At 40.7% G+C, this 72,089-nt stretch overlaps 1 protein-coding gene across 1 annotated transcript; it reads right to left on the reverse strand.

The window, feature by feature from the left end:
• Positions 1–16,904: 16,904 nt before the first annotated feature.
• Col1a2 (collagen type I alpha 2 chain) lies at positions 16,905–51,588 on the reverse strand. The gene is made up of 52 exons (XM_005082900.4): positions 51,375–51,588; positions 48,986–48,996; positions 48,366–48,380; positions 47,717–47,752; positions 46,544–46,654; positions 45,347–45,400; positions 42,441–42,485; positions 42,209–42,262; positions 42,062–42,115; positions 41,723–41,776; positions 41,333–41,386; positions 40,825–40,878; positions 39,249–39,293; positions 38,950–39,003; positions 38,816–38,860; positions 38,475–38,528; positions 37,896–37,994; positions 37,723–37,767; positions 37,513–37,611; positions 37,085–37,138; positions 36,854–36,961; positions 36,449–36,502; positions 36,239–36,337; positions 35,260–35,313; positions 34,696–34,794; positions 34,187–34,240; positions 33,673–33,726; positions 33,190–33,243; positions 32,860–32,913; positions 31,871–31,915; positions 30,660–30,758; positions 29,507–29,614; positions 28,797–28,850; positions 27,603–27,656; positions 26,806–26,859; positions 26,659–26,712; positions 26,471–26,578; positions 26,061–26,114; positions 25,225–25,278; positions 24,120–24,281; positions 23,368–23,475; positions 22,598–22,705; positions 22,184–22,237; positions 21,989–22,096; positions 21,809–21,862; positions 21,374–21,481; positions 20,845–20,898; positions 20,615–20,722; positions 20,057–20,315; positions 19,296–19,480; positions 18,390–18,632; positions 16,905–17,371 (listed from the first exon to the last, which is right to left on the reverse strand). Exons 1-52 carry the CDS (start codon positions 51,442–51,444, stop codon positions 17,225–17,227), a joined length of 4,119 nt encoding a protein of 1,372 aa, XP_005082957.2. The 5' UTR covers positions 51,445–51,588; the 3' UTR covers positions 16,905–17,224.
• Between the last annotated feature and the right edge of the window lie 20,501 nt (positions 51,589–72,089).

Here is a 72,089-nt window from a genome sequence, read left to right on the forward strand (position 1 = left end):
CCATGGTGTTATTATATCAGTGGTTGCTACTGAGTTATAAGATCAAAGTAGTTTTATGGCTTCTCTCTGACTTTGTGACTTGTGTCTGCCTGCTATGGAAAGCTTGTGTCACCTTAAGAGGAACAAGAGCTGAGTGTGTGTGTGTCAGTCAAAATGTAAGTCTTTAATAACGGTGTTTTATAATGTGTAAGAAAAAAGCACACAACCTTAAATCAGAGCCACATTGAGAAAAGGAAGAAAGCCCGGGAGTGAGTTGCAGTTTTCGTCACTCCACTGGCACAAATCAAAATTCAAATGCACACATAAGAATTTATGATGTGACGGAGACGCCACGTCAACCTACGCAAGGATGCCTGCTTACCTCGTGTCACGTTCCAAACACTTTCCAGATGTGACGAACTACAAATTAGATGAATAGAAGCGTACACACGAATGTTTAAGCAAAGCCAAAATGCTAAGGAAAATGCAAAGAAAACTTTCTTGTGTGAACATCACCCATGAAACGAACGAGAAAACGAGAAAATAATCTTTGGAGGCATATCTCACCTTACAGACAACCAGGGTGTATGCACTACACACACACACACACACACACACACACACACACACCTATAAAAATGGCCAAGGCTTTAAGTATTTCCTTACACTAAAGGCTGTGAAAAAGATATTCCATTGTATATAATGAGGTTGGGATTTAAATTTTTTCTTAATGTAAGTGCAATAATATGGACTATACACACATCAAAGTTTAATTGATAGGGTTTATGTAACAATGCAGCTATGCTCACATCCATCTCCTTAGAAAAGTGTTATTCAGAAGTTTCAATAGTGATGTTCTCTACTTTTAGTTATTGGTTAGAATTACTTTTTTTTATCATGCATGTATTGTTTGGGGGGGGGTTCAAGAAAAGGTTTCTCTGTGTAACAGTCCTGGCTGTCCTGGAACTCTCTCTGTAGACTAGGCTGGTCTTAAACTCACAGAGATCCATCTGCCTCTGCCTCTGCCTCCTGAGTGCTGGGATTGAAGGTGTGTGCCACTGCTGCTGGGCTCATACATATATCTTAAAGAACTTTTTGCAACTAATATTCCAAATGTGTGAACTACTTATTGAAATTTCTAACCTATGGTGGCCATAGGTTAGAAGTAGCCAGAGATTATTTTTTCATCATTCAATTTTAATTGTTTTGTTACTGTTAAACAAAACTGTGATATATTAATAATCATCTTTTGGATGATATTTAATGGCATGAAAATTTTCCATCACATTAGTAATAAGTCAGAAAAACCCACCACAATGTACATCATTTGATTACAGTTTGATAGAAATAGAAATCCTTGCCTACTTTACATGTATATAGAAATACAGCTTTAAAGATGAGAAGGGATTTCTGTAGTATGAAAATAGTGCAGTTTTCTTTATTCATTTCTGCCTTTTTATTTAGAAATAATAACATTCATAGGTGAATTAAGATAATGTATATTAAATACCTGTACTCTATTGTGTTAGTTATGTTTCAGTTAAGCTGTTAAAACATAGGGCATATAAAGTAACTTTTGTCTACTTTATCTGTAGGGAAAACATTAGAAAGTTTACTTTCTACAAGCTGATGATCACTTCGTCTCATCTGTAGAACACTCCAGACAGTTGACATCTTTCTTAGTGGCATTTAGCACAGTAACCAATAGGTTCACACATATTTAAATCTGCACATTCTTCAGAGGTGGTGGAGGGCCGTATCAGTACTTGTGCAGATATGTAAATCTCCAAGAAGAAATGGATAGCATGTTCCAGGAGCCACTGCTCTGTGTAACATCCAATGATTTTTTTTCCATCGCAAGATGCCATTTCTTGTGAATGAAAAGCTTGAAAAAATAAACGACAAGGAAACAACCTCATATCAAAGAATTTCTTATCAATATATCTAGTGCTTTAGCGGTAATTTTTTTGATTATGTGAACTGTTAAATAGTCCATCAGCAATGCAAATATAGCTCTAGTGTTAATAGAAACATAAATTTGTTTTTCTCAAGCAACTCTAGAACTAAATTAAATAACACCTTTGACTTGAGGGAGCCAGTGTTTTCTGATAAAAGCTTTCAAATATCCGGCATGTTAAAAGTGTTGCTAGGGATGTGAAGGATGATATTAGACAAAGAATGACACTGTCTCAATCATTTTTTAATAAAGGAAAACCTACAGCTCTCTGTGCAGCTGCACCCCGCTTGGCTTGACTAGTGGGCGACACTAATATGTATTCAGAGATCCAGAACTGTGGCTGAACAGTCTGAAGCCTTCTATATAGATGAGCCTGTGTGACAGCTGGCTGCATGGTCTGCACTGCTTTCCCTGGGAGGCTTAGCCACTGCCTCCAACCAAAGCAGCTAAGTTTTAGATACTAATGCACAGCACAGAGCTAAAGAACACATGGGGATATTCACCCCTGAGGCACACCAGGAGTTGATTGTGATAGAAATTGCTTAATTATTTATTAGCAGTTGCTTTATGTATTCCGCAGTTTGACTGGAGGCTGTGAACTCTGAGGTGAGGAAGAGGAGAATGGGAGGGGTACCAGGCAGGGGCTGCTGTTCCGCTGAAGGTGGTTTGGTTTGGCTTTAGCATGCAAGAGCCTTTCAAGATCACCCTGTGTATGCCCTGGAAACAAATATTTTAAAAGTGGTCTGAGAGATCAGGTTTGTTTTCTCTGGATGGGTAATGGAAGATGGATCTGCAGGGAGAGAGGGGGGGAAAAGAGTCCTTATAGCAATCAAATCCAGGAAGGAAAAGCTGAACAAGAGATGGGGGCTGGGGGGAGGGAGAGAAACCCCCAGATATTTACAACAAAGGTGGTAAGACAAACAGGAGAATATGGGATTTGATGGGATTCGAGGGCCAGAAGGAAATGAAAGAATTGAGTTTTCTGCTTCAGAAAAAAAAATCACAGAGTGCAGCAAGCAAACCCTTAGCTGATAATGAAATCACAGGTGCTGATGCCAATTAGATGGGGGAAACATAAGTGGCAGGTTGACCTACTTTCATGATGGATACACATTGTCACTCAGAAATTTCATAAAAGCAGACAAACACATAATAAACAATGACACTAAAATGACAGGCAGAGCCCTCCAACGTCATCACAAAAGACCAGGAAAGCATAAGAACCTTTTAATGGAGCGGATACCAGGGACGGGGACAAAGACGGAAACAATTAGGTTGTATTAATTGTATTTGTCCTGTTGCAATGGGGGAGATTTCCCTTGCTCCACTAATGAGCTCTGGTATAATGGCATTCTCCTTTCACCTCACTTATTCATTCGTTCATTAGAAAAGGGTTTATTTTTTTCCTTTGCAGAGTAAATATGCAATAAGATCAAATAAATTTTGATGATTGCCAACAGATGGTGAGGGGCTCAACTTTGGGACCATCTGATCTTTTGCTTTTCGGCTCTTTCCGGCTGTTCTTTCTACTTAATTGCCTTCCCCTCACTTCCTAATCCCTTCCATGTAATTCTACACCAAGATTGGGTCTAGCAGTCTCGATTAATTTCCCACAACCTCCACTGCTTTCGGATAAGATATTGTTGCTTTGTAGCTGTGTTGCTAATGGCTCCAAACAGCCCGGTTTCTGCAGAAACTTTCAATCCCGCTTGAACCACGTCTTTGGTCAATTTATCAATTCAGTTCAATGCTGATAATTTAAAACTCATTCTTCCAATTTAATCTTCATCGCACATCTGACACAATGGCTCGGCCACTGGTAATTTTGCATAATCACAGAAGAATTTTAACCGGCCCATCATTTGAATCATCCTCATGAGGCATTTATTTTTCCCAATCTTAGAAATGGACCTTCAAGAGAGACATATGTGTTTCAGCAACAACTGGCCTATGTGAATGTGTCCAGGCATCTTTTATAAATGGAGGAGAAAGGACTGCAGTGGTATGTGTCTTAATGATATTTTAGGGAGGTACCTGAAGGGTAGGAATTTATGAAAGCCTAGAAAGTACCCACCGAAACAGTTTTCTATAGTCTCCACAGGTCTGTTTACATAATTCACACCTAGATACAGTCTTTTTAGCCTCAACATGGACAATTTAATGTTCAGTTCCTTGGGTGGGGGATTTTCCTGTATCCTGTTCTATTCTTTCTGAAGTCCTGTCTTGCTAAGGTAGCATAACATCATCCCACCGAGTAAAACGTCCTGTGCACAGATGCATTCATATACTTTCATTTTTTGTTGGGCAGTAAATTTTAATTATACCATTTTTCTTTTGACAAGAGAATTGGCCCACGAAAAACTACATACTAAGAATTTATGACAAAATAAAGTTTAATGTTAAAGATACTGATATTTTGTGAATGCTATTTAAAAGTAATCATTTTTCTTTACAATGAATGTAATGTATATTCACTTAATGCTTCTGAAGGCTACAGAAAGATAAAAGAACTCATTGTCTGGCAGTATCCATTGTGTCATTAGTGATGATGGATGTAAATGTTTTTGTACATATGCTTTCTGGGTTTTTATGCATATCTGCATCAAACAATGTTTTGAACTTACATTGCATATAATGAGTTATACAGACAATCGTCACACAACACTCACATATGCTGTGTACAAGAGATGATTTAAATGAATTTTCAGAATTCTACTTTTATTTTGCTACTGAATGCATGCTCTAGAATAAGAGTGAGATGAGCTTAGAATTTTGGTATTTTCTAAATCAATTCCACTTTCTGTATATGTGACGTTATGTGTGTTTTATTCCAGTGACTATGATAGGACCCTAATGTATTTGTAATATCCATAAGCCCAAACTGAGCACTTTCTGATGCTGACTCACAGAAGCAGTTATCCAACACAAAAGGAGAACTGTGCAGAAGTCCTGCATTTGGCATCTAGTCTGAGATTTTCAGTGTAATGTTGACTGACTGCATAGGATATTTTTTCCTTACCATGTGCCAGCTTGAAAGTGTAAAGTATGCACATGAAACAATCCTGTTGTACTTTACTTGTTTATTTTTAGAACACAGTTATTAATTTTTTCCACGTCATTAGCTTTACTTTGAGAACATTCAAAATAACTTGTCTTGCTATCCATCATATGGCTTTCCCACATGTGCTTTAACCAGTCCACTGTTTATTATTAAGCATTTGGTTAATTTCCAAAAGGTTGGGATAAATAAAGCCATGACAACTGGCCTGAGATATGATGTTCGGGTCAGATCTTATTTTTGCACATGTGCTGGAGGACATCGCAGGGTCATTTACTGAGACACATTTGCCTCTCTATCGCTGGTAACACATAGGAAGGCTGAAGAGTGACCTTGTGGCAGCCTATTAGGGCCTTGTCTTTGGTGGAGGCAGAGCAAGAATACGTAAATCTTCTTAATATAACCTTTTGGCTTTCTTTCTTTTTAGTTTTCAGACCCTTTGCCATCATACCTGTTGAGAGTGTCTGCGAGTATTTGGTCACAGCTTAGAGTATATTTGCTGGGCAGGGGTGGGAGGTTGAGAGCTGGGTGTTCTGGTCCCTTCTGTTGGCTTTGTGCTACAAATAGCCATGGCATTTCCCGAAGTTAGAAGATGCCTGTAACTCGCGTGTTGTTTCTGTGCACATGCGCAGCTTGTCTTCCGAGTGTAGGATGGCCTTGGACAGCTGGGCTGGCCCTCTGCTGGGCCTGCTTCCATCTGAGCATCGAAGGGAAGCCAGAGTCATATGCCTTATGCCAAGCTCTTCTTGTGGGCCCTGTGAGCAAAACACTTCAGGAAAAGCAGAGATTTACCGCTTACTTTTTAAAGAAGTATGGATTTCCAGGCTGTGGTGGTGCACGCCTTTAATCCCAGCAGAGGATTGGGAGGCAGAGGCAGGCGGATCTCTGAGTTCGAGTCCAGCCTGGTCTACAGAATGAGTTCCAGGACAGACAGGGTTACACAGAGAAAGCCTGTCTCAGAAAACTAAAAACAAACAAAAAGAGGACAGAAAGAAAAAGAAGTGTGAATTATGTTTTCTGTCCTTTCACGCTTCCCTCTCTCCTCCTGCCCTTTCTCTGTCATCTCCGTGTATTCTTCTCTTTAACTCTCTTTGTTTTCTTTTCATGTTTTTTTCAGACGGTGTCACTCTTGTAGCAAGGCTGACCTTGAACTTGCCATCCTCCTGCCTCAGCGGACAAAGTGCTGGGGCTGCAAGAGTTCCCTGCTATCCTGGCTTGTTCTATTTATTATTTTACTAAAGTAGTACACTTCTCTTTTCATATTTCAGCGTTCCCCTTTCTCATACTTTCCTGTGTTCCTTGTGGCTGCCTTACTACAAGCTCTTAAAAAAAAAAAGACTTGTGCATGTGTTAGGATAGGACGTGACTTGTGTGTATGTTAGGATAGGACGTGACTTGTGTGTATGTTAGGATAGGACGTGACTTGTGTGTATGTTAGGATAGGATGTGACTTGTGTGTGTGTTAGGATAGGATGTGACTTGTGTGTATGTTAGGATAGGACGTGACTTGTGTGTATGTTAGGATAGCACGTGACTTGTGTGTATGTTAGGATAGGACGTGACTTGTGTGTATGTTAGGATAGGACGTGACTTGTGTGTATGTTAGGATAGGACGTGACTTGTGTGTATGTTAGGATAGGATGCTCACATTTGTGGACAGATGCATTTTTCAGGAGAAGAAAGAGCTGGGAAGAGTGAGAACAACAGGTAGGCAGCCTTTGCGTGTAGCATATTGGATTCAGTGGTGTTTCTATTTTATGTAGAACATTGTGGCTTTTGTAATGTAGGTGGCACTAGTGAGGTCACCCAGAGCTTCCCTAGGCTCACCTCCTTGAAGATTGCCTGTCCTGTGGCATCTGCTACCCAGGTAGCCATGTTCGGTAACCCGTGGACTTTCGTGAAGGGTTGTCTACTCAAAAGGCACCAGTCTAGGGGCTGCTGGGGCTTTGTGAGCTGAGACTGAGTCCTCTTCACGGGGATTACAAGACGGGTGAAGTCATCCACCAATAGCAAATGGTAAAGAACGAATACACAAAAGGCAGATGAACCAGATGAAAGGTGGAGTTTGTAGACCACAGGGCTGAAAGTCACAAGTTTGTGCTGAGAAGCTCCCTGAAGCTACCAAGAGCCAGCCATGCTCCAGCCCCAGGTTCGGCAGGATGTCCTGTGCTCATTTTCCTAAGTGTGCTCTGTCACTGAACTCCCTCAAGTGGGTCTCTGTTATCTACAGCTCAGCAAACCTGATGAAACAGAACGATTCTAGGCAAAAAGTTGGATATGGATTTGGGTATCAGTTAATATAACTCTGTGAGCATGCCATTGTACTGTCATTTTCATGGCTAGTTCTCCCACCTAACAATGGTTCAGCATGAAATCCTTGAGTGCACTAATATCTGTATTTAGTTGTTAGGCAACGAAGATAAATCAAGTAATCTCCCAAAGCATATGGCTAAATCACACTTTTCTACATAGCATGGTTGTCGGTGGCTGCAGATTGTCAGATCGATGGTGACCCGCGAGTTGCTAGGCAACTTGAAAGACAGCAATACAGAGCAGAAGCAGCTTCGTTCTGAGATGAATTCTCCTTTGAAATGTTTGTAAAAAAAAACTGTGAAGGGTCTGACATTTTCTGGATTTTTAACACTAAGATATTAGCCTGCCACAGTTTAATAAATGCTGGCATAGACTTGTGACTGTGGGGGTCACAGAGATGAAGGACTTTATTTCATGAAGACAAGGAATGTGAGCTTTTTGCTTGCTTTAGGCTTCTTTGCCCCCATGTCCCATGGGGACAATGTTGAGTAACCCAAGTGGACGTGTCACAGTTGAGTAACACCTCACCCTGGAAGCTAAATCTTTTACAATGTGCTCTGAGCAAACCTGTCTGACGTGTCCCGAAGGGAGACGTTATCTTTGATACACTGGACAGTCCCTTGTCCTTTGCTCTGGAGACAACACTATCTCTGTCTCCCAAGGCTTTTTGCTATCATTATCTAAACATCTTGGAGCAGATAGTGCAGGACAGATGTCGTCAGTGCTGCCCCTGCTTGCAGAAAAATGAAGAAATGACAAACATCCAGGGAGCATTATCTCTGAAAAAATGCTCTTTCTCTGGGTGTTTTTTATCTTTGTAACCATTTCAAAGGCCGGTGTTTGTTTGCTTGAATATTTCCTTGTAGTATATATTCTATTTATTTAAAAAAAACCCTATTTTTGTTTTATACAACATCAAGGTGATTTTTCCCACCTAAGCAGAAAGGAAAGTTAGTGGAATGACTCCAAATTATTCTATAGTTCAAGAAGCAACCCCAAACCTAGTGATGCTCAGGGACCTTTGGTGTGGAGGGTGACAGCCACCTGAAGAGTGCTGCTGTTGACCTGCCTTCTCACCAGTGGCTCCACTGTTCCCTGCCAAAAAGTGATTCACCTTGATTTACATTTACGCCTGGGAGGGCTGGTCATCAGCACACAGTCTTAGTTAATTTGTCTGTTTCCATTGGAGGACTGGTTTCATGGGAGCTTGGCGGTCTTCCCAATTGTGTTCTATTATATCGAGATTCATTTTGATTCAGATTTCATTGCTTATACAAGAAACAAGATTACTGCTTTGAGCTTTGTTTCATTTCATTAAAAAAAATCAATTAAGGCCTGATTTGCTTTGAGTGTCATTTCCTTGGCTATCTCCTGCCATTTCCTAATTTCTTGGAGTCATTTTGTGAGTTGATTTTAGCCACTTCTAGGGTTTGGGGTGAAGAGAAGGGCCCTCTGGAGTTGGGAGGGAGATAGGAGCTGCAGCTTTTCCTGAAGGTCTTGTTACTGAGTGGTGGGCTGCAAGTAGACCAAGATAAGGAGGGTTATGCAAATGCTACAGAACTATCAGCTAGCCAGGTGTCTTCCAGACCATTATTTGAAAAAAAACAGTTACTTCTAAATATTTGACGTAAACAAGCACATCCTTGGATGTAAATTTCAGTAATTCTTAAAAAAGAAAAGAAAAACAAATCAGGGCAGCCATCTCTAAAGCTGTGAGTGTTCTAATTGGGATTTTCCCCAAGATGACTTCATCAAGCCTGGAGAGAGGACTAATGTTACCTTATCGTTCACGTGCACGAATATACATGAGACTTCCCAAAGAACCCTGAAAGTAAATTACCAGACAGACAATGTAATAAGCTAAAATTTAGACACTTAGTCATGCACTCATGCTAATTTTCATACTCCTTTGTAATTACCATTCCTCCTGACTGGATTAATTGGGTTTGCAATAAGTAATCACATTTGTAATACTGCAACTGTTCCAAAATTAATTGCACACATGTTCAATGAGCTGTTCCATCTTCTTTTTAAAAAGCCGCTTAGAGAGTCCACAATCTGAGAGCAGTCCTAAGTGTTTTGGGGGAGAGAAAAACAGGATCATTGAAGAACATGGTGACAACAGCATGCCAGCATACTTCCCAGACTTTGATAGTCTGTGAGAATTACCTTGGTACATTTATTAATAACGCAGGTATCCAGGACTCACTCCAGCAATTCTGGTTTGGACAGTATTGGGTGGGTCTGCAAAGTACTACTTACTGCTAGGGAAAAGGCACAGATGCAGACATCTAACCTGGCTGGTGAGCTGAAGGAGGATTTCAGAGCCTTCTGGCTTTAGACCATTTTGTCAAGATAGTTTGTAAATTATAATTGTCAAAGGGATGGTTAAAAATATTATTTTGGACCAATTAAATCATAATATGTGTGATATAGAGCAGCTAAATTATTTGCATTTTTTCTTACCTAAAAAAGAGACTAGAGTTGTTTTTTTCTTTCTACCCCTAAATCTATCAATCTATTTTACTGAATTAGTCTCAGGTTGCAAATTCCTCATAAAGGTGAGAATGAAGAAAGCCTGGTAACCCTGCAAATCTTACAAAGTTCATAGGTTGATTTGTGCATTGGTGAGAAAACACACCTTTTGGACATCAGTTTGCTTTCCTGCAAAGCTGCAAAGGCTTAGTGGAGTTAGCACCGTTTGTGATAGATAGCCCTCTCCTGCTTGAGGCAGAAGAATTGAGGTTCCTTCTTATAATTTATAGTGTTCAGGTGGCTGTTATTGTGATATTTTAGCTGAAGAAAAATCTAAGAAAGCATGTGCACCTCAAAATTTTAATATATCATGTTGAGCAGTAACAGAGCAAATAAATATTCATTGCCAGCAATCTGGAGAAACTTGTAAAATGAAAAATTTTGTAGACATTATCTGAGGCAGTTTTTTTTGAAGGTTCATCTGATTAGGAACAAATCTTATGGTGATGAGCAAAATAGTAAATGGAAATTTTAATTTAGTTACATTGATAGCAGTTTAGAAATTATTCCAGACCTCTGTATTATAAGGGAAAGTAGATCTATAATCAGTGATCGAAAAAAGCATGATGGAAATAATTACAATCAAATCATCTATGTTTCTTTGAAGTGGATACATTTATAACATTACTCATATAGCCATGCAAAACGCCAGTGATAATAGGTGATTTAATGATGTTTAAAGCCCTTGAGTAAATTCATATAAGCCAAGAGAGTTCCCCGAGGACAGGAGTTTAATAATTATGATCATTTCTCGTGCTGATAATACTTGAGTTAGTATTTCCTCTGCTACAGCTTTAGAAAAATCAAATTGTAAAGCTTAAGTGTCAGTCGTGCGGCAGACGTGTGTTTGCAGGGCTCTGTGTGCAAGGGCTAGGCCCCAGTGAGCACAAAGGCTGTGTCTAAGTTCAGGGAGGTTCTTTTCACAACCGAATGTGCTCAATGGCACGTAGCAGCAATCAGTTTACAGCAAGTCCCTCTTTCCGTTAGAAATTTTACTTTTTTAAAAACAATTTTAAAAGTGTGAAGATGGGATGGTTAGTATATTTTTGTATATTTAATAATTGAAACTTAATAAAAGTGAAGTGTGCTTTTATGAGATGGTGGAACAGAACTTAGCAGATTTGGGAGGGTTCAGGAATTAGCAGGTCTCTACAGTAGGGGGAATCGATGTGTAATTGAAATCTAGATATGTTATCGTGAGCCACCATGTGGTTGCCGGGAATTGAACTCAGGACCTCTGTAAGAGTAGTCAGTGCTCTTAACCACTGAGCCATCTCTCCAGCCCCCAGATATGTTATCCTTTCATCCTACTATGACCTGAGAGGATGGTACCTCTGGGAAGGTGGTTGCTAGTTTTGATGGTGGAATTTGAAGGTCTTAGGGGGAAGAAGATTCAGCTCTTGGGGGCTGATGATACAAGTGGCGCCTCGTCTTTACCAACCAACGTCTGTGGTGTTCTGTCTTACCCTGACAGCGGCCATCATCACTGTGTACACATGTGTGCCCACAGCTTTGTACAGATGAAGATCATGCAGAGTATTAAAATGCACACGGCTCTATGTCTGAAGCCTTTGGTCTGGGTTTGTTTTTCACCGTTCTCTTCTCTCCAAAATAACCTTTGAGACTTAGTCCCCATCCCCACATCTCTTCCCCTTGTTTACAGTCTTCAGAGATTGCTTGCTCATTTCAATTCACCACAACTTGGAGTAACTTCTGCAGAACCGGTCAGCTCTACCTAGAAGACTGCTGTCCTTGGGGCTTATCACCTGCCGCTTTGTGAAGGCTTATCAGTTCCATGGGGGAGATAATTGACGATCGATAGAGAAAGCTACTGAAATAGGGGGTAGTTAGAAAAAAAGTGCGTGGCGGTACACCAGAAGGGAAGGTGGACAGAGGAGTTGCATCAGGGACAGGTGCTAGGGAAAACATCTGTTTCCCTCGTTTGGAACTGCGTTTCCATTCAAATGGTGTGCATTGGGGTATTCTACTATCCAGCCAGCAGGGGGAGCAGTGGACTTGAAGTGCCGTCCTGTGGGTAAAGTCCCTCGACTTAGTAGTGTCTTTTTCCATGATCCTATCTTGCCTCCTATTAACAGATTCCATTCGAAAAGAAAAAAAAAAAGATTGTTGCTGTTTTCTTTTCACTTTTTTAATAGTTAATTAAGATACTGGTCACCACGATAAAGACTACACTTGAAAACAGCCCTTGCCTCAATGACAAGACACATTTTGTATTTGTGAGTTTATTTTAATGTCTGGTGATTTTCAGTTTGAAATTTATCTTTCTAGATTCCATCAGGATCATTAATTACGGCCAAAACTGCCTTTATATTTTGGACTCAGAGTAATAGTATTGTTTAGGAGCTGTCAGATGAGGAAACTAGGATAGTAGACATTAAAAAAAATCCCTGGATTATTGTTTTATTTAAAAAAAACAGTGTCTTGTTGTCCTTCCCTTCTTCCTTCCCTTCTTCTTCTTCTTCTTCTTCTTCTTCTCCTTCTTCTTCTTCTTCTTCTTCTTCTTCTTCTTCTTCTTCTTCTTCTTCCTCCTCCTCCTCCTCCTCCTCCTCCTCCTCCTCCTCCTCCTCCTCCTCCTCCTTCTTCTTCTTCTTCTTCTTCTTCTTCTTCTCCTCCTTCTCCTTCTCCTTCCTCTTCCTCTTCCTCCTCCTCTTTCAAGTGTTAGGTATAAACTACCAGCATTGTTCTTCCAACATTGCAGTCTTTTTGTAGATTAAATATGTTTGTTTAAAGTTAAATAATGAGCATATTTTTATTTTATCTAAGCAGGATATACTAGTGACTGACCATTATTCACTTTTCTTTACAGAAGTTCTAGAGATAAGTTTGTTTTCATGTGACAGAGGCTGAGGCTGGCTTGATCAAGCCTGTCTGGGTTTCAGGACAAAGGTCTCATTCCAGGAGGTTAAGGGACAAAAGAGAAACTCAGCTTTAATTTGGGTGGTGCTGGCTGAGTGCCTCAGACCTCAAGTGAAGAAACTTGTTCTGCACAAGACACTGTAAAACACATGGTTCTGAGTAAAGGAGCAGCGTTAACTGAGTTTCAGATTCAAATCTCTCCCTAAACTGGAGGATAAGGAGTAAGGAATTCAATGAAGATGCTCATGTGAGTGACTGGGTGTCATCTGCACTTTACACGGGGCCTCCATGTGTGCTCAATGGGTCTCCCAGGGGTCTGTGACTTGGGAAGTGTAGATGTGCCAAAACCCAGAGTAGTAGTGTCCAAAAGCCAGAATCTTTTATTTGTTTGTTTGTCTGTTTAGTATAGAGTGTTCTGTCCACATGCCAGAAGAGGACATCAGATCTCATTACAGATGTTTGTGAGCTACCATGCTGTTGCTGGGAACTGAACTCAGGACCTCTGGAAGAGCAGACAGGGCTCTTAATCTCAGCCATCTTGCTAGCCTCCAAAAGCCAGAATGCTGACCTCCTCTCCTAACTAAAGAGACTTTCCCAAGGCCTCCAGACTAGTAAACCCATGTTCTTGACCACTAATTACCTACTTGTTTTCCTGACCTTAAAGGGTAAGCCAGTCATTTTGGGCTGTCTACAGCTGCACCAATGCTGCAGTTACTGGCGCCCCCTGATGGTACAGAATTGTTGAATCCCTGACCAGTCCAGCCCTGACAGAGCTAAAAACATATTTTAGTTATATTATCAGAGGGTCAGGGAGCTGAGCTAGCAACTTAGCATTATTTCTTGCCCATTGTTACTGCACTACCAAGATATTTCAGAACAGACAGAGAGCTCTGGAATGGATTAGATACATCTATGTACAAAGAAGATTTATACCTGGGTTATTAAACAGGAGTTTTAAGGCTGGCTTCTAGAGCTCTGCAAATCATTTCCTCCCAGTTTCCCTGGTGGAACTGTCATAGGAAAAGTCTTCCCCTAGATCAGCAGTTCTCAACCTGTGGGGTTGCCTAAGACCTTAGGAAAACACAGATACTTACATTACAATTCAGAACAGTAATAAAATTATAGTTATGAAGTAACAACAAAAATAATTTTATGGTGGGGGGGTCATCACAACACGGAGAACTGTATTAAAGGGTCTCAGCATTAGGAAGGTTGAGAACCACTGTTCTAGATGGATTGTTGTTCTGACCCAGAATGACATTTCCAACTTTTCTCATCTGTAATACAATTTTTGAACTTCCTTCTCAGAACCGCATTTTAAAAAAAAAGTCTCTTGGCATTATAGATAATGACTGCAGCCAGCATTGCTCAGACGTCTAATCTTTGCCAGTACATTAAGCATATTGATTTTAGAATTTTAAATGACTTAATTAATATCCCCTCCCAGAACACCCCCACAATGTGCCACCCTCTTCTCTCACACATTTACATGAGGTAGAGGTGGCTAACCCGCATTTGGCAAAAGGTCAAAGAAAGTCTTGTGAAGAATCTGTTAGAGCTAGTGATTAGCCTGGAAGAAAGGACTGATCATGGGAGGGTCAAATCTTCAGGACATAACTCTGTGGCCATTTTCTCAGCCCAAATTTTTGAAATCTTCATGGTGAACCAATTGAGTTGGTAAGTACTGGATTGTTCTGATATGTGGTTTCTAAAACAGAAGCATTTAGCCAGAGAGGGCTGGTAGGTGAAATGACATCTGCAAAAGAGACCAGTTGACCAATTACTGCTGTTTAGTTTGAGAGCCTCTAATTTATTAATGGTGTCCTGTTATCCTCACATGGCACCTTGTCTGAAATTCTATCCATCCATCCATGCTAAAATGCCTCTTAGCAACTGAGCTGGATAGGCTGCTGTCAGGTTCGCCTTTGTACATCCTTCCTAGTGTTTCTCAAAAGGACTGGTACATTCTAGGGACCAGGCAAGCTTTCCTTGCTCTCCCCAGAAAAAAACTGAGTGGGAGGGTGGGCACCTCATTCCTAAGATGACCACTATTCCTTCAACATTGTTATGGTTTGTTGACTACTATTTTACTTCGAGATAATAAGACTATATCATAGCAAATTTGGAAATGTAGAAATCAAAAGCTATGGTTTTCCTAAGAGCACCCAATCTTAGCATTTTTACAAACTTAATATATCTGCAAAGACAGACTTTTAAAAACAGGTTTTCTTTTGTTTAGTCATCCTCATAATTGTTATTAGGATAGAAAAACTTTATTTAGCTATTTATTGTATTATTATCTTGAATATAATATTTTTCTCATCATTACCTATTAGATGTTATCTATTTGCTTCCCTTTTTAGGTTGTGATGCATTGGTAATGGAGTGATTATTCAGAGACCAAGAGCTTGGAATTTGTTGACAGAGGATGCCCAGATGTGACTATTTTAACATGGTATTTGGGCCACAGTTGGTACTCATGAAATGTTGGTTCTCTTACTCAAATTATGAGCAGAAGCCATAATTGTATTCAATACAGAGACTGATAACAGTTTTATCTCAAAACTGTGCTCTTGCTATTTCAAAGTGTTAGCACTTTGATAAGAGGCTTTTAGTTTTTTTTTTTTAATTGTGTGATTGGGTGTATTGACTTGTTCTTGTCAGACATAGAATGTTAGAGACATCAAAGGGAATGGTTTCCCACTCAGCACAGAATCACGAATTCCCCCAGTAAGTACAAGCACTGACTCCTTAGGAGGCGTGGAGTTGGTGGATGATGAATGTACGCCTGTACCTGAGGAACCACCCCAGTGCTCAGATTCTAGTGGGGGAAAGGCCTCAATTTAATGTTACCATTTGGTTAGTAGACCTTGCTAACTTTTCAGAGTCAATGTTAAAATTTTTCTCATGCTCAGGCTTTTGCTTTTAAACTAATTGAATCTCGAGATGACTTATAACAGGAGGCAAATATTACAATAACAATTACATTCTGCAACAGGGAATAAGTTCTAAATGAATCTTAACATTTTACTTGACACATTATTGTGTTTAAGTGTGTTAAAGATGTCACTGAAAGGTGCAGGGGGGGAAATGAACTTGATTTGTCAGGTAGGTGTTCTTGGTTCTGTTATCTGCAACTGTCTATGATGACTGACAGCGCACATATCACTTCTTAATAGGCATTGTACTCAATGCATCCTATTTAAGTGTGTGGCATTTTCACTGAGTATTTGAAACTGCTTTAGTTAGTAATACTAATTGTGTGTAGACCAAATTTCAGCCACAGTTACGAAATGCTTGCTGGATTGAAAAACAAAAAGTTTCTATGGACCTTTGCTTACAGAAAACAGAGATCAACAGCATCATGTTGCTTAGGTAATCACATATTACAAGCAGGACACATGCATCACAATGTACGAAAGAAATCTTCCCTGCCTGATCAGTCTGGAAGCAGACGTGCAGGTTCACAGGCTGAAGGTCATGAGCTCCAAGGAACACAGCAGGAACTGGGACTCAGGACTCCTGAGTCCTTCCTTGTTCTCTCTCTGTCTACCTTTTTGTATAATTTCTTCCTCATGAGGGACCCTAGATCTAATGGTTGGCAGAGTTCTATATTTACATTGCAAAGAGCATCAAAGCAAGGAATTTTACTCAATATTATTTTCTTTTGGAAAACCAAACATGCTTTATTTCATTTTTCACAATTTATTTAAACATCTCACATATACAAAATAGGTACAATTTAATTTTTCTGCTTGTCCAAGAAACAAGACTTCTTTGGAATTATGAAAAAGAGTGAAAATGAGGCTGGCAGAGAACAAATGCTGAATCTAAAGAAGAGAACATGTTGGGCAAGGAATCTGCACACCTTTAGTTGGGGCTAAGAAGGGATATAGGACTGCTGAATTAAAATTTAAAAACCCACACATTGCACCTCAATACGGAGGAATATTTCTTCTCTAATTCTTCTAGCACCATCGACATTCTTCAAGTATCTGAAATACTATTAATTAGCACCTTTGTATCGCAAGCAAAACAAAACAAGTACCTCAGTTCATGTCTGTCTGGGTTAATTCCCATCGAGGTGGTCTACACTCACAGCAAAGTGTCTTGAGGTAGTTTAAACCTTTGGAAGTCTGGGTTTTAAATTTCCCTCTGTGGAAGACAGTCAGAAGCCACAAGTGGTGCGAATGTTCATGTTATTTTTTATTTTATTTTTCAATTTTTATTCTGGTTTTCTTACAAAGGTTCACAATTTCCACAACAGGTGTCAGATTAAAAAAAAAAACAATACCACATTGCAAATATTTTGGGTAGGGGCCTGGGGAAGGGACTTAATTGGATCATATTGCACACTGCTCTGACCAGTCCTTCTCTCTTGCCCACTGTTTAAGATGTAGGTGCATAGAAGACATGGAAGGATTCAGCTTTCAGTTAAAAAAGGGAAGGAATGGCAAAGAGAAAGTTTTCAGGGTTTTCGGTTGTTTAATTTAGGTTGAGTTCACTTATTTGAAACAGACTGGGCCAACGTCCACATGGAATTCTTGGTCAGCGCCACCGATGTCCAAAGGTGCAATGTCCAGGAATGGCAGACGAGATGGTTTGTTTGTTTTGTATTCGATGACTGTCTTGCCCCATTCATTTGTCTTTTTCTGTTTAAAAAAATGGGGAAAGAAAAGAACACATAAGGGGGCATCACCTCTGCATCTGGCTTATATCGAAGGTCACAGTTTAGAGGAGCCACTGTTCGGCAGGCCCAGACTTTCCTGAAGATATGTGTCCCTGATTAAGAAGTTCATTGTTGATATCATTCCAGTGTCAAGGGTGTCTTTCAGGGGAGGGTTCTCACTTAGGTTAAGTTTCAAATGCATTTGGACAAACATTCCAGTGACATTTCTATAATATCATTTTTAAGGTGTGTGTATGGTGTGTGTGTGTTTGTGGAGAGAGAGAGAGAGACAGACAGAGAGAGAGAGAGAGAGAGAGAGACAGAGACAGTGACAGAGACAGAGACACAGAGAGAGAGACAGAGAGCTGGGTAGGAATGTAATAATTTTACATTTGAAATTTTAGTCTACTTATAGCATATTGTATAAAATAGGTTACATACTTTTATAAAGGAAACATTGTATAAAAAAAAGTTGAATGTAGACCCTATTCTAAGGTGTAACTGAAGCCTCTTAAACCTCAAGATGTTTTAAATTCTGGTATATGCTAATCTCTAAGAACTCCAAATATTAGCCGGGCGTTGGTGGCGCACGCCTTTAATCCCAGCACTTGGGAGGCAGAGGCAGGCAGATCTCTGTGAGTTCGAGACCAGCCTGGTCTACTGAGCGAGTTCCAGGACAGGCTCCAAAACAATACAGAGAAACCCTGCCTCGAAAAAACAAACAAACAAAGAAAGAACTCCAAATATTGAAGGGAAAGCAGTGACTGTGTGGGTGAAGGACTCAGCTTAGTATATCAGCGCTTCCTAGAAGGCAGTATGTAATCAGAATTCTTGTATTTATCAGAATTGCCAGATATTTATATGTATTTATAAAATGTATTTATAAAAAGAGGCCAATTAAGTTAGATTTGTAATTTGTTTGCTCATTCAATAGTTGAAGCTAGACCCCCTTACCCCACTTCCTGAAATAAATGCTCTCCCTACATTTTCCCATTACTTACAGAGCAGCCATCTACAAGGACAGTGTAGGTGAACCTGCTATTGCCTTCAGCAACAAGTTCAACATCATTGGATCCCTGTAGAATGACAGCTTTACTCAGGCGGCCGGTCTCCTCATCCAGGTATGCAACGCTGTTCTTGCAGTGGTAAGTGATGTTTTGGGATGCGCGGTTGGCTAGCAGGCGCATGAAGGCCAGTTGTGTTGCCATTTCCTTCGAGGTTACCCCTTCCATGTTGTATTCAAACTGCAGAGAAGAAGGTGACAATTCCAGGTGAGTGTAAGACTCATACTAAAACTCAGATAAAGGAAGTCTGTTATAAGCAGAAATGATGGAGTCATAGCCGGGGCTTAGGAAAAAGGTGCTTTTTAAGGATATTCAATGCACTTGTTAAAACCTCAGTTGCCTTAAGGGCCAGAAGATCTGTCCTGTGAGGGCAAGGTCATCAGAAAAGGGCACCCGCCTCAGTTATGTATTCCTGGGACTGTCCCTTCATTAGAATTAGCGACTGTGAGATGGAGTCAGACCTCATTCTGTTTCCTGTGATGTACTGAATTCTAGTGTTGTTCATAACATTGGTGGAAAAGTTTGATTAAAAATTCAGGGAGGCTGCTCACGTTCTGAAATGCATATGCATAGCTGGGGGGCTATCTGCTGGCCGTTGCACCTTTACATGAAATGACATTAGCCATTTCTCCAATGATTACCCATTAAGTCAAATTTGAATAATAACGTTGAATTAGATGGATGTGTCCAATCTTCTAATGTGCAATCTAGGATAGAATTGGAACTTATGAAAAGAGCAGTTTCTTTTAATAAGCCCATGTGGGTAAAGGACAAAGCACACATAATTAAAAAGCAAATAACCCTAAGAAAATCATATTTAGTAGAAGGAAGAGTATTTCATACCTGGCTGCCACCATTGATAGTTTCTCCTACCCAGACATGCTTGTTGGCCTGGGCATTGCTGTATGAGTTCTTGGCTGGGATGCTTACAGGTTGGGCCTGGATGCAGGTTTCACCAGTAGAGAAATCACAGTACACTTTGATTGCATCCATAGTGCATCCTTGGTTAGGGTCAATCCAGTAGTAATCTTTTCAGAAAACAAAACACCGCTGGTAAGCCTCTCACTAAAAAAATGTAGATTCTAATAATAGTTTGTCATTCATACTGATTCCCATAAAAATCGTTTTGATGCTGTTCCATCACCTATCCCACATTTAATGGGAAGAGGGCAACTCTGTTTAAGACTCCCCCTTTCTTTGTGAAATATCCAATTAGGATGTTTTCACCAGCTGAGTTAGGAGGATCACAACTTAAAGGTCTACTGTGACTGGAGTGAATTCAAAGCCAGCCTAGACAACTTAATGCAACCTTATCTCAAAACAAAATGTACAATATGGCTTGGGAATGTAGCTCTATGTTAAACACTTGCCTAGCATGTCTAAGACCTTCTATTGAACCCCCAGTACTTCAAGGAAACAAATAAGAAACTTAGGGGTGGCTGTGAGCTGGGGAAAGAAAATGATGTTTCGTTATCTGGGTATGATTTTTGACAGTGTGGATTTTAGGGGGCTCAAATACACTTTTGTTCTAGACATAAATGAAAACTGATTTTGGGGGACTCTGCTGTGTGAGGGATCAGTGTGGTTTGAATATGATGACCCACCACTGTTCCACTCCGGGTGACTAAGCCTTAAGTCCCTGCATGTGTGGGCAGGGTTCTTTCTAGAGCCTTCAGGAGTGAGGAGAGTCTCAATCTGGTTGTTGAGAGATTTCAGAGTTGCATCAACTTCATAGTCCTTGGGTCTGAGTGAAGGCTGTGAGCGAGGCTGGTCAGCTCTGTAGAAGTCTCCTTCAAAACCAAAGTCGTAGCCACCTCCACTAGCACCAGGAGGGCCAGGAGGACCTGGGGGGCCAGGAGGACCCTGTAAAGGTAAGAGTGGAAGAAGGGGCTTTCAGCCGATGATAGCAGCCAGTGCAGAGAGTTGCAAGATGTACTTCATATGAAAGCATGTTCCAATGCAGGAAGCAGAAACAAGTTTATGTAAATAAAGAACTTGATCTCAGTGAAACGGAGATGGATTGAAAGAGTCCATCCCATACAGACTGTTTATAAATTTCTTCAAGAGCAACTGAAATAGAACTACCCCCTCCTGCAAGCTACCAAAATATCCCCAGTATAGTCTAAGGGATGCCCTAAGCAATCTCTCCAAGTCATACTTACAGAGGGACCTTGGCTACCCTGAGAACCTCGAACACCAGCAGGCCCGACTGGTCCAGGATGTCCAGATCGACCATCTTTGCCAACAGGGCCAGAAGGACCAGCAGGACCCTACAGAAGAAAGGTACCAAGTCTTGTCAATGAGGAAAATCCCACAGGTGACAGTAGCCTAGGGCTCATTACCTGGGCAATTCTTTAGTTCAAGGGATGAACTTTAACTTTTATTCACTTACCCTGGGACCAGCAGGACCCACGGGGCCAGGAGCACCTTGGTCACCATGTTGGCCCTTTAAACAGAGAACAGAGAAAAATCATACTTTCAGAATACATGCCAGTAGATAGTTTTTTTTTTCAGATTGAATGGAAAACTTTAGTTTCAATGGACTCTGGATTGAGAAAATTGAAAATGTAAAGTGGGGCTCTTTTCTCCCATTATATCTATTATGTTCAATTATTTTTTTCCACAAGCTATTTCAACAGTGCAGTATTAGTCATCCCTCTAATTATATTTATTTTAAGTGGGGTTGAAGGACACAGTTGCCAGGAGATTTTAATATACGTATGTTTCTTTCTCCTTTAACCCTTCACTCCTTGTGTTGGGATATGAAATAATGTCCTCTCTGAGATTGGTGGAATTAGCTAGAGAATTGGAGTGGATATGGAAGGCAGGGCATTTTAAGGTATAGTGGACGTCTGAGAAAGGCCTTCTGAGCTGAAAGTATTCAGGTTAGAACTCATGAAAGGTGGTCAGATTTTGCTTACAGCAAGACCAGGAAGACCCTGCAGTCCATTATGTCCCTTGAAGCCAGGAAGACCTCTGGCCCCTTTGTCACCAGGTTCTCCTTTGTCGCCCCGAACGCCTTGAGGACCCTACAGCGAAAGAGACGAAAGAGAAAGAGATGGGTTCTACCCACTTTAAAACACTTCACAAAGGAGAACTGAGGCATGCAAAGGTCTAACTGGGCTGCCATCTTCTCTGGTCATCTCCTTTACCTGAGCAGTCTATAAAGGACTACATCTTTATGACTAACTAATACAAACAAGCAGTGTAGACTTAAAATCAATAAAATCATCTGGATCATTTCTCAGCATGGACTAAAATCCTGAAGTCTAGCCTGTATATCATCTATTGTCTAAGTAGGTGGCTTGGAATTCTTCTTCTTCATTCTTAAATGTTAATTATCACCATGTACATACACTAGGACCTCTTGGACCAGCAGCACCAACGGGACCAACAGAGCCAGCAGGACCCTGTGAATCAGAAAAGAAGAATAGAACTCATTAACTAGGCTGAAGATCCTTCTCCTGATGATCCCACAGCCCGCAAGTGTGGAGACAGAGGGAAGTCCACGAGGATAACAACATTTACATACTTACAGGTTCACCACGGTTTCCATGCTTCCCAGCAGGACCCACGGAACCATGAGGACCAGGGGCACCTGCAGCACCAGTAGGACCAATGTTGCCAGGGTAACCACGCTCTCCCTAGCAGAGGCAAACGTGAAGCTTAGCATTGATCTGTTAGCGTTTTAATCACTCTTAAATCAGGGAAAGATGAAAAAGCATACTGACCTTGTGTCCAGGTTGACCATCACGACCTGGGGCACCATCGCTGCCAGGGTTACCCTATGACAATACCATGCAAATTAATACTGGCGAGGTCTGCAGTGCATTAGCCTCACTGCCTCTGCTACTCTTTCTTCATTATTCCTAGGTGTTCAGACAGCTAAAAAAGATAGGAACAGGAACCTCCCAATTTAATTTTTTAGAGGTATTTTAAACATTTGGGTCCCAATTTAAACTATGATAGCTAAAAGTCATTTCCAAACCCAAGTAATTCCCAAAGATACATCAAAGAAAGATCATTATGTGGAGAAGTTGTCTATCTAGTTTAGAAACTCAGGGCATGAAACCCCATCTCAACTAGAAGTTAACATACAGTGAAATCCTGCTTGGTTTTATTTACAAACCAAGTGTTACACTCACATCACGGCCAGCTTCACCAGGGGCACCATTAACTCCAGGGCTACCCACAGCACCAGGGGGACCACGGGCCCCAGGAGGGCCTGCGATGCCCAGAGGACCAGGTTCACCCTAGAGTGGCAGAGAAGATAAAATAACATCACTATCATAAGAGGGAATGCTAACCTCATCACCCCAAACAACCTCCAGGGAATTCTAGTTTAGAGAGAAGGTAAATCAGATGTAGATGGGTCACAATATGGTTGGAAGCACCACTGGTGTCCCCTTGCTCTGTCTCTACACCTAGAGGGTCATTTGTCAGATGTGGTTGTGTAAAAGGGGGCTGGGTGGGTCTGATGGCATCCAACATCCTCAATAAAATTAATTCAAGAAGTTGATAACTTCTGGATAAAAGATGGTTCCTAGCTGCTGTCAAGTATAGGGTTAAGTGGAATGATTCATGGACTTCCAGAGACTCATTCTTCCTGCCAGATAAACGATGCCAGAATTTCACATTGCAGAGAAGTAAATGCAATTAGAGCTTATATCATTCTTAAGCGTGTAGAAAGAACAAAAATCATTCTGCATAATGTTAAGCTGTGTCTTTATAGTGTGTGTCTAAGTAAGGTAGTATTAAAGCTTCCCAGAGAAGTGACATGTGATCTGTATAAAGAAAATGCCATGAATAAAAATCTTAAGTGGAGTTATTCAGTGATCAATCTGTCACTTTGAAGTGGCAGCTTTTAAAATCTTTTATTATGTTAATGAGAACCAGAATGGTGTCAAACACTTACCAGAGCACCAGCAACACCTGGTAGACCACGTTCACCTCTAGAGCCAGGGAGACCCAGAATACCAGGAGGACCGAGGAAACCCTGAGGACCTGGGGTGCCAGGGGCTCCCTAGATGAGAGAAAAAAAAACCCATCTCATAATGCACATTAGCTCGGGGACTGTGAAAATGAGGGATGCTGGGTTTAGGAACAGGCCAGTGTCTTGCGCTTGGTGTGATACATCCTTGGGTGCCTTTTCACTGAAGATCACTGTAAGTTTACCTTACGGTGTGTATATATATGTAGTTGAGGTTAACATAGCCATTCACAAAGGGGTATCTAGTTCTTATACACTCTATGCAGGGAAGCAAATTTTGATCTTGACTTCTAAGGTCTGGCGCAGGCACCTTGCAGAGCCGCGGTGACTCTGAACCAGGAATGTTTAAATCAGCACCAGCTGAAGTTTGATTAATTGACAGAAGGATGGCCACAGCAATAGGATTCTGTTCTGATTCCTAGGTCCCCTGAGAGCAGAAAGAGCTGTTGCAGCGAAGCTGCATTCCCTCGACCTCTGTTATTCCTATTATGAGCTTTCAGCACATCTGCTAACACCATGACACCTTATTGTGTGCTGGACCGGTTTCTTGGCTCAACCGAGCTCAACTTGAGAGCCTGCATTACTCACTAATAGATATATTCCACTTGAGGATTTGTAAAGGGGCTTTATTCTAACTCAACATAAGTATTGAGAAAAAGGAGTTTGAAATCACTTACTGTAGAACCAGGTTCTCCAGAGGGACCCTTTTCACCAGCAAATCCAGGGGGACCAGAGGCACCTGTTTCTCCAGTTCGACCAACTGGACCTTGGTCACCACGAGGACCACGGACCCCTTCTTTACCAGCAGCACCAGGGGGACCAGGAGGACCAGTAATACCCTATGATCAAATGTACATGGTCATTTGTTTTCTATTTGTTACAAAACCGGAGGGGAGCTGCATCACTCTTAGATATTAGGAATCAAACAATGTCACTCAGAAAAATAATAGTTCAGTCATTTTTGGAAAATTTAAGATTCTCCTAGGTAGAAGCAATTCCTGCCTGTAACAAAGCAAATTGATGACGCAGAGTCAGCAGCAAATTTCAGTAATGAAGGCAATACATCTTATATCACTGGTACCCTGGCATATTGGAATCAGAACAAAGAAGAGACTTAAGTCTCAGCTGTAAATGAAGGGGACTTTGGATTCCTGCAGACCATGCCCATTTCTTCTTAAGCAAAGCCAAGCCTGGCATTCTGTTCATAGCTGAGGAACTGCACATGCTCTTGACTAGGTTTAATTAAATGCCTACATGGAATGAAGATTTTTTTCTGTTATGAATCTACAAAAGATTCCAAGGAAATCAACATCTTTGCTATTTCTTTTTTCCTGAAACTGTAACTGGAATACTTAATCTTTGCTAATTAATTAAATTCTCGTGAGTCCTGACAGGAGGGTCTGGATAAGAATTAAATTAGAGGCCAAACCACCTTTAAATTCAGGAACAATTACCGCTTGAGAATCAGGCAGAATGCTAGCTATAAAGGGTAATTAGATAGAGAAATATCAGATATGTGACCAAAGTTTCTGTTTTTTTTTCTTTTAAACAATCATGCATTCAAAGGATGCAGGTATTTACACAAATCACAGCTACTAAAATTGATTTTTAAAAAATAATTTGTAATGATTTTGCCTTAATCATTCATCAAAGACGCTTTTAAATCAGGAAAGTACTAGCAAATATTAATAATTTGTTTTGATAGTTTTTTTCTAATTTCCTACTAGAGGCCAGGTCTTATGGTAAGTGTAAATGAAGACATGCGTGTTATGATGGACTTACACTGGGTCCAGGGGGTCCAGTCCGTCCAGCAGCACCAGGGAAGCCAGTCATACCCTAAGAACCAAGCACATCAAAACTCCACAGTCAAATCAACTGCAACAATTAGAATAAGATAGACATTTTTCTCTTTGGAAAACCATCAGGAGACTAGAGATGGACCACAGAAGAGGTAGCATTCAACCTTCAGGTGGAGGGCCACTTAACTAGGGTCTTGAAGGCTGTCCTCTACACATTTATCAGATGCTACTAGTTGTAAATGCCCATATTTTACATTAGAATTGATGGTACATTTTAGGATGCTAACAAGTCATCTGATAGTAATAAGGGAGAAGATACTTTTCATTATGATATATCAATGTTTATTGACCACTTGGCTGGGTGAAAGGGAAAGGACACTAGAGAGAGAAGTGCTGTTTATAGATGGAAGCATTAAATACTGACTAAAGGGGTGAAAAGTCAGAGGAGTTCATTCCTGGGGATCACTGGGCTTCTGGAGTTGTGATAATCCAGGAAGGGGAGGAGACTTGGTCAATCAGAAGAAGGGATACATCAGCAAAAGGATAAATGATACAAAAGAAACGCTTTATCTATTTCCCAATTAAACTGCCTATGTTTGTGTTTATTCCCTTGAGTGAGACAGTAGTAACATACGTGACCCTAAATTGCTTTGGAGCTTGAGTTAATGGCCAGGTTGCTGACTTTAATCTCAGTACTGTTTAACTTCATAAATTTTCTGACTGGAATGAACATGACTCTCAAGCAGCCCCTTAGCATAGCTCAAATTCACCAAGATCCTAAACCTAGTATGTAGCTAAGAATCAACTGTAAATACTCACAGGGGGTCCTCCATCACCACGACCTCCAGCAGGACCAGGTGGGCCATTTGGACCCTAAATGCAAGCAAGAAGGTGGCATGAAATCACAAAACAAGTAAATTTTACAAGTGTTACTCTTGTTTTCAGATAGACCATTGTCATCTATTTCCTCTATCCTTGGAGAAAATTTAGAAACAAGACACCATTATCTATGACATATGAAGTACATGTTCTTTTCTTGGTATTAACACCCTATAGGTTACTAAGAAGAAAAACAAGATATTTACAAAACTTTCAAATGGTGTTTGAATGGGGATTATTTAAAAAAATGTCTTTTATCTGGAATGCTTAGTAGATAGTAGGCACCTAATGGCCACACATTGGATTATGAAAATGTTTGGGTATGTCGGACAGCAGTGAATTCAACTTACAGATGGCCCAGCAGCTCCAACAGGCCCAGCAGGCCCAACGACACCATTTTCACCCTTAGGTCCTTTGGTTCCCTTCTCTCCTTTAGCACCAGGTTGGCCAGCAGCACCCTGTTGGAAGAACAGCAGTGAGCACTGGCCTTCTGACTCATGGTGATGTTGTCAGATCAATTGGTTTCTGTGATACTTACAGCAGGTCCAGCAAATCCATTGGGGCCAGCAGGACCAACCTCACCACGTTCACCCTAGGTAGAAGGTAAAGATGTTACATTCACAGTTTTGGGCATGTCTGTAAACCATAAAATATGGGTATCCAGAAAGCTCAGATTTCTACTTACAGGGCTACCTCGTGGACCAGCTGGACCAGAGGGACCAGCAGCACCAGCTTCACCCTGTAATGTACCAAAGGCCAGGGATGAGTTACTTAATGCACCTCACAGAGACGGTGGGAGGGAGAGAGGAAAGCAGCAGACAGAAGGCCGTTTTAGAGTTTGCAGTTACCTTGGAAGAGACTAATGCATATTTCAGAGAATAAAATGAGGTGAATTCTTCCTCTACTTAAGACTGGATTCATTTTAAAAGGTGGAGTGGTATTGGTTGTTCACTTGCAGAAACACTATAAATCAGTCCCCATAATACCAGGAGGAGGACATTTTAATTTTTAGATGGACACAGGACTGATCTATTTGCTGCAATCTTTGCAATACAATAAATAAGGTCTATTTTAAATGGACTGTTCGATGTGAAATGGGAACACTATGTATTTTATTGATTTTTTTCCTTTTTGCAATTGAAGGCTTTGAGAAGGCTTAGTGCATTAGGATGTTGTTAATGGGCAACAGGGAAAGTCTTTAAAACAAATGGTAGAGATTAAGGTATAGATCAGACAGCTGGCAAGTCCATAGGCAGGGAAAGCGAACACCAAACAGGGGTATTTGTTTCTTGCTGCTCTCTCACACCAGTTAGGTCCCATTTATTTATTTATTTTTATTTTTTATTTATAGGCTCAGCCAGAGAAATAAATAGCTGAGGCCCTCTGGGACTAGGGCAAGCAGGGAATTTTAGATAGTTCTGTCAGCTCAGAGACCTACAATTCAGTGAGAATGTATATGACTAAGTTCAAATGCATGCTTACCCGGTCACCTGTGGCTCCAGCAGGACCAGGGGCACCTACAGCACCAGGAGCACCCTAGAGACAAAAAAAGAAACAGGTCTGACTGAAAACTATACAACATCCAGATTGTACTCTAGCCTGCTCCTCTTGAAGTGTCAAACACATGCATTGCACACTGTGGTAGGGCCTCAAGAAAGCTCCCGAGGCCCAGCAGGATGATTCAGTAGGTAAAGGTGTTTGCCGTCAAGCCTGATGACCTGAGTTTGATCCAAGGGACCCATATGATAGAAGGAGACAAGCAACACTCTTGCCTTGTCATCTGATCTTCACATGTAGCCATTGTACTGGCACACAATGGACACACACACACTCAATTCCTAATAATAATGAAAAAAGAAAGCCCCGATCCATGTTGGCGCTGTTTATCACTGTCCCCCCCCCCACCTCTCCACCCCCTAACTACCCATCCCCGGAAGTCACCTCAGGAATAAAGCCCTACAGAACAACTGAGGAAAGAGCTGGATAAAGATTATGGAAATGTGAAAGGTCAGAGCAGGAGCAGGGGTTGGGAGTTCTGACTTCTTTCATGCTTGTAAAATTCCCCCCGAGGGAAGCGAAAAAGCAGCCTTGTTTGGAACTGTGAGACTGAGTCACTCAAGGCAAGAAGACCAGGAATGTGTTACAGTGGGTTATCACCTTGGAGGAAGAGGTGACAGAGCAGACTAAGAAGGAAGTGCCAGAGTGCTGGCAGCTCAGTGAAGATAATTATGCTTCTTCAGGGTCATCTGTGACACCTATGGTAGTCACAGCTAATCTCTCAGGGCAGGCAAGTGGATAGTAGGGCATTGTTGTGGGTTGTGGCTTTTTAAAATGCAAGGGAATTGTTGCTTCTCTAAAAGCCTTATTACCACTTAAAACAGGCAATCAGTGTTCCTCTGAACCTACAGCTTTTGGTGTGCAGCTTAGAGGTTGCATATTGAACACAAAAGGGGAGAAAAAGTCAAGATGGGATTTTTCAAAGGCATGTAATGTTTAAAATTCCTTTTGGAGCACATAAAATGATGTTATTAGTGATCTAACATGTAATGGATTGCAATTTTACTAAAACTGAACTCCTTTGTAGTTCTGCTTTAGAAATTTGCTGAATTCAAACTGAGTAAAATATAAAAGCAGAATTTAAGCACAAACAAACATTACAAACAAGATTCTACTCACACGAGCACCATCTCTGCCAGGGTTTCCAATTTCACCTCTGAGTCCAGTTTCACCCTGAAAGTACAAAGCAAGAACCACATTTGGCATTCTGACTAAGTTTTTGAGTGGAAATGAACTGTAAGTGCTTTTTACAGAAGTTTCTATAATGTCTGCCATCATCTAAGAATTTTAGTGTTTTCCAATTTCCTACTACTCTACAGGACATTGAATGAGGAAAACAGTATGAGTAAACTCATCTCTTAAGGTCCCTTTCAGATTATGATTCAAGATTAAAAATAAATATCCCTCTGATTCATAACGAAGCAATTTTCAAATTGATGAGGTTGGAATAGCAAGGCAACATGGCAATGGGCTGTGATGCCTGGTCCCTCTTACAACATAACGAATGCCGTAGCACGGTTGACAGCTGTTCAATATAGCCTCCTCTATTAATTAGGGCAGGATGAGGCATTATTGTTAGTGGCATTAAAATGAGCCTCATGTATTACTCAATGCCATCTGCTTGCATGAAATTCCATGGTAGCAAGGAATTTTGCTGGATTAGTGAGTTTAGACATGAGTAGGTGCTAGGTGGCAGAGGGAAAGGCGCATAGATGTCAAAACACTACCACACCACCTGCTAACGATTGGAAACAACAAGGTATCCTTGCACAGCCTTCTTGTCTGGGATTCATGGACATGATGCATCAAGGTCCAACACTGACAGGTACCTTTTCTCCCTTGCCTCCAGGTACCCCAGCAGCGCCCCTCTCTCCTGGAAGACCACCAGGACCAGAGGCACCAGCAGTTCCTGGAGCTCCAACTGCACCAGCTTCACCCTGGAATCAAAACATGTGAAATCAATTATTTCAGTAGCAAAAGAAGAAAGCAAAGACTCCAACTCTTGAAGAATTCCAATTTAAACACTTAATAGATGGCATTCTCGTCTGTGTAGAGTCACAAAGGAGAGCCATTGAAGGGAGGAAGGATGGGACAGGGGGCTGCTATTAATGACACGATGACTAAAGAGAGGAGGGCAGAGAGTGGGTGGCTGTTATTCTTCTACAGCCTGCATCTTGTCCTCTTAAGGAAGACAAGCACGCAAAAGGAGAAGACAGGACAATGGAAAGGAGAGATTGAAAAATATTTGCCCACAGCCTTTACAATGACAAGTCTCTTAGCCAAGGCAAGTGACATGGAAAGGGACCTCATCAACTGGGAGGTGATTGTCTCTATAAGAGTGGGACTGTGCCTTCCATTTTTATATTAAGCTTTACAATTCTCTACACATAAAACCTGTTGGCTAGCTACTGAGATGAATAGATCCCTTTGAAAGCACCACTGAATGTCACCATACCCCTTTATTCTCTTCCCTCTTACGTTGCTTTCATTCTCCCCTCTAATACCCTTCCACATAATGAAATAGTTTTTTTTTATACAACTCTTTACATTTTTTTCCCCTTGAAGGTAAGATGGGAGACATTCAAGTTGTTTGGTTATCAGAAATGTGTAGTCTTATCTTTTTTAAAAACCTAAACTAGAAATGTACTTTGGAAAACAAACTTGTAGACTTGTGCCTTTGGGGTAAAGCAAAACTATTCTCTAGAAATGTAAAGGATGGTTCTAGATTTAAATAAAATCATAAACGGTGTAATCAGAAAAGGGCAAAAATCATACTAATTCCCAGAACAAAGATTTTCCTCCATCTCCAAGTTATCTTTTGGAATAAATAACATTAACTGGAATCATTGTTAATAACTGAGATATAAGCCACTATGCAACTGGAAATAAATAAAAATTTGCAAAGACAATTGCTCTTCCATCAGATCTACTTATTCTGGAACACATGGGTCCATTCCATCTGCCTGTAGATGATAGTTTTACCTTGTTTCCATCAGGCCCTGGGGCTCCAGAAGGACCTCGGCTTCCAATGGGACCAGAAGGGCCAGCGGCTCCACTCTCACCTGGGGGACCACGTTCTCCCTGGAAGACAGCAATTAGACATCACTCTCAGGCACTTCCTGCACATCCTTATTTGCTCAGAGTTTTAGAATGAGCTACGACACATTTTTAGTAAATGAACATTTTTTTTTACTTCTCATTTTTCTCCTTGTATAATGAAGGGAAGGTATGAGATAATCTTTGAGATATCATATACTTCTAATATTCTGGGACTTCGATCCACAATTCGTTGCTTTGGAAACCTTACAGTTTGGAATTCATTTACTTTTAAGGGGACAGTCTTTTCTGTGCTACACCCACAGGCAAGATCAGATGCCAGTCAAGCTTAGTAGTCAAAGGGGAAGATTATGGGGCTTTAGTTGAATGTCTATGTCATGAGCAGATAAGATTATATTCTCATATCACAGCCACCTCCACAACCTCATGTAGTAACGCTGCAACAGGATATTAAACAGAGGTCATACATGAATACAGGTGTTCATTTGTGTCTGTTTAGCTGAATGCCTCCAACTTTGCATCTAATCATCACCACAACTTGACATTTTATGACCCTGAATATTTATCCCATAGTTCCACATTACAATTATATCGAAGAACCTTGCTCTAACTTTGTTCTATGGTACTTTTGTTTTGTTTTTTTTAAAATTATCTTCTGGCTTCCTAGATATGTGGTAACTAGCAACATAATGGGATACTTTGATTTTTTACAAAGAACACTCCAATCATTCTAGCTATGCTAATATGCATAGAAAAATGAGTAGTTTTCCTCCATAAAACTAGAGTCATGTATGAACTTAGCTTTAGATTCTCAACACCAACACATCCTATAAATATGCACTTAGATCTTAGGTATTACTTTTCTTGGCAACTGTAATAAGTACAGCAATTTGTCTATATAAGTCATCTACTATAACACATATATTTGTTTATTTATGTTTTGTAACATAAGGTTGTTGTATAGGAAATATTAGCAACTAACCAGAAATTTTTACTATTCACTCAGAAGCCCAATGATATATGGAGGAGGTTAGGGATGTCCTTTAAGGAAGGCCATCATGGTCTTAGAGACAAGCACTACTTCTTTTAAAAACATGTTGTCAAAAATTAATGAAACTTAACTAAGTTACACTTACTCTTGGACCAGCAGGACCAGGGAGACCAAATTCACCAGGAAGACCCTAGATAAAAACATAACAGGAAATGAGTCATGAACCAGTTGCTTCTGGTTAAGGTTTCTAAAATATTCTGAATTACAAAATAAAGCTGTATGGGCTCTGTTCAAATAATGCTTGGAATACAGGCTGCACTGTATAACAAAACCTTTTGTGTCTGTAGAAAGACACAAGAAGTGATTACCACAGCTATCAAAGATCTGTCTGCTCCAGACCTGGGATGAAAAAAATTTGTTTCCCATTATTCGGCTTACTATCTTTTTAAAAAGTGACAAAGCGGGTGTCTCCTTTTATAATGTGATAAGTAGTAACAAACACAGCCAGGCATTGTACATTTTAGCTATATAACGGACTGCCTTCTTAACAGAAATTATCATACTCTGTACATTACCTAGTTAATTGTATACCCATGCGTATCTCTTTTATTACTGACCAGCTGTCTCTTTAATGTGGCCCATTGTTGACAAAGGAGACCAGGCCACAGAATGTAACTAAATTGAGGCGCATTCATCACAATTAGAGAAAATGACTCAGAACTCACGCTCTGATTGTGGATAGCAGTGTCATGTTTGAATGCCAAGAAAAACATTAAAAGCAATTTTTTCAGGCTCTGGTTTGATAGAAAATCAGTGCATTTACATTTTCACTATGGAGAAGGAAATAATGTGTTTTTTAATATAGCAAAGAACACACAAAAGTAGGGCTATTATATGAAATAGTCAATAGGTTTTGCTTTCATATTGTGGTGTTTCAGTCAATCCATAAAATAAGGCAATTCGAACAAAATATAAATAAGTTATTTCATTCGCTTGTTCAACACCAACAATGTAGACTTCTGTAATTAGTGTGTGAAACACAGAATTTTTGTATTGTAATTAGGCGGCAATAGGGAATTTACAAAGTAGGAAATGCTTAGATTTGATCAAGCCAACATCATGTAGTTTACTCACCCTTTCTCCTGGCTTGCCGACTTCTCCAGTGGTACCTGAGGGGCCAGGCAGACCCTAAATGAAGAGACATAAAAATCTCAATCTTATGGCCACAGTGATTTTAGTAATTGGGCTTACAAAGGGAATAATATGAACACGGACACTACTATGTGTTGTTAAATCACTCCAGAAAAAGTTTGCTTTGAATAATTGTGCCCTTTGCTGGAGTTCTGCAGCCATGTTGTGGGAGGTGGTGTTGACTGTGTGGTGGTGGTGGTGATGTCAACGCTATAATGAACTGGGCGGGAGCAATGTGTTTAGAGTCAGAGTCATTCATGTTTGTCGACTCACCTGGAAGCCTGGAGGACCAGCAGGACCCTGTTCACCTTTACCACCTTGGACACCCTAAAAGTGACGGAAGAGATAGCACTGATGTTAATGCCTGCCTCATTGGCATCATTAAACTGTGTTGATGTTGAGAGTCTAAAGCCAAATTCATGAGCCCAGTTACATGAAGGAAAAACTACTTATTTGTCTATTCATATTAGCGTAGCTACACTGCTTATGGCGTCTTATTTTTAATCAAAGTATCCCATTGCATTGTTAGTTACCACATACATAGGAAGCCAGAGCTAATTTCAAAAACAATAGTACCATGAAACAAAGTTAGATCACATTGATGTCAATGACAGAAGAGATAGATAGCGTTGATGTCATTGACAGAAGGGAGAGCACTGATGTCACTTTGCTGTCTTAACTATGGAAAGAAGAGCTACTCTGAAGGACTAGGCTTTCCTTTGCTTCAGTAAATGACAAGAAAGGGCAAGTACACACCTGGGGTCCAGGAGGTCCCTGGGCACCATTGTTTCCATCAGGACCTGGAGCGCCCTAAATGAAACAGAAAGGCTCAGGGTTACACAGGAGTTAGATAGCTTGATCTGTTTCAAGGCACCTTGCAAGCTAATTCTTCAAGACAAATTTAACATTTTAGAGTTAAAATAACTCATTGTGTCACCAAGTGCTAAATGCTGCCAATTAACTTCTGATGTAGCTTAAGAGAAGCCTACAGATAGGAGGCAGTTTACAAAGGACAGAGGATACGAGCACATATCCACAACCTCTTAATCACAATACGAATAAAATAATGACTGGATGCGTCTGCATCTTTGAATAGTATGTTCTGATTTGTAGTTGTTCACTGTCTTTTCTGTGTAGTTTAAAATACAGACATTTCAGCAAGGCAAAAGGGCCCTTTGGATGCCTTTTGGAAAGTAACAATGGTACCAGAAGGTAGTCTCAAACAAAACATGTTTTTGGGAGTGATTTCCCTCTACAAGTCAATACCTACCCGAGCACCAGCAAGACCAGGATGACCTTTCTCACCAGCTTTGCCAGGATCACCCTATTAAAAAATTATATATACATAAACATACATATGTATCTACAGTGCATGTACATATGCATATACAAAGCGAATACAATGGAGGCATTGGAGGGAAAGGAGGCAAGGGGAAAATGATAACAATAAAAGATGGCAATTTCGAAGTCTTGATTTTGTTGTTTGTGTGTACGTTTTGCTGACATTTCTCAGCTTTGAATTCACCATCCAAGGTATGCTCCAACACTGTGAAGCTCTGTCCAGGAAGGACTGTTTGTGGAGGTGTGCAACTCAGGTAGGTTTCCCCAAGTGTCTGAGGCCTCAGTGGAGGTTAGGATTTAATGCAATGAATGCCCCACAGCTTTCTTGTGTTGAAATGACCTGCCTTGAGGTAAACTGCTGGGGACCAGGAGAGAAAATTCGACTGTGGCTGAGAGGTAGGAAGTAGGTATTGAGGGAGGGGAAGCCATGATCCTTACAGAGGGGCCTTTGGGTCCAGGGAATCCAATGTTGCCAGCTTCACCTCTCGGTCCCGCTGGGCCAATTGGGCCAGGTCTGCCATCAATGCCAGGAAGGCCCTAAAACCAGAGTTTCAAGGGTACTTGTCATCCCTATGGTTTCCTGTTATCAAGCTTATGGTGTTTTCTAGTGATGAAACAAGGTAGTGTTCTGAGCGCACAAAGCTTCCACTACAAAGTGTCAATAAATTATGATTCCATTCCCTGTTCTAAATAGGGTGTCAGTACACAGACAGTCAGTTCAATCTCATATCTATGTGATTTGCCCCCTCTTCCTTCCCTTTCTATCCCCTTGTCACCGTGCTTCAATTTCCCCAGTCATGGTTCTCTTATCCCTTCCCTGCTTCCAGTGCTGCATCCATTTAGACTCCATAATTACAATCTATTACCTTCTGTTCCCAGAAGATGTAGAGGTGGCTGATATTTATTTTCAATGTATTCATGTATAAATAAGCTACAAAAATAGACTTGATGAGGGTGCAATAAGTGTTCTTGAAAATGTAATGGGAAATGAGCAATGCTTACCACAGGTCCTTCTTTACCAGCTGGGCCAACGTTTCCAGGAGACCCAGGAAGACCCTACAAAATAAATAAGGGTCCTTTGGCATTGGTACTTTAGCTCCCACACTCAAGGCTCTAATTAATTGAAGTCTCATACGGCACTTTCTCCTCACATTTTGTTTGTAGCTGAGGGTGAATCATTAGAGATACCAGACTAGCTGTAAAGTATGAAAAGAATTCTGAAATATTTCTTCTATTTTTTTTGTGTCTCCCTTTGTATTTTATTTTGTGCAACAGATCCATTGATAGGTAGCAAAAGAAACAGTTAAGCATCATACTGTATGGGCGAAATGTACCATGCTATCTACTCCATCTTAGGAAGAAAACAAAAACTAATACTTTTGGAAAGCAATTTCCAAGGTGGGTTTTTTATTACTGTATTTGGTGTATCCTTACTACTTGTTTATGTTACAAAATTATACAGTAGGTATTCGCCATTAAGAGATAATGGATCAAAAAGTAATTGATTCCTTTGCTATGAATTTGAGTATCTCTGGATCAAAAGATCACTCCTCTAGGGCTGGTATGATGCTGAATACATTATAGCATTTTATGATTGCTGGAAAAATTCGTTTCACTTATGAATCTAATGAACTAGTAATGTATAGCCTTAATACATTTCATGAATACCTTATATAAAACTCACAACTTAAGATAAAAGATACATGCCGATGAAAGAACCAAACTAATTTGGATATTTTAAATTAGATCTAGTTTTCCAAAACTTTCATAGTCACTGATTCAAGTGACACACAGGAAACCTATGAACTAGCCAAATTCACAGAAACTTCTATGGGTAAAGTTGAATAAAAAAGGCAAACATGAGCAAGCCTACTAATAAGTTTACTTTAGATGCTGTTATTGTTATCATCAGTGATAAGCAGCCCTTTGAAGAAGGCACCAATTCCAAATAGGACTTTGTGATGGGTCATCTGAAACTTACTCTGGGACCCATGAGACCAGGCTCCCCAGGACGACCAGGATCTCCATTAGGACCTCGGACTCCAGCAGGACCACTTGAACCACGATTGCCAGGAGGGCCCTGTTAATAGGAGAGGAGCTGAGTGTGGAGGCTGGTAATATAATCCTGAGGACACAACCAGCACCAGCATTGACAAGGTCCTTCTTGGTAAGTAAGTGAAGGACAACTTACCATGACACCAGCTCTACCATCAGCTCCAGGAAGACCACGAGAACCAGGGCTGCCCTGTAGGAAAGGTCATGAGGCAGCAGAGGATTAGAGAAGCCTTTGAATGTCACAGGGTAGAGTTTACTAACACGGGGCATGATTTCTTCTAAGAGGATGATGTCGGTGCACCCCAAACCAAGATGTCTTACTCAAATGCCTAGGGAATGCACAGATGAGCATCCGGCAAAAATAGGTCAGCATTGTTTCCAGACCAATTTAATAACATACCAAACTGAGAGTCACTAATTTAATAAAACAGATGGAAGACAGACGCTCTTTCATCTAGGAAATACACACAGAAATTCTGACTGATTCCCAGCCAAGGGGTGGCATGACGGTCTTGCTGTGTCTGGAGTATTTAGAACTTACTCTTAGGCCAGGAGGCCCTCCAGGGCCTGCAGATCCAGGCTCACCAGGGGACCCTCTCTTTCCTTCTTCACCACTGGGTCCAGGAGGACCTTGGGCTCCAGCAGAACCCTGTTTAGTAAAAAAGAATAAGAAGAATAGGAAAAAATATTGTTACATCAGATATAACAACTGAATTTGGATTGTAAACCGGTAAGGAGCAATTAACAAAATTGTGCTTATGAAACCACTTACAGGCTCACCCTTGTTACCAGTCTCTCCTTTGGAGCCAGCTGGACCCGGTTCACCCTAAGATCCAAAAGAAACAGTGGTCAAATGACAAAAGTGTGTCAACAATTTCTAGGGGCAAATCTCTTGCGATGCTGAAGATTAAGTCATCTAAAAATCCATAGGGAGGAAAATGGTAGTGATGAAGGAGTAAGACTCACACATGGGCTTCACCTTTTCTATCTTTTCACGAGCCTCTAAGCTAGCTGAAGGGGGGTGACTGCAGGCATGGGCAGAGGAGGGCTATGCAGGGACATAATGCAGCTACACAAGAAATGCAAACTTTCGCAAAAATTACAGAAGGAAGATGAAAAATTGCAAGAGAAAGTCAAGGAACTTATACAGTACTGGAGCTAGTATCTCAGCATATAAACATCATAGCGATGACCACTTACAACAAGTCCCCTGGCACCAGTAGCACCGGCAGCACCAGCAGGACCAGGAATGCCTCGGGGGCCGGGAAGACCAGGAGCCCCAGCAACACCAGGGAGGCCCTGTGGGAAGAAAAAAATCCCAGCATCCCTCAGGAGGAAGCAGGCTGCACAGGCCGCCCTAGGTGAGTACCTCTAACCCAGAGCAAAGGTTAACTCCCCAGCTGTACTTACAGCAGCTCCCTTAGCTCCGGTGAGGCCATTTGCTCCAGGGTTGCCCTGCAGGGTGGGTGAGGGGTGAGGGTGGATGGAGAGGGAAAACATCACTGAATTAGAGTATTTCTTACTTTTTCTGGGCCCACCTTTAGTCTTTCTACTCAATGGTGTTAATGGCAGCGACTACTTACAGGAGGTCCAACAGGGCCGGAGAGACCTGGAAGACCCACTTCACCACGGGGACCAGCAGGACCAGAAGGTCCAGGATTGCCAACAGGCCCAAGTTCACCCTAAGAATGGAAGTAACAGTGGAGAATTAGCAGCAAATAACAAAACAGCACACCTCTGTTGTTATAGCACCAACTTTTAGGAATTTCTTCAGGATAGCAAGCAACCACTGGTTTATTATCACAAAGTTTGGGGTCGACTTGCTAATTTGCAAGCTTAGCTCTGGCTTTCTGGCATTATCCCTACCTCTACTGTGTCTTGGTCTCTATGTTAGTGGTTGCCACTCAGTCTTCACTAACTCAGCACATTCTGTAGGGCCTCTGGGACTCTGTTTTCTAGGCTGCCGCTCTGTTTATACATGCTGCGCAAGCACAGACAGGTTTATTGCAAACTTAGAGTGAGACCTCTTCTGCACCCATTTAAAGGGTGGGGTCGATGAAGGGACTTGCTCTGTAGTTGTCTCTCTCCCTGAACACAGTACTGATATTTCACATCATACTAAAGAATTTATCAAGGTGTTGATGGCAAACCAATGTTTTTACCTTGGGACCAGGAGCACCTGGGAAACCTGGAGGGCCAGCAGATCCAATGGGACCCTGAAATCAAAGCAGGAATTTCCCTGAAGTACATTATGAAAACAAGACAAAGTTCCATTAAGGAAATACAGTCGAGGTTTCCAACATAGAATGAGTTTTACTTTATGCATCATTCAGTAACTCCAGGAATTTGAAATAGCCTCTGCTACTTATAAGTGGAGACTTCCAAAGACCTCAGGGAACGTTTGGCAAAAGTGTTCAAAATGATGTCATTTCATAGAAGTTAAGGAAGATTGCTCCTGATCCACACTTTCAACCCTTTTCAACTCCCCAGTGTCAGAACTTACAGCAGGGCCAACGGGACCAACACTGCCATCACTGCCACGGGCACCCTATGAAGGAAGTAAAGATGGGGATTAAGCAACTGGCATTAGACAGTGTTTTAAGAAGATTAGAAAGAGGAAAAAACTGGACTACTTACAGCTGGACCAGGGGCTCCGACTCTTCCTCTCTCACCAGGAAGCCCACGGGCTCCCTAGAAACAGAAATATTGTTAAGGGAAGAAATTCAGAATGTCACAAGCTGCATTTAACTTTGCCCAATTTCTAACAATGAAAACAAGTCTTATTCTAATACCAGGTAGAGGTTGAAGATGCAGAGGGACATCAGAAACATCAAGAATACAATGACAAGGGAAATGGCAACTAGCAAAAGCTTGAAAGCTGTTTCAAGATGCAAAGAGAGCTCATTCTGATTTCCAGCGAACTGTTCAATACTTACAGCCTGACCTGGAGTTCCATTTTCACCAGGGGCACCAGGTTCACCCTATATGCAAGAGAAAAATTGAGTCTTTGATCATTATATATGCCATTTTTCAGACTGGGCAATTTTTACTCTATCAGTTTGAGCCATTCATACATTTTAAAACATCTTTTTATAAATATAGATTGTTTCTCAATGATCTCAGACACATACTTTTTTAAAAAATGTAAGAGTTCTATTTAAATATGCAAAAGGTCAAGATACTGAAAATGTTATGATTACTTGATTGTACTTCTCTCCAATTTTCTCTTTGCATTCTAAACTTTTATAACCAGCTCCATAGAGTAGGAATATTATTTTTTAAAAGAGTACAAAAGATATATTTCCTTTTAGTACAGCCAAATTCACCTTCTTTAAAGATGTTTGAAGGCTCAGTGTTATGACTTTCATTAAGATACATGGAGAGTCAAAGCATCATAACAGTTTTTAGGGCCATTGAATTTGTTTCTTATTGAGAGTGCTAGGCAGTGGTGGGCAATTTCCTATTTGGGGGATGTAGAAGAACTTTTCTTCAAGATATTCTAGTTTAGAGAGAAATGCTGAAGAACAAAGCAAGGATTGGCGTATGCTAGACCAGTGCTCTACCACTGAGCTGTTTCCCCAGCTGTAGGTCCAAGATTCCACCATGGGAAGAAAGCTCTTCAGGAATAAGTGGCATGGGATATCTTGAGTTTGCCTTTTCAACCACTAGACGTATGACTTTGGGCAAGTCACTTGCTCTTTCTAACCTCAGTTTTCCCCATCCACAAAATGAGGACACCTATAAAGTGCCTTTTAGCTCTAACATTTTACAATACTGTGATTAGTAGTCTGAGCTATACCACTGGGCTCATGGGAGAATGGGTTTGACCTTATCCATTTGTGTGGCAGCTGGGAAGCTAGACCAGATTCTCCATATTCATGTTCATCTCTGGTCCCGCTAGCATTCGTTACTCATTAATTTGTAATTACGTCGGTATTCGCTTTAATATCACATTATCTCCTTAATAGGAAAGAGAACATTTTATGGTTGGAAACGCTGTCAGAGAAGAGGCTAAGCCAAGAGATAACACACTTCTGAGACTTTAATTACCTAATTAAAAATTTTTTGAGTGTGCACAGATAAATCAGAAGAAAGAGGTTGAAAAGTGTATTGTGACATGAATGTGCGAACCTAATTAGTGCAAGGCAAAGGAGGATTTACACTCTAAAGTAGCACGCCATATCCTAATATTTGATTACATGTTTATTTACCTTTGTTTTGGCTGCAGAGATGGAATGACATTGTAAGAAGAGGAAAGGAGATGGAGGAGGAAAATATTAACACTATTTTTCATTTGGTTATTCAAATAAATATTAAGTTAAATAAGTATTAGTAATTGGCCTTTTGTCATAGAATCTCAGTGTTCCACCAACGAGGGATTTGGAGGATAGATGAGGAGACAAGACACTTTTTGAAATGTGGGTTGTCTTCAGTAAAAATAGGGGTTTTTTTTGGTAGTAATGAAAGATTTGAACAGATTGCTTATAGACGGTGTTCCCCACTCATATTTACCTTCACACCCTGTGCACCAGGCTGGCCCTTCAATCCATCCAGACCATTGTGTCCCTGAAAGGCAATGGACACTTTTAAAATGCTGTCATGTTGTAATTTCAGTCATTTCAGAGCCTTCGATCTTTGTAATTATTATGTCTCCTGGACAGATCCTGTGGCTGGTGTAGTAGAACAGAGTAGTCCAGTGTTCCAGCTCCAGTGAGCTGGTTCCAGAACCAGGTCAACCACTTCACCTGCACTCAGGGGAGAGGTTGAAGGATGCTGGACAAGCTTCCTTACATTCTTGTCATCCTAATACTTTTACAGTTTTCAGATACTACTTACTACTTAAAAATAATCTGTAATTTACAGTTAATCTCAGTTTTTGGTGAGTTCTGGCTCTACTTCCATTTCCAGAAGTTTAAAAATTCAGGGATGTGTCACCCAGGAATCTAAATACAGTTGAGTTCTTACCACTTCCCACTCTCATCATCTTTTTTTTTCTCATTTAGATGAAAAATGTACTCACCCGAAGACCTTTGAAGCCAGGAAGTCCAGGAGTTCCAGGGAAACCACGAGCACCCTTGAAAGAAAATTCAGAACCAAGAGAATAAGGTTTTCCTCAGAAGTTAGAAGATGATGTTTTCCTGTTTTCAAACCAATTCTCTCCTCAAAGCTCAAGTTTGGAACCAATGGCTGGTGTGTTTTAAGACTATGATATGAATAACTAAGATGGTGGCATATGTAGAAAACACAGTTTAGCTGTTCATAGCCTGATTGATTGGCATGAATAAGATATCTGCATTCTTTTTCTTTGCCTTTAATCAATGCCACACGTGTGAGTGGCATCTGTGCCACCATCAGATACAAACCTACATATAACTAATTCTGGACCACATACTGTTGTCAATGATCTCACCTGTGGTCCAACAACTCCTCTCTCACCCGGTCGTCCAGGTTTTCCAGGGTGACCCTAAAACATGAAAGCAGCATAGGGTCAGCCTTTATTTGGCAAACCGTTAGAAGAGAAAGGTACACATAAGAAAAAGTGGGCTCAAATACATGTTTAATTAACAATTATATCTCTCATGTACAAACAAGTTAATTAGTATTTCATTAAAGTAATATTTCCCATATGGGGAGACTCATGTTAAGCATATTGAGCTTCCAGCATAGAACTTAATTTGAATCTAGATAGTCCTGTTGAGATGGGAGTATTTAAAAGTTGTTTTGGAAGAGCTTGAGAGTTAACACTTACATCCTCACCAGCCTTGCCAGGAGGGCCAGCTGGACCACGAGAACCTGCAGGACCCTAAGGAAACGGGAGATGCATTATGAGGTTAAGTCTGTGTTCACAAACCTTCCCCCAAAGACATTTTTACGCACAGGGAGAAAACTTTCTCACCGTTTGACCGGGTTCACCAGGCTCACCAGCGGGTCCTTGGAAACCTTGAGGGCCCTAAGGAAGGGGGAGAAAGAGCATTTATTTATTGATTTGGAAGTTATGGAATCAAGCTCAGGTCATTGCGCACGTTAGACAAGTACTTTGTCATTGACCAATATCCCCATTACATGAGAGCAATGCTTAGCCTTCTTATATTTTTAGGTAAGAATGACTATAAAATTTTGGCACTTACAGGGGCTCCAACAGCACCAGGGGGTCCTCTGGGTCCCATTAAGCCCTGCCAAGAGGATACACATAGTTAGTATTAAGAACTCAGGTCCGTGTTTAGAGTAACATTAGCTGGACTGGGAAAGCTGGATTCAGAAACAATTCTGCTGAGTCATTGGCTATTTGCGATGGACAGATGAATAAAACCATCCTAGTTTTAATTCCTTCCAAGGAAGCACTTAAGAAGCAAATTTCCTGTACCCTCACCCTTTCTTGCCCTTCAGTTCTCCTTTTTTACCAACCAAATCTTAAGAATTCAATGAGAATTGTATGGGGCGGGGGAGTCACAAGCTCTTCAAGGTGTGAGGAACTGGAGATTGTTCAAAGGCAATAAAGTGAGTTGATCTTTGCACAAGAACAGAAGACACAATGACTGATAAAGCATTCAGGTAGATTCCCTATATCTAATGCCATCGCTACATGTCATGCTTAGCTAAGAAATTGATATTTTTATTGCCACAGGGGCATAAATTGCAAAGGATCAAAAGTCCTTCTTAATGATTAAAAGGAGGTATATTATAACCTTAAAGCTCCTTTCAGGGCTGTTGGTGACTGATGAAAATGTCAAGCAAAAGTGGGTGTAATGAGAGGTGAAGAAAAAATAAATTATTATTGAGGCAGCCTATTGGAAGAATCCATCATAGGACATTGAAAACAACATAAATGACAGTAGTTTGTTTGTTTGTTTTTCTTCTGGAACACAAATGTAAGGTATAACAGACTGCTATAAGTTTTTTTGTTTTTTGTTTTTTAGCTAAATGTAGTTTTCCTTTGCCTCTGTAATAATCAATGCCTTTGTAAGCTTATCTATAGGACCCATTTCTCATACAGCTGAAAATACCTCATGTACAAGTTTTGAGTAATTTGTTTATAATATATCAACCATAAGGATGCTGCAGTGGGCCTATCCAGTTCATTAAATGACTATAGTGAGACACTACATATTTTATTTTAAAAAGCATGCTACTTTAATTATGAAAATTATTTATTTTGTTTTAGAAATTGCTTCAGTGTTAAAGAGAAGCTGTTGCTTCTCAATAAAAATATTTTTAGGTATCCATTAAGTATACTTTTCTTTGACATCATAAATTTTAATTATATTTATTCATCTTTCCCTGTATTTGCAACAACTTCATTTACATAAGGGATTTTTTTTGTGGAGGCTGTGAAAGAACTATGATTAATTCAGAAAAGGATCCTAAGGGGTTTTATAGTTATTGATTTTCCAACATGGAAAATTATTTTAACACTTTATTACTGCCTATCTTCTCCACTTGCTGAACACATATCTGTTGATTGCATACGTCTGTGGAAGTGTGTATATGTACAAATTTAAATTATATTTCACTGATATTTTAAAGTGAAATATTCTGCCTGATTCTCCCCAGAGAGAGTTTTTAAAGACAAGAGAATCTGAAATCCATATTAATTTCCCTTTGCTTCTGTCCACCATTTTAATTTTTAAAATAATATGACATCTACTGCAGTCTTATTCCCCCTTTGTGTCTTCTTGAGAAATGAGTTCTACTTTACAGCCAAGTAATGCCCAGCATTAGCAGAAACAACTCATTTCAAACATCCAGTATAAACAAAGCCAAAAGAATGCTTACATCTTTCATTTCAGATATGAACATTTTAAATCACGGGGAAATCAGGAAATTGGAAGTCATCAATTAAAGCTACATTATTTCACAACTGAGAGTTTTAATTTACAGAAAATATTGTCTTGCTCTTATAATACATTAGTTTATTTCGGTCCATTAGCTTCAGAAGAATGTCTTGTGAAGACAGAGCACCGATGTAGGGCCCAGGTAAAATTTGTGTTTCCAAGACCATGAGAACTAACAGACAAATGTCGTTGGAAAACATAATTAGAATCACCAAGTGGTGTGCATGTGTATTCAAGTCTGTAATAGTTAATCAATCTCGTATTTTTATTTCTGGGACATTTTCATTCTTTCATATAAACTATTATGCATTTGTCATGTTCATGTCTATTTTTTCTCTATTACGTCTCAGTAATGTTGGGTAGAAGCTTCATTTGTCAGCTAGGTCATCATCATAATACACAGGGAAGCTTTTAAATTGTTACACAGATGACAGGATGTGTGCTGATGACATAAATGCTAAATTTGACTCATTCTTTTCTATATTGGCTTTTAATAAATAGACAAGAAAAGGAATTTTAATCAGCACGGTAAAAAAGGAAACATTTCTTATATCGTCAAGTCTTTGAGTGTGAAGCCAGAATGTGCCGTCATTTGCTACTAGCTGAGTAGACTCATAGTGTAGGCCTGAACCTGTTGGGGGCAACTCTTAAATACTTGTGAGGAAGGAAATTTTTTATTTAAGGACTAAGTACATGAGCCACATGCTGTGTCTCACATATTTTGCCTACAGGTTTAGTCTGCCCTTAACTACCTGACTGATTTTGGAGGAAAGGCCCCAAACTCTCTAGTTACAAGATGAAGGAGTTGAAACATAGCTTGTTGGCCCTACTGAACAGGTTCAGGGAGAGATAGTCAACCATCCTGTTTCTCAGGACTGCTTCACAGTCTAAGCAATGTGCAAGGATATAGAGAAATACAGGGCTGTTAATAGTTTGAGGTGAATTGATCTGCCTGAGCTATGATGGCCAGTATGTCTAAAGATTATTTCTTAGACACAAATATTTGACCTTTTTATGAAGCATGGTTGTAGAGAAAATTGAAACTCTTAACTTGGACTTCACTTTTGATATCTAACTGTAGAAACTGGAGTTGTTTTCATTTGATCTAAGTATGGTGTGTAAACCATCATTGTGGAGTTTAACATAAATTCTCTATATAAGGTTCTTTTTTTCCCCTCTAGGATAAAAAGAGACAAGCATACCATTGGTCCAGGGCCAGATGATACTCCTTTATCAGAGTACTGTGCAGCAAAGTTCTGGAAGAAAAACACACACACAAGTATATATGTCAATGGTCATACACTTAGATTCTTGTCTGCCTTTATTCCATTTCCTGATATTATTTAAAAGAGAGCCATGTTTTAAATAGAAAGGACCTAGAATTTAGCACTGAGTCGCCCAGATATCACCTTCCTCTAGAGTGAGGAAAGATGGCTTCCTAAACCTTTACAGTTCCTCAGAACCCTCACAGGTGAAGCAGAGCTCAGGGGGGACAGGCTGTGCAGGCAGCTGCTGCCCTAAACCACAAGCCACTAAGACACTTCTTTGTTCTGGCTGGAGATTCAAAAGAGGATATAAAGAGTTTTCAAGTTATAGGGGAATTAAAATGCCCCTTAGAAGATTAGACTTTTAAGAAATAGTTCACAGTAATAACTTCCTTGTTAAAGATCTCCCTTGGAGTGGTAGCCATCCTAAAGAAGGTGCTTTTTAATACACTCAATAGATAAGCAATCATAATAAGATCTTTGGGAGAGAAAGGTTTTATTTTACTGGCATACAGTTGGGTATTAGAATCAGGGTTCTGATTCATAGTGCTAACCAATTAAACAAATATGTTTTCCTTCCTGCAGTGAGGCCATTTGGCACTCATACCATTGTCAAAGACATAAAGCTAAAAGAAGATATTAATGAAAAAGGGAAATGTACTTTTCTTAAATTAGTTTCGAGCAAATTAAACCTAAAACTGCTTTGAATGTTGGTTCAGCAGACTCCAAGCCAAGGAGAATAAAGAGGGTTGGATGTTTGTGAAATTGCTTAAAATCAGGGGCTTCACTTATGTAATTCAGTCTAATCAAACTCTTTAATAATGCAACACCTCTTATTTGTGCCTTACTGATAAAAGATATTAAATGCCCAAATTAAATAATGGTGCTGATGGCTGCAGCTACCTTCAGTGAACAGAAAGACCCGGCCTGTAATTGACAAGGCCTCAAAAGAGGACAGACAAAGCAGAACCTCCGATGGAGAAAGCACAGAAATGAAATAAAATATGCTAATTTCCCAGATAGAAGTGTTTTTCCTTAACTGTTGAAAATAAATTTTGCAATTAGCATTTTTCTAACAGAGAGAAGATACTAAAGTTAGAAATAAGTTAAAAAAAAACACTTAAGACACCTTACCCCAATAAGACCAGGGGGGCCAGGGGGACCAGGGGGGCCAGGGGGACCAGGGGGGCCAGGAGGGCCATTGGGACCATCTGCACCATCTCTGCCTCGGGGACCTGCTGGACCCTGTTATAAAGAAAGGGAATTAGGGCAGGGTTTGAGTAGCCTTGTCAAAATCTGTATAGTATGTGAAATCAGAGCTGAGAGCACATGTACTAAGGCCAGTTTTTCAGACTTGTAAATGTGAATGGGTGGAAATACAAGATGTATGTCTGTCGTTTATTGATGTGTGACGTAGGTATAAGTTAGAAGGGCCTTAATGACTGATGTGTTAAGATAACAAGTGGTAGCTAACACAGGGTAGAGTATTAATTCATAATGGAGCGGATTCTGTGAGCTTCACATGTTTCATGTTGTATAAAGAGACACAATGTAGATCAGTACTGGTTTCTGACTCTCGTAAGAGTAGTCAATTGCTTCAATATATAATGTGTGGAGAGTAGATTAACTGATAGATCATTTTATCAACAGGATAGGAATACTGCCTTAACACTATTCATGTTGTTAGGGTATTTAAGTGATACAATTATACAACTAATAAATTGAGTAGAATATGTATAAGTCCACATTTCATGAGAGATACAAGATCTGCTATTTATATACTGGCAAAAATGTTACATAATGCAAATCATGCAAACCATGTAGTTACACATATCAAAAAAATGTAGCTAATAGAATAGCAGTCTGGCTTGTACCTGTATGAATGGAGACAGGCAAGCATGTTACTGACAGCTGCTTCACAATTATTTACAATTTGTACAAAGGTCTTTGTTTTTTCAAAAGAAACAAAACATGTTGCAAAGAGATTTGTGTGGTCAGGGATATGTTTCCATTATACATGTATTTGGGCAGGCCAAATTAAAACAAAGAAAGATAGACTTGCAAAGAACTGGACTGCCTGTAATAGTGTTTCTTTTTATGAAAGGGTAATCTTGACTGAAAAGGGATATTGATTATATATAATAATGTTCATTTACTTCTTCTGTAGGACATTATCTACTCAAAAGGTGGTATAATTATCTGAATACATAATATTCTTACACATTGTCAGTCTTCTGTAGCTTCTAATATAATATGTTGTTATTCAAATATGGGCTAAAGCCCTTTAATGGTTCAAAAAATTCTTACCCTTTCTCCACGAGGTCCTCTATCTCCAGAGGGGCCCTAAAGGAAGACAAAAGCAGCAAAAGGACACATGTCCAGATAATTTACGGTGAACAGGCAATTTTGAAAACAATTTGTTGTTAAGACTCATCTGACTAAAATATTATTAAACAACAGCCAAAAGGCCCGGTAAAGAACAATAGACAAATGCATTGTTTTTCTTAAAATTAAATGTATTTTTTTCCAAACTGGAGGACTAGAGGATGCTATAATATCTAGTGACCAAATCAATATTATCCATTCTACTTTTAGTAAGATGATTACTATAGATAAAATAACCATGTAGTTACATCTTCACCACACATTTACAGAGTCAGATCTTTAAGATAAGCTTTTGATTTATTATCTATAATATAATATACATTCTCTCATCAGAATATAAATATTTAGAAAGTCTAGTAGTGGTATGTAAATCATCAATTTATATAACATAAATGTAATTAGAGGTGCTTCATTCCATCAAACATTGACACTATTTTACTTTTTGGTTTGTGAATTCATATTTGTATGAGTAAAATCTTGACAAAGTATTTTCTATCTATAGTTCACATTAAACTTTGCCAAGATTGTTCTGGTAATATCAGCTATTTACAGAGAAGCATTAGACTCTTACCTTTCTTGCAGCTCCCTAGAAAAGAAAAGGCAAATGATTATTATGAGAAGAATTGTATAGACATCCATGGATTAAATGGGATTAATATTTTGATATTATATACAAACATATCTCTAGATATCACTACATTATTCTTTCATTATCTTAATCAATATTTTGAGATAAAATATAAAATTTTACCAATAAACAAAGTGTTATCTATGAAACCAAATATATATATATATTATGTACTTATGGCTATGCTGCAATTTTAATTCATGAGCAGAGAATTTATTCATAATTCTTTGAAAATTAATCCAAAGAAATTAAAAAAAAACTCTTTAGCTCACTGATATCTTGTGCTTCAAAATAGCTGGTGATAAAATCCAAAGTTCAACTGGCCCATTTACCCTCTGTTCCCTATGGGCATTTTATGAGACCAGCCTTACTTAGTAGCACCACCCACTTTGGAAAATGGGGTGGGTATTTTAGTAGAAGCCAGAAAGGTTTGGACTACCTTCCCCCTCCACGACTTCCTTGGGGAGCCAAACTGGCCAACTTCCCTGCCTAGAAAATGCACTACTATGACCAATACAATAAAAGTATGAACATCTTATTTTTATTAAAATAGCTTTACTCACCGCTTGTAAAGCTGTAGAGGAAAGAGAAAAATAAAAAATAGTTATTGATATCATTTCATTTTCAATAACAGTAATTAACAAATGATACACAGGTTTGTAAGATTGAATTACCTGATTAAAATACCCCTTCTATTTCTTCTTAAGAATATCCTAATGACTTCCAAATTATTCAGATCAAAAACATACCAGGGATCAGCAGGGTGATTTGTTTATGGTTTTAATATGTAAATATATTTTGAATTAAATGGTTAATTATTTACTATTTTATAAATGCTGTGAAATATTAATGTGTCTGGAGGACATTCTTAATGCTCAGCAATTATGGTGGAATGGCACAGATGAATCATTGACTCTCACACCAGTTGATTGATGAGGAAATAATTTATGGTTTAGATCACCTTTAATAAGAATCTAAGAAAAGTTAGGAGAGTATGTACCCTAAAGCAGAGTTTGTTTTTCATAAGACATTGAAGTGACTTAGCCCTTTTCCCCACAAAGGTCTAATTTACATACACGAAAACAAATTGATCCAGGAATCTGGTTTTTGCTTTAAATAGTTCAGTTAAATCAGGTAAGGTCATTTGATTAATGCTCATCAAATTTGTTCCCTAAGAAGGATCGTTCTGTATAAAAAAGAAAACTATGGATTAAGAACTTGAAAAAATAATGATACCCACCTTCTTGCCACAATTACTGTAAGACTTTAAAGACTGAGTCCCTTCCTGAAGTATAATAATTATAGACTAATGTGGTATATAGTGTTTGGACTTGCTCCAGGATGAGTCACCCTGAAAATTTGCTTGAATTTGGTGGTCAAGAAGTATGCCATTTGGAAAGAGAACATCTGTTGCAGTGGTTACCATTTGGGAGGGTGGACTCCCTCAAGCATTGAAACTTAAGGGCAACTGATGAGAATTACTGTTAAATTAGATAAACGATAAGTTTAGTTTATTGTGTCCATCAGAGGAGGAACAGCTTGCTTGAACTGATGAACAGAACCCTTAGTTACTCGGTTGTGCACCATTTTGAACAATGTGTGTTGGGCAACCTTTATTCTACATAGTGGTTGGATGTTGATTAGAAGGTACGTTGACATTCAGATCTCTACGTCCTAAGGTCTATTTATTGTATTTTTCTGTGGGACTCCACTATTCTACTGTCTGATTTCATAGAAAGCTAACTTGTGACACTAACTTGTTTAGTTCAGTTTCTCTTTAGTATCCCCAGTGGGTATATCGAAGTGGATGAAGGAACAGATATGCATCAGATGTCGGGCAATGATAGACACGTGGCATGTGGGTGGGGCTAGCTTTTGAAGTGCTGGGTGTGGCCAGGCACCCCCTCATCAGGCCAACATCTTTGTCTAGTTAAATTAGGCAGCCATTTTCAAGATGAAACTCGACTGACTTTCTTCATTCTTTCGACATGATAGTCATCTAGAAACGGAAGGTGTCCTTGAAGTTGGCACTTTTAATTTCCATCCCACATTTTAGAAAAAGGCCCAGTTGATTTGTTTGAAGCCACATGGCAAATTAGTAAGAGCCTCATAGGAAGAGTTCCAGGCTCTCGAATCTCAGGCCAAGGTTGATATTTCTCAAATCTGCTGTTTTCATGTCTGATTGCTGGTGGGAACATGTTGAGAGGAAACTAAACAGAGATGATTTTAGTTAAAAATTACCATTTCTATGATCATGCAATGAATCAGGAAGCTAATTTAATCATCCAGAAGACAAAAGTAGAAACCTAAGCACCCCACTTCCCAGTCAACTCCGACTGAGACCTCTATAAACGGCCCAGAAATGTAAATCACTCTATAACTTAGGGAGTCTTTAACTGGAATTCCATTAGCTTAAGGGCCTGGTCCCCCTGTGCCTTCATCTTACTGCCTCCAGGGGGCGCCTTTTCATCATCATCTTCGTCAACGTCATCCAGACCAACTCTGACGCCCACGCCCACAAGAAAATGGAGACGGGTGAGGTTTGTATTGTTACATTAAAGGACTTTCTAAACTAGGCCTCAAGTTTCAGAAGGTGACCAGGAGCATAATTCTGGGGACTGAGGAGTGGAGTCCTCTGATTTTTTTTTTTTCACTCTGTAGTAGTGTTTGTCCCATCTTGAGGCAAAATTCTTTGCCTCCTAAGTGAGCATCAACGATCTGGGGATCCAGGCCAGCTGTCTAGTTTTAAGGGAAAACTTTCCCAACTCTTGGCAACAGTCAAGCCTTCCTTGTTTCCATTCTTCTAAGGTACTTTCCTTGTTTCTCGTTCGCCCGGGTGCTTCCCCCACAAGCTGTATATGGAAATGGGCGAAGTGTCCCCTTTACAGAGCAGGGTGCCCATCTATCCAGCCTCTCTCCTCCATCGCCCCCAAACAAGTGGAAGACACTTACATTGGCATGTTGCTAGGCACGAAGTTACTGCAAGCAGCAACAGAGTCCGCGTATCCACAAAGCTGAGCATGTCTACCACTTAGACATGCAGACTCCTTGGGTCGCAGAGCCCCTGGGGTCACCAGCGGAGGTTATCACCTGGCGGGCGCAGGCATGCAATCGTGACCGGTCCCTCCAACTTAGCCGAAACCTCCTGCTGCCGTGGTGCTAAAATAATAAAGCCCAGACCTGCCCTATTTATATGGCAAAAGTTTCCCCGGTCTGTGGGTGCCTCCAAAAACGTCTCCACCAATGGGAAGGCTGGGGCCAGGGGCCCGGGCCGCAGTGCTGGGAGGAGACTGCGGGGGCGCAGGGGAGGGAGCCGAGGGGGGGGGCGGAGGGACGTGGCCACGGGGCTTCTTAAATTGGTTCCATTCTTTTTGAGGACGTGGACACTTTTGAGGCTTTTGAGGGGAAAGTCTGACTCTCTGTCTGCATACCTCCGCCCTCCCCAGCCACCCGCCCTCTCCTGCTCTTGCCAAGTTTGGAACCACTTTAGGATACCTACGTGGGCACTGGACAGATCATTGGGCAGTGGGGCAGGTGTTGAGGGACCTGGAGACAGAAGATGAAAAAGCAGGAGCTGTCCAGTCCTGCCTCACCTTGTGCCCTGCAGCTGCAGGCTGGAGGGGGCTGGGGCATGAGACTTGGAGGGAACAGCTTGGTGAGGTCTAGAGCTGCCTTCCTAAGCTGCTGACTCCGCCCTGCCCCCCCACCCCAGCTTTTCTCCAGCTTTGGGACCTGTGTGCCCAATCTCTCTCTCTCTCTCTCTCTCTCTCTCTCTCTCTCTCTCTCTCTTCTCTCTCTCTCCTGTGGATGGAGGGGAGCACCAGTGGACATTCCCCTCCATTAGATTTGGTTTGGTCAAGCCCCCTTCCCCCAAGTCCTCCCCTTCCCTTCCAGCCCTGTCCACAGACCCTTTGCAGGATCACCAGCAGACTCTGAGCCTGGACCAGATAACACATCAGTGAACACCCACCCAGCCCCCCCTTGGCCTTGCTCTCCATTCGTGACCTCTCTCACAGCCATTGCCAAACACCTCTTTGCCTTCATTCTCACAACTCTGTTAGGCGATAAATGTGGGAATGAGTGTAAAAGTTTTTATTTGGCACCTAGGGTATACACAACCTCCTCTTTAACATCCCACCCGCTGTTAACTCTTCCCAGACTCCCCTCCCCCTCCCTGGCCTTCATACTTCCCCTCACTAGGATGAGTCTTTGACCCTGAAACACTGGAGTAGGGGACCTTGGCTCTCCAGGGTGCCAGCAATGACAACTGAGTTCTGCTTCCCCAAACCTCTTACAAAGTCTTCCAAGCTCCTGGGCCCCAGCCCCAACCCCCAGGGTTCTTTTAGACTGCCAAGCCTCTCCAATGAGGAAGCAAAGATACATTTAGAGTCTCATTCTGTCCCCAAAGTCACCTCCCAAAACAGCATCTTTAGGTCAATTTTATCTCTATGGAGCAGAAATGGGTGCACTCCTTGGGGATCTTTTCCTTTCTCCCTGCCCCCCTTTCTACTTCCTAGTGAGAAGGAATTTCTGCCTAAGTACGTTGACTCTGCTGCCAGCAGCTGCTATAAACCAGAGGGACTGGGTATAGCTAACTGGCATCTCTTTCTAAAATTAAAAGAAAACATTAATTATTAAAAACTTCAATGAAGTTATCTTAATCCAATTAAAAACACTGATTTGAGAGACAAGTTAGGATGCATTAATGAAGAAACACGGAGTAAAAGATTTCTGGAAGAGTACCAAGGAAAGAAAAACTTCAAAACCACACATCTGATTTTTTTCCCCCGTGCATTAATCAGAAACATATGTTATCATGCTGGCTTGCTTTTACTGGTGTCACTTGGTCCTTTGTCTTATATTCCTGAAAGTCAGATATTCATTCTGAATGAAAGACTCAGGCAGGTAAGAAAATAGGTTTATGAAAGAAACTCCATAAAGTTCTTCAGAGAAATTGTTGGGTAACTCTTCTTGGGGTCAACTTGGCCAAATCACTTGCTTTGCAATAGCCACCCAAGACCTTAAACATTTCATTTTGCTCTCTGTGGTTTCCCGGGATTGTCAAAACAGTCTCCAGAGTAGAGAAAGCATCTTTTGAAAATTTGATTATATTTTCCTTTTAAGAAAAAAGAAAAAATAAAGGAAAGAAAGAAAAAAAAACTAGGTTGATTTTTGAGAATTAGAGAAACCAAGTTTCAAACACAAGTATATAAATACCTCCACCCAGGGCCAGAGAGTGAACTGATAACTTGTAAAACATTCCTGGAAACTGATGCAAATACCAAATGCTGCAGGGCTCCCTCCCTGCTGATGTGGCAGGGTTTGCAGTAGGCAGGCTGTGTCAGCACTTGGTGGAAAGCTCTAGACAGAGCAGAGAGAATGAGGAAAGAGCAATCTTTCTCCCTCTCTTTTCCCTCCCCCTTCTGTCCCCCATCTCTGTGTCTCTGTTTCTCTGTCTCTTTTGCGTGTGTGTGTGTGTGTGTGTGTGTGTGTGTGTGTGTGTGTGTGTGTTATACCCAGAGAGAGAAACAGAGAGAGAGACAGAGACAGAGAGAGAGAGAGAGGAAGAGAGAGAGAGAGAGAGAGGGAGAGAGAGAGAGGGAGGAAGGGAGGGAGGGAGGGAGAGAGAGAAAGAGAGAGGGAGAGAAAAAGAGAGAGGGAGAGAGAGAGGAAGAGAGAGAGAAAGAGGGAGAGAGAGGGAGGAAGGGAGGGAGGGAGGGAGAGAGAGAGAGGGAGGGAGAGAGAGAGAGAGAGAGAGAGAGAGAGAGAGAGAGAGAGAGAGAGAGAGAGAGAGAGAGAGAGAGAGGAGTTCCAGCCATTTTATGGAGAATTTGGACAGTCTCCCTCTCTGTGGTCACCTATTGGGGACAGATTACTGTTCACTAAGTCTCTGTCTAAAAGGAGGCACTCTCTAACATTCTCTAATGCTTGTGTTTAGATATTTTAAAAAATATTTTGTGCATTAAAACAACAAATGTTTCTAGTTAGTTCTTTGTTGTTATAGTTGAGGGGTGGGGTGGGGCTGAGGGAACTGGGAGAGCTGAAACAAACAGCTCAACTGAAGTGTCCAGATGGCATGTAGGGACAGGGAAGGAACAAAAATGGAGTATGCGGCAAAATGAGCAGGGAATAACCAAAGTCTTCCATGACTTTGCTGCTAGACCCCTGACACCTGTGTTCATATCCCTACATCATTTTCAGAGCAGAGCAAAGCTCTCCTGAACTTTCAGCAGCTGGTGGGAGCTGAGTGGCCTGATGGCTGTCTTCATTCTGCTACTATGTTTATTGGGCAGGCCTGGAGAGTCCTGGCCAATATCATGCCAAGTAGGATATTCAGTTTTCATTGTCTAAGTAGAACTGGAGTTGCATTCACTCAAGCAGTGTCTAGGATTGTGCTAGGCACTGGGCAACTTGGAAACACTAGAAAGGGAATGACTAGGCTTTGCCCTCTGGGGGCTTACGGTCTGCTGGAGGATAGAAGAGGTGCCATGAATAATTCTGAGTTTATGGGAGCTCTAGATCTAGGTGGTAGAATCAAGCCAAGCTGCAACATCTTATCAAGTCTCCATATAAAGACATTTTACAAGGGGGATGGAGAACTAGCAAGGAAGTTAACTCCCATGATCTTAGCACTCAGAAGGCTAAGGTAGGATGGTCTCAAGTTCAAAGCCAGGATGGGATTTTATAGCAAGTTCCTGCCTGAAAACAAAATGAGAGGCTGCAGAAGCTCTGACATACTGGCAGTCTGAGGCATTTTATTTAGCATGGTGAAACTCTGAGGGCTGCAGGTGAGAAAAATAGGAAGGAGTTGGAGCTAAGAATGGTAGATTTAGTAGGTATGGACCTTTAAGCTGTTTGGTTGTCATAATATCCTACGTCTTGTCAGAGCATATGGGTGAATGATTTCGAGTGGAGAAAGCATACCATCACAGAATGTTTTAAAAGTGAGGACTTGGGCTGCATGCTGGAGGGATGATTAGGAGAACTCTGTAGAGATGGGAAACCAGTGAGGAGTAATTTGAAAGAAATTGGAGGAGCCTGCACTAGGTAGGTGCTGTTAGAATTGAGAGCAGATATTGAACTACAGGAATACTTTACAGGTGGGAGAAAACTGCTCTGGTGTTTGATTATGGAAACCGAGGCAGAAGGAGTGTGCCAGAAGTACCAGCAGGGTTCTGGCTATAGCAACTGGCTGAAGCCAGGGTCCATTTTATTGGGGACATTTGAGAAGGGGACAATTGGGGTGAGGGAAAAGAGGACAAACAAGTCAGTTCACATACAAAGTCAGCCAGCTACGGACTATGCAGATGGCTAGGTCTCATAGATATGTCTGAAGTACACACTTCATGTTGGACTTGATTTGTAAGTAAAGGAGTCATTGCATTCCTCATATTACGGTATGAAGATTGCATATATGTATGGAAATCAGAGAATACTGCAAAAACCTGTGACGAGCTCCAGCAGTTGGGTGTGGGAAACCCAGGATGTCTCTGTCATAGAGGTTATAGGGCACAGGTTGTTGGGGGAGGGAACCAGCAAAAGTTTTGTGGTGCTGACATTTCCTACTTGTCTGAGAGGCCAAATCAAGACTAAGAAAACATGTAAACCATTATCTTGTAGAATATTGGTGAAGGAGCTTTCCTGTAATGAAATTCAGGATGGAGAAGGTGACTTTTAGTTACATCAATAGACAACATAGTTTTAGTTACATCAATGGCCGGAGGGAGTCAGGTGTAGTTTAAAGGTAATGTATTAAAATGCAAGGAGATTACGCTCCTGTAGAATAGGGTAATCAGGAACAGCTGTATGATTCTGACGCTGCACTCCACTTTAGAGTCTGCTAGGGAAACCTGCAGCTTCTTCACATAATCTCATTTGCTTTCTGGTATTGAGGCAAGGGACAATTAAGAGCACATAGATTTTTATTTCTAAGTTGGTACTAAATGAATAATCAGGTATTTTTCATGAAATCTCTTTCAAATGACTAGACAGAAAATTTATCGCACCTCTTATAAATTCCAGTTTCATCTGCATCTGCAGTGCCCATTTTTCAAGTTTAGAAATGTGGAGGAGATACTACCCCTTTATTTACACTGACGTCTGAGTGTGCTTGTGTAAAGATGGTATGGAAATAGTTGTTCTGCAGCATCTTGTTATTGACTGTACTCAGCCCAATAACTCAGAAGAATGCACTGGGGCTCACAAATTTTAACTTTCAATTAAACCCACATCTTTCTTGAGAAGATACTGATTGCCTTTCTGCAGTAAGTTCCTGAGCCATTCTTCAATTGAAGAGTCCCAGAATGCTGATGAGTTGTGGATGTCCTCTCTGACTTTAAGAACTTTGAATGGCTTGACTTCCAGACTCTTAATTTGAAAATTCTTTTCAAGTGGCTGGGGAAAAAAATGAAACTTGTATTGTAGCTGCAAGAAGGGTCTAGACATTAATAATTGGTTGATTCAATCATGAAGTTAAGTAAAGATATACATTACATATATAAAAAGAATTATAAAGATTTAATTTTAGGAACTATCATCACAATTTAGTATTCATATAATTACATTTTATTGAAAATAGCTAGCAAATTAAACAATAGTACCAATGAGCTTGTTGAAAATCTAAAAAATTCAGTTAGTAATGAACAGCACAACTACCTATTATATTGTATGCTAAGTACTGTACTGTGATAGAAACTTTAAATTATCTCAAATCACCAACAATTGTTATCTAAATCTTGATGTAGCATGTTTTGTTATATCCAATTTTAAAAGGAAAAATACTGAGACTCAGACTTCCTTGATATGCCATGATGGGCCAACTCCCCACAGCACCACACATTTCTAAGATTCCTTCTTCTTCTTCTTTTTTTTTTTTTTTTTTTTGGTTTTTCGAGACAGGGTTTCTCTGTATTGTTTTCGAGGCTGTTGGTCCAGCCTGGCCTGGAACTCACAGAGATCCGCCTGCCTCTGCCTCCTGAGTGCTGGGATTAAAGGCATGCGCCACCACCGCCCGACAGATTCCTTATTCTTCTAATATTTAATACCTGCTATCTAACACAAGGCTAGTTGATTGATTGATTGAATGATTGATTGGAAGGATAAATTGTTCATTGGTTATCTCCTTTTACACAGAAATTGTCCATTTAACTCATTCATCTATTCTTAGATCTAACAAAGTGCCTGCTAAGTTAAAGATATTTAACTAACATTTATCCAGTAATGAAAAATGACTTGACATGACACAACTGGAGAATATGGAGCTAATTATAAATACTAGCTGTTTTTTGTCAGTGATTACTTTTTACTATTTAAGTTGTGTGTGTGTGTGTTGTATATGTGTATATTGATAGAGGACCAGTCAAGCTAGTTCACTGAAAAGTAGCATCTAATTAATTCCTAACATTTTATCGACCTTCTATTTTGTTAAGTCAAATGTATGAAGAACAGATGCTTGAAGGTTCCAAATCATTGTAGGTACAGGATATGAAGTCAAGAGTTGTATCTGTCATATTTCTAATAAGGGTGTGTAATGCAGAAGTCATTCAATAGTGTTAGTTACACAGATTGATATATTTCACAAATGAAAAATTAGGAGATGGTAAGGGACTAATCAGTTCATGGTAGAGGTGTTTGTGGTGAGAAACTCCATTTACATGTGTTAACCAATGACTGATTTCTTATCACAGACTTTGCCTCTTTCCTTTAAATTAAAACAACACTGAACATTTGCATAGGATGTTTTGGAATATTTAACCTTCACAACAACCTGAAGAATATCTTTTCTTTTATAAGAAGAATAAGTTCTGTGAGAGATAAAAGCTCTCTCGTCTGCTGTGATTCCTTGGACCAGTGTTATCGGCATCACCTTAGAATTTGTTAAAAACATGAATTGCCATGTCCCAGGTCAGATCCAGCAAGTTATGAACTCTGGGTCATCAGTAAGCTATACTCTAACAAAGCCAGCAGGAGATTATTATCAGACTACACGTTGAGAACTGCCGGTATTGAAGAATGGCCTTAGAGGTATACTTGGATCAAGACAAATGACTCTGATAGCATCACGGAGAGTAGATCTGAGAAGTACAAGAAATACATGGGAGTGGCCGGGAAAGAGGGAAATTCTCTTTCTCCATCCCTATTCACTCCCCAAACCCTATTCACTCCCCAGATGTGCTTTCTTTGCCATTTCTCACTCCATACAACATTCTTTGGGTCTTTTTTCCTCCATCATTTCAACAAAATGCCCATAAATTTATTTTGTTGTGCTGAAGACAATATTCATGTGAAAACATCTTGCCATGATCTAGTTCCCCTCCCCCAACTGTGCAATGCTTTTCTGATTCCATGATTTGGAATTGTTAACTCCTGCACACTCCGTCCCACAGATAACTCCCAAAAGCTCACACCATCAGGCCCTTCTTATACAAATACCACTTCGCTCCTTCCTTGCAGCTGTGGGAGTGCCATTTTAAGGTCCTGGTTTATGCCTCCTCCAATTCCCTTATTTCCTAAAGCCTAGAGGCAAACCCCTCCTTACTGCATGCCATCTGCTTTACTCTATGTTTTTTTTCCCAACACCCAATTTCCTTTTTCCTAATTATCCCCAACAGGAGTGACTCATAATTTTTATATATTGGAGTGAGATTTCTTATGGCTGGGAGAAAGCACACAAAACTAAATTTGCATTTCCTGAAATCCCTCTTCCCCTAAAATCTAAAGTGAAGGTAATTCACTAATGGGGACTGATTAATTTACCCGACCCGAGAAAACAATGTATCCCTCCTTTAAGGCACAGAGAGTTTGTGTATTTGCAGTGAGCAATGTATTTATAAGGTGCAAAGGGATTCATAAGGAGGAAAGGAGATGGAGAAGTAACCGGTGCTGTTTGGGAACATGGAGGAAGCTTCTAGAGGGAGAAAATACTGGAAATGAGTGTTGGAGGACATCAGGAGGTAGAAGGGAAACCTTTCTAGGGAGATGACACAATGTGTATGGAAGGAGGTGGTGTTTATTATAAGGCACACTCGATAATCACAGTTATAATGATCTCCCACTTGAACAGTGGTTCTCAGCTTAAGGTGGTTTTGTTCCACGGGAAACATTTACATAGTAAGGGACTATAACCCTGCAGGCCAGATAGTCTACTTTCCTTCCTTCCTTCTTTCCTTCCTTCCTTCCTTCCTTCTTTCCTTCCTTCCTTCCTTCCTTCCTTCCTTCCTTCCTTCCTTCCTTCCTCCCTCCCTTCCTCCCTTCCTTCCTTCTCTCTCTCTCTCCCTCACCCATTCTTTTTGGAAACAGGGGTTCTCTACATAGTCCTGGTTGTCCTGGAACTTGCTCTGTAAACCAGGTTGGCTTTGAACTAAGAGATCTGCCTGTCCCTGCCTCCCGAGTGCTGGGATCCAAGGAATATACCACCACTGTCCAGCCTTGTTATTTTCCTTTTATGTGACCAAAAGCAACTTAGGGAGGAAAGGATGTATTAGGCTTACACTTCCAGATCAGCTTATCAATGAGGGTAGCCAAAGCAAGAACCCAAGGTGGAATCTTGAAGCAGAAATCATGGGGGAAGGTTGCATGCTGAGTCTTTTCCTGGCTCCCTTGGCTTCACTCTCTTACACAGTTTAGAACCACTTAAAGATGGTATTGCCTACAGTAAACTGGGTCCCTCTATATCTGTTAAAAATCAAAACAATCCCTCACCCTCACAGACATGACCAACTTGATAAACACAGTTACTCAGTTTGAGGTTCAGTTTTCCGATGATTTGGGCTGTGGCAAGTTGACAGTTAATGCTAACTAGGACACCAGAAATGGTGGTAACCTAGTCTAATGCTCATCAGTGGAGACATAGAAAAAGAGGGAATATGGGACACATGCCAAGGAGTTAGAATGGATAGGACTTGGTGATTACTTGAATATGGGATGCAGGATAAGGTTTTTGACTTGGGTGTATATATTATTACACAGGATGAAAAAGACAGGAAGAGAATCAGGGTTTGCATGTTTGTATTTATGAGTTTGTCCTTGAACATTTGTCAAAGCATTCATTTAGATCCCCACACTCAATAAACATTTGAGTAATTCATTACCTAAGCTTTGAGGATATCAACATAAACAATCCTAATTCTTAAAATGTTGCCATATCCATAGTCTATTCACAATAGACAAAGGTAGAAGCAAACCCTGTCCATTGACAGGTGACTGGATAAACTAAATGTAGTATATTCATAAAACAGAATATTATGGAGTCATGGGAAAGAATGAAGTAAACACTATATAATGAGCCAAACTTTTGAAAATATGCCAAATGATGAAAGCAGTTACAAAAGGTAAAATATTTAATGATATATTCACATGAAATATCCAGAATAGCTAAATCCATAAAGATAGAAATTGTTAATGGTGGGCATAAGCCAAGGAGGGAGGAAAATGGGCAATGATTGGCTCACGGGCACAAGGCTCTTTTGAGGATAATAAAATATTCTGGCTCTAGGTGGTGGTAAGGGTATTACAGCACGGTGAATGTGCTAGCGGACACAGAATTTTCACATTAAAGTAGTTAGCTGTACTTTAAGGTGCATTCACATAACAACCACTTTTGGGTTTCAGCTGAACACATGTCTCCCCTTATCCTTACAGGAAGCACTCAGTCTTATAGGAAAGACAAGTTAAAATGTATCGAATCAAAGGGGACAATCTATAATTGTCTCTGGTAATACAGTGTTCTTCAAACTGAAAAATTATTTGGATAAAGCCCCAGCAACAATGAAAGCTTATGGCAGGAGTCAGAGAGAGAGGTGAGTTAAGAAACCATTTTCTCTATTTTTATGGTCCTGATTGCTACACTTCATGTGAGGCATAATGGAGTTATTCTTGAGACATAAGTGGTTCCATCAGTGTCATGTGACTAGCCAATGGCTGAGGTCTGAAATCGGCAGGTTCATCAGGTCTTGGAGCTTGAATCTTTTCCTTTCATAGCCTTGATCCCCAAGGTATTGGCAGAAGGTAAAGGCAAATGATGGCAGTAATAAGTAGGATTACAGAGTTCAAAAATTTGTTTAAAAATGAGTAGTACAAACTTAAGATATCACTGAAATTTCTCTTAATGTTTCAGATGCTTTCTTGAAGAATATTAAGAATTCTCAAATACCTAACTTGTTTTCTAAGAAGATAAGGAATGGGAGGAGGCTCTGAAAATGGCTCGGTTGGTAAAGTGTGGTGTAACCTGAGCTCATATACCCAGCATGCGCAATAATTAAAGAAGAATGGGCAATACGCTTATGGAGGGGCAGTTTAAGGAAGGGGCAGAGTGGTTGCCAGGATCCATTAAAGACAAATCCCCAATGCAAAATGATGATATTTATACTTTTGTTTTCTATTCTTTGAAAAATGAAAATGTTGATTTTATGTGTTTATAAACCTTTCAGACATGGTAACAAACACCTAGAAGGAATGAATAGTTAGGATGGCTCTATCCCTTATAAAAAGAATAGATAGGAGTCTAGTTTTCCTAATGAGTGAATCATTCATTCTCTTCTCTAACAAAGCATGTATGGAAACATAGGCACTGATAGAAGAGGAAAGTAGGTTGATGAGAGCTGCCTTCAAGTTGTTCATAATTGTGAATATGTAACAAATAACAATGTGTAGAGATTCGTATTAAAGGTATTTGTGTGGGAAAACAGAAATGAGATGTCTAACTTGGCCAAAGAATATTAAGGTCATTCCCCAAGGGATGAGGATAAGTCTTATGGGCCAGAATCTGCTGGGTTTGCATTCCAGGAAATAAGCAAGAAAATTAAAAGCACAATAATATGGTACAATCAAGCTATTCCCTCATTCCTTCATTAAACATGCATTTTATGCTTTCTATGTCTCGGACACTGTGGCAAACATCGATAATCTACCAGAAGGTTCCTGCCCTCACGATCTTATAGTATATCAAGAAACCAGACATTAAGCCAGCCTGGGCAGTAAATGTTGATGAGCTATCTTTCAGAAGGCAAGCAGGATGGTATGGGACATTTGAAGAAGGAATGGCACACAAAGAGGATCTATAAGGAAATGACAAACTCGGGGGTATCTCAATTCACTGTCATGCTAGAACAGTATGCCACGCACCAGGCAGCTTAAACAGCAGACACATACTTTTCTCTGTTGTTTCTGAGAAGTCTAAGATCAAGGTGCCAGTGGGTTTGGTCCCCAGGAAGGGTCCTCTTCCTGGCTTTCAGAGTGGGAATGGATGAAGAAAATTAACTAGTTAGTATTCGGACTTGGGAATAAGAGCAGAGAATGACTCAGAATTGACTTCTGGGTATCTGCCTGTTTGTAGTAACATTTTTGAAACAAAGAATCCTGGTGGAAAAGAAGATATGGGGGTCTGAAAAAAATGACTAAGTATCTTGTCTGTTGGCATATTTTGTTTGAAATCCTGGCATGTAACTTTCCATGGCTGGAATGAGATCATCAATGTTGACTTTATATACGTAATTGTCTCTGTACATTATTATTTGGGTTTTACACCACTTTGTTGATTGACATATTCACATCTTAACTTTCCAAAATTCATTCATTTTACTCATAGTCCTTGTCATTTTTTTTTCTGGGTCTTTTAAAGTACTAATGTTTTTCTAGTTGCACACATGTGGAACATCACTTCCAATTCTTCTATAATCTTAGCTCCAAGTATAAAGTTGCCATTTATAAATTCTCATTTCACCCTTATTATCTTGCCATGCCTATTGTTACTATATAGGAAAGATAAATGTATTAGACACTACAATATATCAGATATTTAGGGGTGATCAGAATATAGGAATAGCAAAAGGACAAATAAGAAACCAAAATGACAGACTATGATGCACGGTGGCTGTTCTAATGGAGGAGGAACCAACTGAAGTCATGAAAGCCAAGGAAAAGTTTACAAGAAAAAGCACAACTCCAGCAAAGTATTAATGATGAACAGGGTTGGGATAGCAGAGAAGAAGGAGGGAGAGGAGGAAAGAGGCAAAGTGCTAATGAAGCCTCCATCCACAGTTACCATAGCTACAGGGGATGGGAAGTTGTACACTATCAGGCTCCGGCAGGAGCAGATCAGCACCTGTTGGCAGGAATGCATTGCACCATGCAAAATCTGGTGCTCCCACTTCCTAGCTACTCCTGCCACTTCTATTATGGCTTTGATGTTTGACAAGAGTTTACTTTACATAGTGTTTAGAATGATCTTTCAAAGCAAGTCCTATACATTATCCATTACTCCATGACAATGTTCCTTTGGGACATGCTTGACAATTTTGTCAATAGCCACGAGCAGCCAACTTGATGCCCCATGTCTTCCAAATCAAATTACCAAGGCCTCATCATTCATCTAGGCACTTTATGCACTTCTGCCAAACTAACTCTGTTGCAGTTACAATTCTCTTGCTCAAAAATTTCATCGGTTGCTTATGTTCTACATCAGCAAGAAGAGCTGATGTGGTAGGAGCATCTACAAAAAATTAGAACCAGCATATGTATCTAACCTTATTTTCTGCAAAACAAAATGCTTTGTATTGCCTATAGCTGTGGAGGAACTGCCCTAAAATGAACTGGCTTCCAAAAGCAGCAGTAATATCTTTTGGTTTATGGCCCTGGAATTTAAGTAGGGCTTAGATTGATCATTATTCTGCTTTATCCTGCATTGCCTGTGGTCACTGGGGATTGTCTGGTAACTGGTCTGGAAGGAAGCATCCAAGATGCCTTGTTTACACATCTGACACAAGGCTAACTAGAAGGCTCGGCTCAGCTGAACTGTTGACTGAAATACCTATATCTGGTTCTGAGATAAAAATGAACTCCCCACCTTTGGCTTCCAGAGATCTGGGTTTCCTTTAAGAGAGGAAAGTGCATACTGGAAGACGTTAGTGCTATCCTTAGAAGTCATCACCTCGGATCCTGTGCGAAGGACACACACAATGCTGACTGAGATACAAGAAGGCAGGTTACACGGTGAGGTCACCTGGAGACTTGCTTCATTAAGGAAGTGCCCTTTGAAGATTAATAAATACACTCGACCATATTCAAATATGTTTTCATTGTACTCACCTGTGCTGCATCTAGAGGTGTAGTCATTTTTATCCTTCCACTGAACTCCATCCTAACATTCAAGGACCAGTCCAGCTTCCCACGGAACATTTTAAATCCTTCAGTGGATTCTCCAGTTTTCAAAAACCATTTTCCTCCTTTTTTAGTGATAGTACCATTTTTTAATCTGGTAGTGGGAACAGACAGATAAAGACCCAGTTGAGGTGGAAGAATTCCCAGCTTTGGATATCTGTTCTAGGTGGTGAAGACCAGCTGTGCGAACCAGAGACAGCCTGGTTCCTGTGCCTTCCACAGCTACCCTGTATAGACTTAAGAAACATCAGATGAACAGTGTGGATGGAAGGGAAGACCAAGTCCCCCTAGAAGAGGCTACTCTGGAAGTGTGGTGGGAAAATGGTAAAGGAAATTTGCAAGTAGTAAGGGAAGAGAAATGAGATATGGGAGGGAGGCATTGGGAGGAGAACGAGGCAGAGGTCTGGAGTTTGCTGGGGAGGAAATTCTCATTGAAGCTGTGGGATTGAAGAAATAGTCTAGAACAGAATTTGTGAAGATGGATTTAAAATTAAAGACAGATTTGATGAGGATTTTTGTAACAGAAGGTAAATGAGTATTTTGAGAAAAGAGAGAGAGGAACAGGTATAGGGATACTAGGTTTCCATTATCCAAAGGATAATGAAGTTTCCGGAACTAACAAAGGACTTGCAACTACAAGCAGTAAGATGCCATTGACTTAATGACTACTGAGACAAGAGTCATTCGAAGGAAGCCAGACGACTTGTGGTGTGAATTAGTTGTGAGGTCAGGAAGTAGGGGCAGTAGGATCAACTTATTTCACAAGTTTAGCAAGTAAAGTAAAACTAGAACATCTCTACAGTAGACTTACAAACACAACTACTTGCTTATTCACTTATTTATTTAACATTTTATGGTGCTGAAGTCAGAGAATCTTGCATGCCAAGCAAGTCTTCTGCCATTGAGCTATGAATCTAAGGCCTGTAAGCAGAACTCTCAGTGTTAAATGTCCTTCTCCGATGGTGTCATTAAGGGGAGGACTGTGAGTGTGTGTGTGTGAGTGTGTGTGTCTGTGTGAGTGTGTGTACAACACAAAATCCAGCTCTGCTTTAGCCTCACTAGAGGGACATCACTGCCCATGACTCCAAAGTAGACTTACAGAATGCTTTTTTTTTTAAATGTGTATTTTATTTCATGTGCATGAGGGCTTTGCCTGCATGTATGTCTGTGTAATGTGTGTGTTCTTGGTGCCTATGGGGCTAAGAAGAGGGTGTCAGACTCCCCAAAACTGGAGTTCTGGATGTTTGTGTACCATTATGTGGATTCTGGGAACTGAACCTGGGTCTTCTGTAAGGGCAACAAGTGCTTTTAACTTCTGAGCCATCTCTCCAGCTCCCACAATGAGGAGTTTTGAAGGGCAGCCCTGAGCATGTGCAGGATAGAAAGGGCTTCCAGATTGACTTCCTGGTTTATGAATATCTAGGGACCACAGACTTCACAGATAAAATGAAATTAAGTGCTGGAGTAGAAGATCATAAAATGAAAGCTACAGCAAGAATTAAAGATGAAAGGAAACAAAACTGGAGCCTATTGTCTCTAACTGAATCACGTTATTTTGAGCCATTATTGATACAGATTTTTCTTCTCTTTCTCCTTCCCCTTTTCTTTTCTCACTCTCCCCTTTTCTTCCCCTTCCTCTCTCTCTCCCACCCCTCTCTTCTCTCCCACCTTCCTCCAGCAAGCAACGTGTACAATTTTGTTAGATTCTATCTTTAGAATTTCAAGCTAGTCCCCCCATGATGCTTCTCTCTCTCTCTGTACTAAGCTGGGGGAGGAGGGTAAAAAAGAATGTGGTCTGTGAGTCTGTATCTCAGGAATCATTTCAAACCAAACAGTTTCTAAGCATTTGATGTCTGAAAGGCTGGAAATGGGGGCAGGGGAGTGGGCAGAACTTGGGCTGAGGGGCCATTTGTCATTTCCTGGGAGGTGCTGTACACTTAACCCTTCAGGGAAGGGCTTTTCAAGAGGTTCTAGGCTTTGACCAGAGCAGTTCCAGCCCTAGGCTATTTCCTTTTGCTTTTCAGAATCTTGTTTTCTTCCTTTACATTTCTTGAGATGATTGTTGTTTCCTCTCCAAGGAAAGTAGGTGTGGATGGCAAGGGCCAACTAGAGTATGTTGCTTCTGTGTGCTCACACTTAATTGTGATAACGCAAGACACAGACACTGACAATGCCACACTATACTAATCATTTTTACACATGAATTATTGCACAGAATTACTCTGTGTGTATGTTTTCACAAGAAAATCTTTACAAAACCAAGTGAGTGCCTTGGCTTTTGTCTGGAAGGTGCAGGACAAGAAAGGGTTACCCAAGCCTGTCTCTTCTTGATGTGTAACAGCTGTAAGAAAGCTCAGCATCTCCCTCACACTCAGCTCGGAGTTGTACTAAGTAACTCACTTCATCCCATCCCCCACTGCCTCCCTCCACTTACTAAGATTGCCTACAAAGTTGAAATCTGGCATAAACAAAGGCAGCAGCTTTTTGCCAGCTAAAAGCAAGATGGAGTTAAGAAAACCAGGCAACAGTAACTTTGTAATCTTCAAGGAGAGCCGTCTGTGTGTTGCTTTCTGAAAGGAAGGAAGCTTGCAAGGTGAGTAGTGATCACCTTACAAAGAGACTGAGCTAGAACTGAAGACCCTACACCAAAATTCACCTGCAAGCTGGGAAGGTCCACACATTCAATTATGTGAATAACACTGGGTAGCTTTTTGCTGTATACAACTCGCAGGAGATAACAAGTTCCATTGCCCCTCTAATCAGTGTCTTACAGAACTGAACTTGCTTGCTACAAATAAACAGGGACACAAAGATGAAGTGTTCACCAAACGACACACCCTGGGGTCAGCATAATGACCACTTAGGTTGTGGAGAAATCCACAAGATTCATGAGGTCCTTAACTAAACACACCGAGGAACTATAGATTACATTTTCTCCATGTTGGAAGCAGTGCTGTAAATAGCAGTCAGGAAGAGAGGTTAGAATGGAAGAATCCCTCCCCCCCTCCCTTTTCTAGATCTCCCCCTCTCCTCTTCCCCTCCTCTGCCCCTCTCCTGCTCCCTCCTCCTCCTCTCCTGCTCTACCCTCTCCTCCTCTCCCCCTCTCCTGCTCCCCCACCCTGTTTCCTGCTCCCCCTTTCTAGCTCTCCTCCTCTTATTCTCCCCCTTGTCCTGCTCCCCCTTCTGGCCTCTCCCACTCTGGCTCCACCCTCTCCTCCTCCCCCCTCCAGTTCCCCCTTTAGCTCTCCCCCCTTCTGCTCCCCCTCCTACTTTCCCCTTATCCTCACCCCATCTCTTGCTCTCCTCATCTCCTCCCCCTCCATCTCCTCCCCCACACCCGAAGATAAAGTGTAACAGAAATCCTCATTACTTGAGTAAAATAATTGAATTCTCATGGATAATGTGAGAGGAGCTAAGTTGCTACTAAGCTGAAGTTAGGGAGAAGGAGGAGAGGAGGAAATTCAGGAAGAGGAGTGAGGAATAGGAAGGAGAGGGGGAGGGGAGGGAGGGAGACCATGAAAGTTTTTCAGATGCTTGCAAGGCATGGTCCTAGGCTGGAGGCTGAGTACCAGTTTCCTATGGGAGGAGCCTCTCGAGCCACGCTGGCTTCTTTTGGGAAGGGAGCTCTGTGGAGCTATGACCAGGCAGGGTTCCAGCTGGTCGTCTATGTGGCAGTGCTGCTATTGTTGAACAGAATTCCTTCCCTATGACACATCTGTCTTCTCGATTTAATAGAAACTACAGCTCTTAGGACTTTTTCTTGCCATGAACTTGAAGGAGATCAGGGAAAAGGAACATCTTTCCCCCTCCTTCTGCAAGTTGCTGAATCTGTGGTGAGAGGCTACTGTGTATAAGGAGATTTTTAGAGCACAGGAAAAACAGCAGGTTTGATCACTCCCATCAGATAGATACAAAACGAAGCCACCCTGTAACATGGAGGGCATCACTCAGTGTTGGTGGGCTGTGTTTAACTGACTCTGTGTAGTGCCTTGCTTTAAATTGGTTGTGTGACTCTAGTGGTCAGTGTCCTATTGCTCCTGTTTTGTTAGTTAAGTGGTAGGTTCTGCAACTAGGTTATTAATCTTTTGGCAAACTGCTAAATTCCTGGCAAGATCAGAGAGGAGGGAAGGGTAAGAGCCCCCTCAGCGTTGCCTGTATCATCTGTGTTTGGAGTGATGGTTTCTCAGCCTACAGTGACAAGCAGAAACAACATTTGGAATTTGTCAATTGCACTTTTAAATCAAGTGGAAAGGCTTTTTGAACTATCTATCAGTGCTTCTCAACTGGAAGAACAAGAAAGGTACCACTTAGTCTTCAGAGTAAAGATGGTAGCCACATCTGAGGGTTTGGATCAATTTCTGGTGAATTAAATCCTCCAATAAGACAGAACTTTGTGTGGTTGTTTCTTATCAAGGTTACACACTCTGGCCCTAACCCAAGACACATCAAAATGAAGTTTCAGGGTTAAACTCAGTGACCTGATTTAGTGTTTTCCAGTGGATCTTTTTTTATACAATTTTTTCAAATTTTAATACAATCTTTTCTCATTTTATATACCAACCCCAGTTCCTACTCCCTCCTCTTTTCCTGTCCCCCCCCCCACATTCCTCCCACCCCACCCCTCCACTCCTTGGAGAGGGTAAGGCTTCCCATGGGGAGTCAACAAAGTCTGACACTTTGAGACAGGACTAAGGCCTCCCCCCCTGTATCTAGCTGAGCAAGGTAGCCCTCCAAAGAGAATGGGCTCCAAAAAGCCAGTTCAAGCACTAGAGATGACACCTGGTCCTACTGACAGTGGCCTCATAGTCTGCCCAAGTCACAAAACTGTCACCCACATTCAGAGGGGGAAGGGAGAAGGAGCAGGGGAGGGGACATGAAGGGATGGAATGGTCGAGATGGGAGAAGGATAGAGAGGGAGAGCATGGAAAGAGATAACTTGATTGAGGGAGTCATTATGGGTCTATTAATAAACCTGGCACTAGGGAAGTTCCCAGGAATCCACAAGGATTGCCCTAGTTAAGACCCTAAGCAGTAGTGGAGAGGGTGCCTGAACTGGCCTTCCCCTGTAATCAGCTTGATGACTGCCTGAACTGTCTTCATAGAGCCACTGGTGGAAGCAGATGCAGACTTCCAGTGGACTCTGATTCTAACTGAAGTTTGTGAAGCTTTGAGCTGGTGACCCCACTGGATACTTGGTCATTTCCCTTGCTTCAGTTGTCACCTCTCAGCAACTCCCTTTTCTTTTTCTCGTCCTCTTTTGCATTGCTGTAACAATCTCCATGGAACATCTTTTCATCATGACATTTCTTCTTGAGAATGTCTCAGGGCCTCCCGCTACTGCCCCCATGTATCTGGATAGCTATTCTACCTAAAAGGGGTTGCAGCTCTGATGCACAGCCACAGGGAGGGTTATACTGGGGGACGAAGGGGAGGCAGAGAAATGTGGGAACACCAGACCTTGAGCAGAGACCCACTTCCCCTTCTGCCTGGGAGTAGGCAGCTGTAAGACAATGTTTAGTAAAAACATGTTTACTAAAAACGATACAATAAGTTCCTGGAAAAGGCCTTCCCATGGAAACCGCCCTGACCTCGACCTTGTCCAAAGACTAATCGCACCTTTAAAACCCACACACATCCACCTCTGGTGTCAGAGCTGAACCAGCCAGGGGAGAGGAGAGAGCAGAAGCTTCTCTGGAAGCCTTTCTTAGGAGGTTTTCTTGAACCTTTTTGGAGCCTGTTTAAAGTTTTCTTTATATCGTTAAAAAAAATTGGTAACAGTAAAGAGATACTGGTATTAAGTAAAGAAAAAGAAAAAAACAAAGGTATATAGAATGAAAAATTTTGTTTACATTTAAGTTCTATTTTGTGAGTCATCTCTAAAAACTTTTGGCCAAAAGCCTGGCCTCTCCACCTTGCATTTACAGAATTACAAGAAGTAGGTATGACTGTACCCCATGACTATAACTCAAATAGAGAAATGATAAAGAACATACAGGACTTTTTAACCTTTTTAGTTCAAGGATTGGCTGGAGTTGTTCTTTTACATAGATTTCAATTAAGGGAGCTTCATTACAACAGACTAATCATGACCTAGGGAAAAAAATGATTGAAAGATGTATGTATGTTCTAAATGTATGGTGTGGCCACACCGGTATGTATAAAATGTGATTGTGAATACGTGAGTGTAAACTGCTTATATGATTAAAAGGATACTTAAATCCCTTCAAAAATAGTTAAGAAGCTACCCAAATTGCTTTAAATATAGCCAAAAGGAACATCCAGCCAGTCTGTTAATGTTTTAACAAAAAAATTTAAGATACAAATGAGGCCTTGTCAGCTAGTGAGAGCTCTACAGGTTAGATTGGAAAAGACTGCTCACAAACTTCAAATAATTTTCAAAAGTTATTTGGACACAGTATAGTTTATAATCTTTGAGTGATTTTCAAAAGTTTTTGGAAAATATTCAAAGGATATGTCCTTTTTAATGGACATCTACAAATAATCTAAGTAGTAAGCCCAATCTACCTAGATAGTTAACCAAGGAGGGTAGACAAATCCTTCTACTGTTATGGCCCAGCTTCAACAGTTCAAAAAATTTTTTTAGAAAATAAAAAAGGGAAAATAATGCCCCCAGTCCCCACATGACTCATCAAATAATACACTCCTCATTTAAAATTTTTATAATGTGAATGCCAGTGAGCTTCAGACAGATTCTGACATGATGGAACTTGAGCAACCATTGCTCAGGTCAAATGGAGACATCCATGCACTAGACAGTGGAGAAGACCCTAATTTGGGGTCGAGGGCATGTTTGTGTTTTCTTGCAGGAAAAGAATAAAGCTTTGGCAGCTGTCAGACCATTTAGTGAGATGCATGGAGCAGAGAAAAACTGGACCTGAGACCATGGGAGCCTACCTAAGCCAGTTTGAGTGAGATCTCCTAAATCAATGTTCCTGACCCTTGATGTCATCGAATCTACAGCCCAAGAAAGAAAGAAAACAGTCGGTTCGAGATTTCCAGTTTCTCAACAGACCTGCTGCATCAACCTTCCAGACCGATGAGTTTTCATCGTGAAGCCAACAGAGAAAAAAAGGACCCATTTAAAGCATTTGGACATTGGTATGGACTATGATGAGTGACAAAAGCCTCTTTTCAGTATTTCAACAGGACAGGGTCACTTGAAATATCAGACTTAATGGTTCCTGTTTCTGGAATCACGACTAAGCCAGTGTATTTTTCTGGAGAAATGCAACTTGTCCTAATGCAACAACTATTGTTCATATTTTTCATAATGCTACATGTGTAACATCAATGATTGTGCCCAATGTATCTGTGCAAGTGCACTTTCTAAATGCTTTCCTGAGCAGATCTTAAAACGATTGTAAACTTTATCAAATTGTAAATGTAAATCACATGCATGTTACCCTTGTAACAGATGAAGGCTGGTAGAATGTTATGGCCCAGATCTGGTGATGGGTATGGTGATGGAGAGGCGCTATGTCAATGGGGGTC

This window comes from Mesocricetus auratus, unplaced genomic scaffold (assembly GCF_017639785.1).
Source record: "Mesocricetus auratus isolate SY011 unplaced genomic scaffold, BCM_Maur_2.0 Super-Scaffold_100019, whole genome shotgun sequence".
Taxonomy (NCBI): Eukaryota; Metazoa; Chordata; class Mammalia; order Rodentia; family Cricetidae; genus Mesocricetus; species Mesocricetus auratus.

Bases quoted from the DNA above. Each gene is read 5' to 3' on its own strand.
- Col1a2 (XM_005082900.4), bottom strand. From the start codon at position 51,444: ATGCTCAGCTTTGTGGATACGCGGACTCTGTTGCTGCTTGCAGTAACT. The intron at 37,995-38,474 runs GTAAAAACATTG...TTCCATTCTTAG, and splicing joins CAGGTGCTCCTGGTCCCAAG to GGTGAACTTGGGCCTGTTGG. The intron at 37,139-37,512 runs GTAAGTGGTCAT...TTTGGATCTTAG, and splicing joins CTGGTGCCAGGGGACTTGTT to GGTGAACCGGGTCCAGCTGG.